General features: G+C 44.8%; 3 protein-coding genes and 1 non-coding gene across 4 annotated transcripts; 2 read left to right on the forward strand and 2 right to left on the reverse strand.

The window, feature by feature from the left end:
• The first annotated feature begins 9,567 nt into the window (after positions 1-9,567).
• On the forward strand, positions 9,568-12,997 carry LOC139555930 (transcription factor 21-like). The gene is made up of 2 exons (XM_071369325.1): positions 9,568-10,172; positions 12,445-12,997. Exons 1-2 carry the CDS (start codon positions 9,594-9,596, stop codon positions 12,532-12,534), a joined length of 669 nt encoding a protein of 222 aa, XP_071225426.1. The 5' UTR covers positions 9,568-9,593; the 3' UTR covers positions 12,535-12,997.
• A 6,450-nt stretch (positions 12,998-19,447) lies between these two features.
• LOC139555956 (small ribosomal subunit protein eS12) lies at positions 19,448-28,659 on the reverse strand. Its single transcript, XM_071369376.1, has 6 exons — positions 28,346-28,659; positions 28,174-28,220; positions 27,551-27,667; positions 25,150-25,252; positions 20,471-20,572; positions 19,448-19,541 (listed from the first exon to the last, which is right to left on the reverse strand). Exons 2-6 carry the CDS (start codon positions 28,185-28,187, stop codon positions 19,479-19,481), a joined length of 399 nt encoding a protein of 132 aa, XP_071225477.1. The 5' UTR covers positions 28,188-28,220; positions 28,346-28,659; the 3' UTR covers positions 19,448-19,478.
• Positions 27,792-27,869, reverse strand: LOC139556748 (small nucleolar RNA SNORD101). The gene has a single exon (XR_011671225.1). It is a non-coding gene; the product is annotated as a small nucleolar RNA SNORD101 (small nucleolar RNA).
• Positions 28,660-51,914: 23,255 nt separating the features above from the next.
• LOC139555957 (SH3 domain-binding glutamic acid-rich-like protein 3) lies at positions 51,915-59,074 on the forward strand. Its single transcript, XM_071369377.1, has 3 exons — positions 51,915-52,101; positions 54,561-54,728; positions 57,021-59,074. Exons 1-3 carry the CDS (start codon positions 52,057-52,059, stop codon positions 57,081-57,083), a joined length of 276 nt encoding a protein of 91 aa, XP_071225478.1. The 5' UTR covers positions 51,915-52,056; the 3' UTR covers positions 57,084-59,074.
• Positions 59,075-60,948: the final 1,874 nt, after the last annotated feature.

Raw genomic sequence — 60,948 nt, forward strand, 5'->3', positions numbered from 1 at the left:
GTCTGACTGCAATGGGATCAAGGACCTCAGTCTGTCTGTCTGGTTCTATGTGCGTGCAATGATATTGTTCTTTGTTGTTGTAGTCTCGCAAACAGACGTGGCTGTTACACCATTAAGGACTACAGCTTTAACCTTTTTTGAGCCCCTCTCTCCACACACACAGGGACAGACATAAATGGGGTGGTTATGGACCCTGGTCCATATGTCTGTTGTTCCCCCACTTAACCCTCCCCATAATGTGTGTTATTCCCCCACTCAACCCTCCCCATAATGTGTGTTGTTCCCCCACTCAACCCTCCCCATAATGTCTGTTGTTTTGTTTCGGCCGGAGGAGGATTTGGGGGGAATCGGTAGAGGATTTGGGGGGAATCGGTAGAGGATTTGGGGGGAATCGGTAGAGGATTTGGGGGGAATCGGTAGAGGAATTGGGGGGAATCGGTAGAGGATTTGGGGGGAATCGGTAGAGGAATTGGGGGGAATCGGTGGAGGATTTGGGGGGAATCGGTAGAGGATTGATCTCTGAGGCCAAACAGTGGCTCCTGGGTTTCCGGGGATTGCCGGTATCCATTACATCGGAGGGACCGAAGGCGCCAGTGCTCTATCTGAGACACCCCCATCCCCCCAAGACACCTCCCTGTTCTCACGCTCCCATTAATTAAGGGGCAACGGTGCTGACAGTCGCCAGGTTCTCCCTTGGCTACAACATTAGTTGTACAACTGAAATGTGTCTTCCGCATTTAACCCAACCCCTCTGAATCAGAGAGGTGCAGGGGGTGGGGGGGCTGCCTTAATCGACATCCACGTCTTCGGCGCCCGAGAAACAGTGGGTTAACTGCCTTGTTCAGGGGCAGAACGACAGATTGTTTACCTTGTCAGCTCAGGGATTCGATCCAGCAACCTTTCGGTTACTGGCCCAACGCTCTAACCACTAGTCTACCCTGCAGTCCCACATCAGCACCATCTGTTGTGATTTATCTACTTCTGTTTGTCATTGCGCACGGTAAAGCAACGCACGAGCATGCGACACACTGCACACGCCGCAATCTAGTCCCGGCAGAGTCGCAGCGGTGCGGATTTCCTCACAATGAAATGAATGGACTTGAGTATTAGGTTGGTGGATGATAGGTCACATCCCAAACAGAACCCTAGGCTACTCCCTATATAGTGCCATACTTTTTGAACAAGGCATGCTACTTTTCACCAGGGCTTATATAGTGCACTATTCTGCTGTTCGTGTGGAAAGGAATGTAAAAAGTAGCTATAGCTGGGCAACAACACCTGCAGTAGACAACACAGCGTGTAGTTATAGCTGGGCAACAACACCTGCAGTAGACAACACAGCGTGTAGTGATAGCTGGACAACAACACCTGCAGTAGACAACACAGCATGTAGTTATAGCTGGGCAACAACACCTGCAGTAGACAATACAACGTGTAGTGATAGCTGGACAACAACACCTGCAGTAGACAACACAGCATGTAGTTATAGCTGGACAACAACACCTGCAGTAGACAACACAGCATGTAGTTATAGCTGGACAACAACACCTGCAGTAGACAACACAGCGTGTAGTTATAGCTGGGCAACAACACCTGCAGTAGACTACACAGCGTGTAGTTATAGCTGGGCAACAACACCTGCAGTAGACAACACAGCATGTAGTTATAGCTGGGCAACAACACCTGCAGTAGACAACACAGCATGTAGTTATAGCTGGGCAACAACACCTGCAGTAGACAACACAGCATGTAGTTATAGCTGGACAACAACACCTGCAGTAGACAACACAGCATGTAGTTATAGCTGGGCAACAACACCTGCAGTAGACTACACAGCATGTAGTTATAGCTGGGCAACAACACCTGCAGTAGACAACACAGCATGTAGTTATAGCTGGGCAACAACACCTGCAGTAGACAACACAGCGTGTAGTTATAGCTGGACAACAACACCTGCAGTAGACAACACAGCGTGTAGTTATAGCTGGACAACAACACCTGCAGTAGACTACACAGCATGTAGTTATAGCTGGACAACAACACCTGCAGTAGACAACACAGCGTGTAGTTATAGCTGGACAACAACACCTGCAGTAGACAACACAGCATGTAGTTATAGCTGGACAACAACACCTGCAGTAGGCTACACAGCATGTAGTTATAGCTGGACAACAACACCTGCAGTAGGCTACACAGCGTGTAGTTATAGCTGGGCAACAACACCTGCAGTAGACAACACAGCATGTAGTTATAGCTGGGCAACAACACCTGCAGTAGACTACACAGCGTGTAGTTATAGCTGGGCAACAACACCTGCAGTAGACAACACAGCATGTAGTTATAGCTGGGCAACAACACCTGCAGTAGACAACACAGCATGTAGTTATAGCTGGACAACAACACCTGCAGTAGACAACACAGCGTGTAGTTATAGCTGGACAACAACACCTGCAGTAGACTACACAGCATGTAGTTATAGCTGGGCAACAACACCTGCAGTAGACTACACAGCATGTAGTTATAGCTGGACAACAACACCTGCAGTAGGCTACACAGCATGTAGTTATAGCTGGGCAACAACACCTGCAGTAGACAACACAGCATGTAGTTATAGCTGGACAACAACACCTGCAGTAGACAACACAGCATGTAGTTATAGCTGGACAACAACACCTGCAGTAGACAACACAGCGTGTAGTTATAGCTGGACAACAACACCTGCAGTAGACTACACAGCATGTAGTTATAGCTGGACAACAACACCTGCAGTAGACAACACAGCATGTAGTTATAGCTGGACAACAACACCTGCAGTAGACAACACAGCGTGTAGTTATAGCTGGACAACAACACCTGCAGTAGACTACACAGCATGTAGTTATAGCTGGACAACAACACCTGCAGTAGACAACACAGCATGTAGTTATAGCTGGGCAACAACACCTGCAGTAGGCTACACAGCATGTAGTTATAGCTGGACAACAACACCTGCAGTAGACAACACAGCATGTAGTTATAGCTGGGCAACAACACCTGCAGTAGGCTACACAGCATGTAGTTATAGCTGGACAACAACACCTGCAGTAGGATACACAGCATGTAGTTATAGCTGGACAACAACACCTGCAGTAGGATACACAGCATGTAGTTATAGCTGGACAACAACACCTGCAGTAGGCTACACAGCATGTAGTTATAGCTGGACAACAACACCTGCAGTAGACAACACAGCATGTAGTTATAGCTGGACAACAACACCTGCAGTAGGCTACACAGCATGTAGTTATAGCTGGACAACAACACCTGCAGTAGGCTACACAGCATGTAGTTATAGCTGGACAACAACACCTGCAGTAGGCTACACAGCGTGTAGTTATAGCTGGGCAACAACACCTGCAGTAGACAACACAGCATGTAGTTATAGCTGGACAACAACACCTGCAGTAGGCTACACAGCATGTAGTTATAGCTGGGCAACAACACCTGCAGTAGGCTACACAGCATGTAGTTATAGCTGGACAACAACACCTGCAGTAGACAACACAGCATGTCGTTATAGCTGGACAACAACACCTGCAGTAGGCTACACAGCATGTAGTTATAGCTGGACAACAACACCTGCAGTAGGCTACACAGCATGTAGTTATAGCTGGACAACAACACCTGCAGTAGGCTACACAGTATGTAGTTATAGCTGGACAACACCTGCAGTAGGCTACACAGCATGTAGTTATAGCTGGACAACAACACCTGCAGTAGGCTACACAGCGTGTAGTTATAGCTGGACAACAACACCTGCAGTAGGCTACACAGTATGTAGTTATAGCTGGACAACAACACCTGCAGTAGACTACACAGCATGTAGTTATAGCTGGACAACAACACCTGCAGTAGACTACACAGCATGTAGTTAGAGCTGGACAACAACACCTGCAGTAGACAACACAGCATGTAGTTATAGCTGGACAACAACACCTGCAGTAGGCTACACAGCATGTAGTTATAGCTGGACAACAACACCTGCAGTAGGCTACACAGCGTGTAGTTATAGCTGGACAACAACACCTGCAGTAGACTACACAGCATGTAGTTATAGCTGGGCAACAACACCTGCAGTAGACAACACAGCGTGTAGTTATAGCTGGACAACAACACCTGCAGTAGACTACACAGCATGTAGTTATAGCTGGGCAACAACACCTGCAGTAGACAACACAGCATGTAGTTATAGCTGGACAACAACACCTGCAGTAGACAACACAGCATGTAGTTATAGCTGGGCAACAACACCTGCAGTAGGCTACACAGCATGTAGTTATAGCTGGACAACAACACCTGCAGTAGGATACACAGCATGTAGTTATAGCTGGACAACAACACCTGCAGTAGGATACACAGCATGTAGTTATAGCTGGACAACAACACCTGCAGTAGGCTACACAGCATGTAGTTATAGCTGGACAACAACACCTGCAGTAGACAACACAGCATGTAGTTATAGCTGGACAACAACACCTGCAGTAGGCTACACAGCATGTAGTTATAGCTGGACAACAACACCTGCAGTAGGCTACACAGCATGTAGTTATAGCTGGACAACAACACCTGCAGTAGGCTACACAGCGTGTAGTTATAGCTGGGCAACAACACCTGCAGTAGACAACACAGCATGTAGTTATAGCTGGACAACAACACCTGCAGTAGGCTACACAGCATGTAGTTATAGCTGGGCAACAACACCTGCAGTAGGCTACACAGCATGTAGTTATAGCTGGACAACAACACCTGCAGTAGACAACACAGCATGTCGTTATAGCTGGACAACAACACCTGCAGTAGGCTACACAGCATGTAGTTATAGCTGGACAACAACACCTGCAGTAGGCTACACAGCATGTAGTTATAGCTGGACAACAACACCTGCAGTAGGCTACACAGTATGTAGTTATAGCTGGACAACACCTGCAGTAGGCTACACAGCATGTAGTTATAGCTGGACAACAACACCTGCAGTAGGCTACACAGCGTGTAGTTATAGCTGGACAACAACACCTGCAGTAGGCTACACAGTATGTAGTTATAGCTGGACAACAACACCTGCAGTAGACTACACAGCATGTAGTTATAGCTGGACAACAACACCTGCAGTAGACTACACAGCATGTAGTTATAGCTGGACAACAACACCTGCAGTAGACAACACAGCATGTAGTTATAGCTGGACAACAACACCTGCAGTAGGCTACACAGCATGTAGTTATAGCTGGACAACAACACCTGCAGTAGGCTACACAGCGTGTAGTTATAGCTGGACAACAACACCTGCAGTAGACTACACAGCATGTAGTTATAGCTGGGCAACAACACCTGCAGTAGACAACACAGCGTGTAGTTATAGCTGGACAACAACACCTGCAGTAGACTACACAGCATGTAGTTATAGCTGGGCAACAACACCTGCAGTAGACAACACAGTATGTAGTTATAGCTGGGCAACAACACCTGCAGTAGACTACACAGCATGTAGTTATAGCTGGACAACAACACCTGCAGTAGACTACACAGCATGTAGTTAGAGCTGGACAACAACACCTGCAGTAGACAACACAGCATGTAGTTATAGCTGGACAACAACACCTGCAGTAGGCTACACAGCATGTAGTTATAGCTGGACAACAACACCTGCAGTAGGCTACACAGCGTGTAGTTATAGCTGGACAACAACACCTGCAGTAGACTACACAGCATGTAGTTATAGCTGGGCAACAACACCTGCAGTAGACAACACAGCGTGTAGTTATAGCTGGACAACAACACCTGCAGTAGACTACACAGCATGTAGTTATAGCTGGGCAACAACACCTGCAGTAGACAACACAGTATGTAGTTATAGCTGGGCAACAACACCTGCAGTAGACTACACAGCATGTAGTTATAGCTGGACAACAACACCTGCAGTAGACACAGCATGTAGTTATAGCTGGGCAACAACACCTGCAGTAGGCTACACAGCATGTAGTTATAGCTGGGCAACAACACCTGCAGTAGACAACACAGCATGTAGTTATAGCTGGGCAACAACACCTGCAGTAGACAACACAGTATGTAGTTATAGCTGGGCAACAACACCTGCAGTAGACTACACAGCATGTAGTTATAGCTGGGCAACAACACCTGCAGTAGACAACACAGCGTGTAGTTATAGCTGGACAACAACACCTGCAGTAGACAACACAGTATGTAGTTATAGCTGGGCAACAACACCTGCAGTAGACTACACAGCATGTAGTTATAGCTGGACAACAACACCTGCAGTAGGCTACACAGCATGTAGTTATAGCTGGGCAACAACACCTGCAGTAGACAACACAGTATGTAGTTATAGCTGGGCAACAACACCTGCAGTAGACTACACAGCATGTAGTTATAGCTGGACAACAACACCTGCAGTAGGCTACACAGCATGTAGTTATAGCTGGGCAACAACACCTGCAGTAGACAACACAGCATGTAGTTATAGCTGGACAACAACACCTGCAGTAGACAACACAGCATGTAGTTATAGCTGGGCAACAACACCTGCAGTAGACAACACAACGTGTAGTTATAGCTGGGCAACAACACCTGCAGTAGACAACACAACGTGTAGTTATATCTGGACAACAACACCTGCAGTAGACAACACAGCATGTAGTTATAGCTGGGCAACAACACCTGCAGTAGACAACACAACGTGTAGTTATAGCTGGACAACAACACCTGCAGTAGACAACACAGCATGTAGTTATAGCTGGACAACAACACCTGCAGTAGGATACACAGCATGTAGTTATAGCTGGACAACAACACCTGCAGTAGACAACACAGCATGTAGTTATAGCTGGGCAACAACACCTGCAGTAGACAACACAACGTGTAGTTATAGCTGGACAACAACACCTGCAGTAGACAACACAGCATGTAGTTATAGCTGGGCAACAACACCTGCAGTAGACAACACAACGTGTAGTTATAGCTGGGCAACAACACCTGCAGTAGACAACACAGCATGTAGTTATAGCTGGACAACAACACCTGCAGTAGACTACACAGCATGTAGTTATAGCTGGGCAACAACACCTGCAGTAGACTACACAGCATGTAGTTATAGCTGGGCAACAACACCTGCAGTAGACAACACAGCATGTAGTTATAGCTGGGCAACAACACCTGCAGTAGACTACACAGCATGTAGTTATAGCTGGACAACAACACCTGCAGTAGGATACACAGCGTGTAGCTATAGCTGGACAACAACACCTGCAGTAGACAACACAGCATGTAGTTATAGCTGGGCAACAACACCTGCAGTAGACAACACAACGTGTAGTTATAGCTGGACAACAACACCTGCAGTAGACAACACAACGTGTAGTTATAGCTGGACAACAACACCTGCAGTAGACAACACAACGTGTAGTTATAGCTGGACAACAACACCTGCAGTAGACAACACAACGTGTAGTTATAGCTGGACAACAACACCTGCAGTAGACAACACAACGTGTAGTTATAGCTGGACAACAACACCTGCAGTAGACAACACAACGTGTAGTTATAGCTGGACAGCTGTAGTTATAGCTGGACAGCTGTAGTTATAGCTGGGCATGTGACTGACAGGGGCCCTAAAAAATGATTAGAACATTAGGTATAATTTTTCTCAATATTAAATTATTAACCTATCATCACAACCTAGCCTTACAGGAAGAGATGCAGGCTCTTAGAGATGGATGGGAATCTCTCCTGTCTGAGGCAACACTGATTGCTAAGCAAATGGATGTTGCACCTGAATTTATCAAGGAACACAGTCGCCAGAGGAAAAGGAAGAGATTCCACGATGAGACCTCTCAAGAGGAGACGGCTCAGGACAGTGCAGCAAAGGTGTTTCAGAACACAGTGTTTTTTTTACTGCTATGGACAACATCATCAGTGACTTGAACACTAGGTTTGACACCACTGCAAAAATTGTAGAATAATGTTCTGCTGTTCTGAAAGTTGGGCAGATTAGTGAGGATAAAGTCCCTTCTGTGTGCCAACCACTGATCATGAAGTATTCCAGAGATCTGACACCTGAGTTTCAACATGAAGTATTCCAGAGATCTGACACCTGAGTTTCAACATGAAGTATTCCAGAGATCTGACACCTGAGTTTCAACATGAAGTAAGACACCTGAACACAGTATGTGCTGCCACTTTCCCCCCTAACTTGTCCCCTCTTGGTCTCCTGAATGCAATTTGTAAGATGCAGCTGCAAAGCATTTTTGGAGAAGTGTGCATTGCTTTACGCATATTTTGCCTATGACTGTTGCTGGTGGCGAGAGAGCTTTCAGTAAGCTAAAACTAATAAACTATTTGAGGTCCACTATGTCCCAGGACAGGCTTTGCAGTCTTGCCATGCTGTCCCATTGAACGTCAGTTAGCTAGAAAGCTGGACTTCAAAGACTTGATCAGTGACTTTGTTAGCGAGACGGCACGGCGCTGGGCTCTTGGTAAGGCTGAGCAAGGGCCAGTGATAACTGTTAAATGGCTATGGATATTGGATCACTACACACATGATGCCCACAGACTGAGAACAAGATATATCTCAAAGTAATGGCTGGATTGACCATAAAACCTGTTGTTCACAATCAAGACCCCAAGTAGAAGAAACCTACTGATTTGGTGACCTCTTGACCTTTCCTCTAGCGCCACCATCAGGCCTTTTCATTTCCATGTTGTTTTCCATTTCCACTTTAACAGCTGCTTATTGTCTCGTTGGTATGTGTACTTAGTTCAAACATCTGCTGCAGATTTTATTATTTTGTTTGTTATATCATTCTATAGATGATAAAGTTAATTTATTTTAATTGAAGAGGTTATAATGTATATTTAAGTTATATTTATTTAAAGTTATTTATTAATGTTAAGATGATTTTCCATTGAAGAATTTGACCGTTAACATTACATGTAGACTGTAAAAGATGTCCTTTAGCACATTTCTTATAGAGCGGATCAGTCTCGCATCAAAGAGTGAATTCCACTGTATGCAGAATGTTGCGTGCATGTCTGCACAGTGTTATATTATCACAGCTCACTGTCAGTACGTATCGTACAGTAAATATTGGGACTACAAGAGAGATGCAAACCTGCAAAGGTAGAGTTATTTAAAGCTTTGAATGGGTCGATTGGGTCCTGGAGGTGTGTGGTTACAGCAATTGCGCGGGGTTGGTGTGGCCTGTGATGGTGGAGCTCAATGTGATATCTTTTCAAGGGGCCCAAAAATCCCTGTCGGCGCCCCTGGCTATACCCATGCAGATTTTCCTTTGTTTTTAAATGATCAAAAAGTGATGTTTTTCCTCTTTCTATCGGCTGTTTATGAATAACTGGCATAAAATAAATGTTTTTACAACAGACCCAGTTATTTCACTACAGCGTCCACAATGTTGGAGTTGGAGACGTGTCGAAATGTTCATCCCTCCCCGTGGCTCCCCTTCCCTCGCGGTCACGCCCCCGCCCACAGAGATAAATGGTAGGACAGCTTACCGTTTCCTCCACATCCTCCGCCGCTCCGGTTCATGAGCAGCCTGTTGGGTCTCGAGGAGGAGGAGGAGGACATACACCGGCGAGCTCGCTCACCCCAGTCTCTGGTAGTCTTAGTCCGTCCCGTGCCACACTCTGCTGAGGCCACGCGCCCCAACCGACAACCGACCATGTCCACCGGGTCGCTTAGCGACTTCGACGACGAGGTCCTGGACGGGATCCTGAAGTTCGGCTCTTCCGGTAAAGACTCCGGTACATCGAACGAGAGCACAGAGGAGAGCTCGAACTGCGAGGGCGGCTCGGCCAACGATAAAGCTGCAGCGGGAAAGAAACGGAAAACAGCGTACAGTAGGAAGAAGGCGCCGAACAGTGAGGCCCACGAGGGGTGCGGCAAACCTGTGCAGAGGAACGCAGCCAACGCACGAGAGCGAGCGAGGATGCGCGTGCTGTCAAAAGCGTTCTCCCGGTTGAAGATGACATTACCGTGGGTCCCACCGGACACCAAGCTCTCCAAACTGGACACGCTGCGCCTTGCCTCGAGCTACATCGCCCATCTACGGCAGATCCTTGCCAACGACAAATACGAGAACGGTTATAACCACCCCGTCAACCTGGTGAGAAACACACCTCAGCATTTCAAATACATTTTACAAAGAGGTTTTTTTTCTCAGCAGTTGTCACAAAGTGCTTTACTGACACCCGGCCTACAAGCAAAGCATGCGCAAATGTAGCACAGTGGCTAGGGGGGGGGAAACTGAGCCTTAGAATAGAAAACCCTTTACCTAGCTTGATAATCCTACAATTAAAAGTGATCTAAGTTCTCGTCGTGAATCAAACACGTGACATGAGTTGAAGTTTCCCAGGGAGCGTGTTTCTGACGGTCACTTTAAGGTTGATTGGAGAGGTTTGGATGGTTAATAGGTTTAGGCTTACTGATGGTTGAAAAGGCTACATAACATTTGATTGTTTACTCAATATTGTCTGGACAATATAATTCACACAATAATTGACAACAACACAAAACATTCAACAGTATCATTTCACAACAGGGCCTATCCAATCAGAAACAACTGGTATATTTTGGAGAGTTCCATGTTATTTAGCGCCTGGCCTATTCAGTTTAGCCTATTTAAATTTGGCCTATTTAATGTAGCTTATTCAGTTTAGCCTATTTAAATTTAGCCTATTTAATGTAGCTTATTCAGTTTAGCCTATTTAAATTTGGCCTATTCAGTTTAGCCTATTCAGTTTAGCCTATTTAAATTTGGCCTATTTAATGTAGCTTATTCAGTTTAGCCTATTTAAATTTTGCCTATTTAAATTTAGCCTATTCAGTTTAGCCTATTTAAATTTTGCCTATTTAATGTAGCTTATTCAGTTTAGCCTATTTAAATTTAGCCTATTCAGTTTAGCCTATTTAAATTTGGCCTATTCAGTTTAGCCTATTCAGTTTAGCCTATTTAATGTAGCTTATTCAGTTCAGCCTATTCAGTTTAGCCTATTTAATGTAGCTTATTCAGTTCAGCCTATTCAGTTTAGCCTATTTAATGTAGCTTATTCAGTTCAGCCTATTCAGTTTAGCCTATTTAATGTAGCTTATTGCTATTTCGCAGGACGTTCAGGCTATGTAAAGACGTCATGTAAAATAAGCAATCCATTTTATTTAGATATTCAAGTATGATTATGATGTTTAGGAACAGAATTCTGCCTGCCAGTTGTCTTTTAAAAAGTGGTCCAGTATTTAGCCTTTAAACACGTCAGATCAAAACTCCCCTCATTATCCATTGTATTTCTATTAAAGTTGTCTTTAAGATGGTCCTAATGTTAGTCATATTGTTGTTATACTATCAATGATTTCATCCTTAAGTTATCTTTATATATATATATATAAAGAGGAACAGGAAATCATTTTTATATATGTAATAATTTACATATATATTTTTTATTTATATATATGTGTATACATATATATAAATACACATATATACATACACATATATACACACACACATATATACACACATATACATACATACACATATATACACACATATATATATATTTAATATTTATATATTCACATATACACACACACATATATATATATATTTAATATTTATATATACACATATATACATACTGGACCTTCATATAATATTACTGTTGTTATAATAGTGTTTAGTGTTTTCATAGATATTCTTTGTTAACCTAATAGTGTTTTCATAGATATGATTTGTTAAGCTAATAGTGTTTAGTGTTTTCATAGATATGATTTGTTAACCTAATAGTGTTTAGTGTTTTCAAATATATGCTTTGTTAAGCTAATAGTTTTCATAGATATGATTTGTTAAGCTAATAGTGTTTTCATAGATATGATTTGTTAACCTAATAGTGTTTTCATAGATATTCTTTGTTAGCCTAATAGGGTTTTAGTGTTTTCATAGATATGATTTGTTAACCTAATAGTGTTTTCATAGATATGATTTGTTAACCTAATAGTGTTTTCATAGATATGATTTGTTAACCTAATAGTGTTTTCATAGATATGATTTGTTAACCTAATAGTGTTTTCATAGATATGATTTGTTAACCTAATAGTGTTTTCATAGATATGATTTGTTAACCTAATAGTGTTTTCATAGATATGATTTATTAACCTAATAGTGTTTTCATAGATATGATTTGTTAACCTAATAGTGTTTTCATAGATATGATTTGTTAACCTAATAGTGTTTTCATAGATATGATTTGTTAACCTAATAGTGTTTTCATAGATATGATTTGTTAACCTAATAGTGTTTTCATAGATATGATTTGTTAACCTAATAGTGCTGTTCTATTGCGTGGTGAGCTGATTATTTATTTCCTGTTCCTCTCTCTCTTCAGACATGGCCCTTCATGGTCGCCGGTAAACCGGAGAACGATTTGAAAGAGATGCTCAACACCACCCGGTTGTGTGGAACAACTGCCTCGTGATGGAACAGATGGACATGACAAGTCCATTAACGTTTTCGTTACCGGGAACGGACTTTTCCAGATGGACCAGACATGCATGTCATATCTCATAAACCAAATATTGAGTGTGAATAACCGGGAGAGTGCGCACTCTCTTGCGGGTTCACCCTACAGAGAAACGGATTTTATACGCCTATTTAAATTGTTCACATGTTGTCTTTGCTGGTTCGAGGACAGGTTGTGCTAAAGTTTTGTATTCGCTTTTATACTTTTAAAATGAATTGTTTAAAAAAAAATGTCGTACAAGTATATATATATATATATATATATATATATATATATATATATATATATATATATTTTATTTTTACAGGTGAAGTTGTCAGTCACCGCACATGAAAATGTGTCCGTTATTGTAATCGCCTGATTGTATTTAGGACTAAATAAAATGTATTCATTTTATCGTATAAATTCTCTCACTCAATGTGTGTTGGACTACTAAGAATACTAAATTATACAGGATACATTGTGTTTTTATTGTTGGCTATAGGGTTTTCTCCCTCTGATCAAACTAACCCGTAGTTATCTCGACCTTTCTCTCAAAATGAAGGAGCAAAACTGTAGGAGCAACAAAGAGCAGAGAGGGAACCTATTCCGGGTTTTTTATCTCCAAAAGTAAACAATTGATACTTTCTCGATATGCTTGACATTAGATCAACAAACTGCTATCAATTCGAATTAAATTATCATTGGTAACGAAATAAGGGATTTTTATTCAAATAAAATCTTCGTTTTGACGTTAATGAATGGCCTTAGCAGAGGTATGTCGGTTTGAAGTTCATTGTTTAACAGCCGTTTTGAAAGTGGTAAATGTGCGCACGGCGCTTAATCCCGCTCCAGACGCCTTGTTTAATTCACGCGGGTTATGACCGCACTGTTTACACACGGCAGACAGATATTTATGCAGCTGGCTTTGGCCCTTTGGAGGAAGGGAGAGAAGCAAGCTATACCCGGGCCGGGAAAGCCCAAGTCACTGTGAAACACACACACACACACACACACACACACACACACACACACACACACACACACACACACACACACACACACACACACACACAAACTGTCCTGAGCTGCAAACTCGTTGTCCATCAGAGAATTCCTGCCTGTGTTGTGGAGAGCACAGCAGAGGAGTGGAGAGCGGACCGTGGAGTAATAACAAGCGCCTCCATCCATTATAGCCGTGTTATTGTAACGATCCAGTGGCGGGATGACCCTCACACAGCCCCGCTGGGACTGACTGTAGACTAAGGAGAGGAGACGTAGGCTACATCAATTAATTGACTGTACTGATCACAGACACGGGGAGTAAAGTAATCATTTAGCTTATCCGTTTTATAAATAGCCGTATGTTCTTGCATACTAGAATATAATAGAATAAGTGTTCGTTTGTGGTTTTATCCATTAAACATAATTAAGTAAAATCAGGAACACAAATGTAGCCTATATCATGCACACGTTATAGCCTGTACGGAAGACGCTACTAACACAGAATTGAAAAGTAAAATATTCATACTCCTATATGGCCCATAAAAATAGGTATTTTCGTAAATGTTTTCATTTATTTGTTTTAATTTAGTTAGGCCATGTATCATATTATTTAAAAGAGTATAAGTGTTTTTGGATACATTTCAAAGTGGGTATTTTCTCACCGTTCTGAAAGTAGATTAGTAAACATAAGCTATCTGTTTACTAAATCATCTGTAATCTAACTACAGTATCAAAACAAATCCTGTGTAATGACACACAGTACAATACCATAAAGAAAATACTGTATTATACTTAAAAAAGTAAACGTTACTGTAATCAGAATTAAAGAATGGATGACTGAATGAATGAACTAAATTCTTTGAGAGGAGAGGTTTGTATTTCACAGTATTTTACTGTAATTTACAAGACATTGGTGAAAGCAGGTTACTGCTAGGTGTTTACACATTACAGCATATTAATGAATAGATGTTGTTTTATATCACGTCCACATCTAGAGGACTTAACAAAGGCTTCCAAACTGCCAGTGACTACAGGGCAAAACAGACCCAAAAAAACATGGCTGCCACTCCAATCTGTCCCCTATACATTTTACATTAATGGGGCACTATAATCACATAGGAGTTCAATTGGTACAGCATTCTCACTCACATGTGCAACAAATATAGCCTTTTACAAGGCATGCCTCAACATATGATAATGAGCCAGAAACAATAATACCATGCACCCACTAGTGGTCAAAAGGTTTTTGGCGCTCCAAAGATATGGTACGGTACTGTATTCTGTGGGGTTAAATTACAGTAGCATCCGTAAATATACCAATTACTCCCCCTCTCGCATTTTTTTTTTTTTTTACCTTTATTTAACTAGGCAAGTCAGTTAAGAACAAATTCTTATTTACAATGACAGACTACCGGGGAACAGTGGGTTAACTGCCTTGTTCAGGGGCAGAACGACAGATTTGTACCTTGTCAGCTCGGGGATTCGATCTAGCAAACTTTCATTAGGGTGCCATTTGGGACCGAGCCCCATGAAAGCATCCTTCCGACCCAATACATCAGCGGCGCTGTGGCAAACCCTCTCACCCCTCTCTCCCCTGCCCACCCCTCTCCCCCCCTCTCCCCTCCCCCCTGCCCTCCCCTGCCCCCCCTTAAGAGACCAGACCACCGGGAAGAAAATAAAATGGTAGGCCTGAGAGAGAGATGGAGGGAGTGGGGTATAGGGAGGAGAGGGGGGTGAGGGAGAGAGGAGGTGGGTAGGTAATTAGTGAGATAACGGGGGCAAAGGGTTGGGGATTCCCATGCGCTGAGCAGGCTGCGCTGGCTAATAGCTGTTGGAGCGCTGCCCAATCGGGATGGGGGAAAAAGAGAAAAAAAAATCTAATTTAATTAGAGATGTTAGGCGCGTGTATGGTCGGTAGCTCGTAGGCCTACCCTCGTTCCTCATCCTCCCCTCCTCCTCTCTCTCTGTTTCTCGCTCTCTTTTGTGAGAATATTTGGGAGAGACACAAAGAATCATCCCATATTTGATCTATTCTGTAGTGGCCTACTTCAGTAGAAATTCAGCATTTCAATTAGCGAACATCACCTTTTTATCAAATCTAAACAGCGGCGGGATGGGTCTGGAAAAATGTGACAAGGGCTGACCATCCATGAAATCGAAATGATACTTTTAACCATGTTCTGAAGGTATACCGTGTTTGTTTATAATTACATTGTTTGTAAACACCGGAGTAAAACAGGCTTATATTTTGGGTTCTGAGGGGATACGACAGTTGAATTGAGCTCATGAGGCATTTATAAACTATATTCAAGAATCATTCATTTAAAAGTCCAAAAGTGGATATACCAATAGCAGATGTCCCCTTTTTAGACTACATTTCTTTCTGATTCAGATCAATCCTCTCAGATGTGGACAAGTGTGTGGGCCATGGGGAAAGGCTTGCTTCTGGATGGGGCCATCGCTATGAAGCAGTTGCTCTGCCTAAGAGCGCCCCCTGCTGGTAGACAGAAGGGTGAATATGAACGTGATCACACCTGTAATTCATTATTCAACCAAAAGAGAGCGCTAGAGCATCACCTCCTATCAGACGTTCTACTGTAGTCAGCATTCACTTCACACAGAGAGAGAGAGAGAGCGAGCGAGAGTGGGGTGGGTGGGGGTGAATTAGAGACATGTGCTTGGAATGATTAACCTGATTGTAATCTCTGGCAACAATGCCACCTACCAATCTCGCCAAGTTTAGAACCTGCTCTCCGGGTAGGTTGCCTATGGAGACAGGCGGTAGGTTGCCTATGGAGACAGGCGGGTGCCATGAGCCTCTCCTGTGTGTACAATTTCTCTGTTCTTCACATCGGAGTTCTTGACCAATCAGATTCACGGAAGTCGCATGTCGCTGGGCACAACCACAGAAATAGAGGACTCATCTTTATATCGGTGCCATTACAGTCTATGACAGCATGGGCAACAACATTGAGGCTACAACCCATAGCAATCCCCACCCAGTTGACTACTTTAAAATGGCGGAAGCATGGTGGATGTCAATGTCCATGCTAAAACGGGTTATATCCGTGATGAGTCCTCTATCGGCACAATGAACAAAACTCAAGACACGCTCTCCACTTTCCTCCGGTATATTATTTAGAAAGCGAGGTAACACATCACTCCCGACCGACACAAGCAAAAACCCCAAAATGTTGTAGCATCCTAGACACTACTGATCTGACGTGCTGGGTCGCATGCAAACTAGACTATTCTCCGGTCTTATCAGCTGTAGGCTACTAACAGCAGCTAGCCCACGATGCCCCCGTCCCTCTGGCCAGGGTAAACAAAGCGGTAATTACAGCCTATTTTTTTTAGCTCTGTATCACACAATCTCCCTCAGTCAGAGGAAGGACGGCGCTCAGTCCAGTTACATTATCTCAATCACGCCGCAGAAACACAAGTCATCACCGTGTCATGACTGGCGCGCCGGGGTGTAAAATATCAGAGTAAAGGATTACAGCCGCTCACTGTGACAGCATCACTGTACTCTCCTGAACCAGTACACGGTATCGACCGATTCGCTCAATGGAGGTTGTGGTCCACGTGGATCCTGTCACTGATCTCCAGTAAGACACACCGGCTGCGTTTACACAGGTAGCCCAATTCTGATCTGTTTTTCACTAATTGGCCTTTTGACCAATCTTATCAGATCTTTTCACACCCAAACGTTTCTGATTGGTCCTGAGATCAATTAGTGGAAAAAATATCAGAATTGGGCTGCATGTAGAGGTAGAACCCCCCCCCTCCGTGATTCAGACCAACAGCGCTGAGAGGAGGAGCCTCCTGTCTTGTAGCTGGAGAGAAGTCCTTGTCCCTACACGAGGGTAACTAATCTAGCATGGGTAGGATGGTCATCTGAATCAGGGTTAGTTTGGCAGCTGGGGTGAAAGAGCGATTACGATAGAGGAAACCAAGTCTAGATTTAACTTTAGCCTGCAGCTTTGATATGTGCTGAGAGAAGGACAGTGTACCGTCTAGCCATACTCCCAAGTACTTGTATGAGGTGACTACCTCAAGCTCTAAACCCTCAGAGGTAGTAATCACACCTGTGGGGAGAGGGGCATTCTTCTAACCAAACCACATGACCTTTGTTTTGGAGGTGTTCAGAACAAGGTTAAGGGTAGAGAACTTGGACACTAAGAAAGCTTTGTTAAAGAGGGTTTTAACACAAAATCCAGGGAGGAGCCAGCTGAGTATAACATTATCATCTGCATATAAATGGATGAGAGATTCCTACTGCCTGAGTTGGATGCAAATTGAGAAGAGCGTGGGGCCTAGGATTGAGCCTTGGGGTATTTCCTTGGTGACAGACAGTAAACTGAGACATTGTTCTGACTTTATAAACTCGTTTACTCTTTGAAAGAGGTAGTTAGCAAACCAGGCCAAAACCCCCTCAAACACCAAACCTCCTTAGCCAGCCCACAAGAATGGTATGGTCTACCGATCAAAATCTTTGGCCACAAGTTACTTACCCGAGAAGACAGTGAAGGCTCCAGAGTGGCAGTTAGTTTTTACTTGAAAATATATGGCAAGACCTGAAAATGTTTGCCAAGCAATCATCAACCAATTTAACCTGACTTGAAGAATTTCTGAAACAAATCAGGGAAATCCAGGTGTGGAAAGCTCTTAGATATTTACCCAGAAAGCCTTGTAATCGCTGCCAAAGGTGATTCTACAAAGTATTGATTCAAGGGTGTGAATACTTACGTAAATTAGATATTTCTGCATTTCATTTAAAAAAAAAAATACTGCTTTCACTTTGTCATTATGGGGTGTTAGGTCAGAGAACATCTACACACATCTATTTAATCCATGGTGAATTGAGGCTGTAACAGAAATGTGGAATAAATCAAGGGGGTATGAATACTTTGAAGGCATTGCACATGAATTACAAACAAGTGTTGGATTTTCCCCCTTTTCTTCACAGACATTATACCAGAGATCAGTGGTGGTTAAGATGAGGACGATCCCATTTTTTCACCCCATGAGCAAAGCCTTATTACTATAACAGCAGTATGAGGTTGCTAAAAACCCAGCCTATGAAAGTTTCCAACGTAGGTACACACAGGTAGAGAAATTTGAGACGACGGTGACACATGGGTAGAAAGTGACATTCATTACCACCTTGCTGATATATAGGGCGCAATCATCAATTCAACAGTTGCAAAACAAGTTCATGAACAAATTCAGGTGTGTTTATTCCCGTTGTGTTCCGTGTAAGAAACATTTAACAGAATCGGTGGAATGAATACACCCCTGATCACATGTAAACACAGTTCACTTTCATAGCAGCCACGTTTTTTTATTCCTTCTCGCGTCTCTCCTTCTTCCCGTCGTCTTGTGGACGTCAACACCCAACACATCAGCTGTATGTAATCAGGCAAGGAATCCTTTCCAAGCCATAACTGCTACACACAGCCTACATCGTTGTCACTATATTAGCTAAAGTAACATCATAGACAACAGAGCTAATAGAACTAAATGAGTTAAACCTGCTACAACCGTGCAGTAACGTTAGTGTAATCCATTGCCGTTGTAATCTATTAGGACGACAAAATGTTCCAAAACTAGAGATTAACGGATCCTCCGATTCTGATTTATCGAACCCCACCATTCGTACAGAACTCGTTCCCGCCTGTACCTCACAAAAGGACAGTTTGAAATGTGCCAATTAAGATTATAATCTTGATAATGTGTGCGTGGGCTCTAGTTGTCTTTAACAGAAGAGTCTGAAAGGTTTTCAGTCACTCGAGAGCGGTTGTCGTAGTCTCAGACTGTACCTTTAAATACAGCTCCACATCTCTCCCAGACCGTACTTAATAATTAACTCTCCAGACAGAAACTTAATGTCAGCTTTTATTGAAAATGACACCTCATTTCTTGGCCTTGAAGTATTCCTCAATCACGTCCTTAGCTTGAGACTCCTTGCCATAGTCCTGTAGAGGGGGAGGGGGGGACAGTGTTAGACAGCATGGGGGGGGGGGAGTTACACAGGATGCTAGCTACAGGACAGCTCATTGTTTAGAACAAACTGACAAGTGTCCCAAATTACACTTTATATAGTGAACTTAATACTATAAAGTAGTGCACTATACAGGGAATAGGGTCAGTAGGTTACAGGTTGACTCAGTCTAATAAAGACACATGTAGCCGTTAGTTGGGACCCCAGGCACCACAGTGAGGCGTCGGAGCTCGTACTCTGGCAGACACTCTGGCCAGCTGTGTAGGACAAACAGCTGCATGACACTGACAGCACAGCAGCTGCACTTGACTGGCCCACTACTGATGCTCGGGTTGACTCATAACCCGCAGTCTAGACGGGTTCAATATTGTGTGATATTGCGGGTTGAATATAGAGAAACAATACCATTAAATGTATAAATGTATAATTCTTGTGCAATTTATATCTATAGGCTACATTGAGGTCTTTCCTTTCATTATTTGAGGCCATCTGGTTTAAGTGCATAAGCCTAAACGTTAGGGTTTAACTGTCAGGCAGTTGCAGGGTAATTAGCAATTCCAGGTGAAAAAGAAAAACAGCTGACCACTATGGCAGAACCACCACAGCGCTCAGATCACTGTGGACATTTAACCCTCCACGTGGCACCACAAAGGGCCCTTTCATAAACTGTCAAGACATCAGAGGATTCTAACACACGCCATCCTATCTATGACATCACAAGGAGTATTCCAACACCTCACTAGCCTGTTTATGACATCACAAGGAGCATTCCAGCACCTTACTACCCTGTTTATGACATCACAAGGAGCAGTCCGAGCCCTCCCATTATGCCCTCCATGACTTCACACCATTCCTGCAGCTTTCCCTCGGAGGCGTTTCCAGAACAGAGCAGTGGGTTTATACCTTGATCACGACACAGCTGCAGCCCACCACCTTGCGGGGTTTTCCCTCCCGGTCGATCTTGCACAGACCAACCCACTCGCCCAGCTTCTTGTTGTCATCAACCTGGTGGTCAGAGATGGGGAGAAGAGAGTTTCAATACATAAGCTGTGCTACCACCTAGTATCTCCATAGGGCAGTAATAACATGACTGCAGTCCCCACTGTTTACAGAGTCACCTAAAATGGCTCCCTATTCCCTACATAGCGCACGAATTTTAACCAGGGCTCGGTTTCCCAAAATAATTTAAATGCTCATTTAAAATGGTTAGAATCTTTGTAGGAGCATTGTTAAAGTTCAGAGCCGTTACCTAAAACCCTCACTATTAACATTGTGCTTGTAATTTAACACCAGCTCCAGAATAAAAGTTGCCAATGTCTTTGTAATTGATACAAACAAGCCAACATAATAAAGACGATTCAAATGAAAACCGAGATGACTGCATTAAAATATAAACAGTAGGCTATAGGCCTATCACAAATCATATTGATATACATTATGTAAAATCAATGAGTTCTATTTTGCTACCGTCTAATTGGTCACATGATGTGTAGCCTGAAGTGAGTAATGACGTGTCAAATCTGTGATTTACTGCATAATTGGGTAAGCATCAGAAACCAGCCATCTCAATATTTGCAACCGGAGGAACTATTTTAAAAATGGAACGTTGATCCGAGAGCAGCTCAGATCCCGGCAGTACCGACCCAGGCTCCAATGACCGGTCTCACCGCGTGGCATTTTGGTTAATACGTAGTACATCGTTGGCCATTGCATCATTAAAAACACTAGTAAACCTAGTGGTTTTTAATGTGTCCCCGTGCATTGACTCTGTACCGTAATACCCTGTATATTGCCCCCACGCATCAACTCTGTACCGTAATACCCTGTATATAGCCCCCACGCATCAACTCTGTACCGTAATACCCTGTATATAGCCCCCACGCATCAACTCTGTACCGTAATACCCTGTATATAGCCCCTGCGCATTGACTGTACCGTAATACCCTGTATATAGCCCCCACGCATTGACTCTGTACCGTAATACCCTGTATATAGCCCCAGCGCATTGACTGTACCGTAATACCCTGTATATAGCCCCCGCGCATTGACTGTACCGTAATACCCTGTATATAGCCCCAGCGCATCAACTCTGTACAGGTTACCTCCCCTGTATATAGTCCCACTATTGTTATTTTACTGCTGCTCTTTAACTAATTGTTACTTTTATTTCTTATTCTCAGTCATACTTTTAATCTGCATTGTTGGTTAAGGGCTCGTAAGGAAGCATTTCACTGTAAGGTCTACACCCGTTGTATTCAGCGCATGTGACTAGTAACATTTGATTTGAGTTCCATCACTAAGGCCTCTTCCCCTCCAAGAGGCTGAAAATATTTGTCATGACCCTCAAATCCTCAACAAGTTCTACATCTGCATCACCACACCAGGTTTGACTCATCACATCAGCTGCTGTTACTGTTTATTATCTATCCCGTTGCCTAGTCACTTTATCCCTACCAACATGTACATATCTACCTCATACCCCTGCTCATTGACTCAGTACGGGTTCCCTGTGTATATAACCTAGTTATCATTACTCAGTACTGGTACCCTGTGTATATAACCTAGTTATCAGTACTCAGTACTGGTACCCTGTGTATATAACCTAGTTATCATTACTCAGTACTGGTACCCTGTGTATATAACCTAGTTATCATTACTCAGTACTGGTACCCTGTGTATATAACCTAGTTATCATTACTCAGTACTGGTATCCTGTGTATATAACCTAGTTATCATTACTCAGTACTGGTACCCTGTATATATAACCTAGTTATCAGTACTCAGTACTGGTACCCTGTGTATATAACCTAGTTATCATTACTCAGTACTGGTACCCTGTATATATAACCTAGTTATCAGTACTCAGTACTGGTACCCTGTGTATATAACCTAGTTATCATTACTCAGTACTGGTATCCTGTGTATATAACCTAGTTATCATTACTCAGTACTGGTACCCTGTGTATATAACCTAGTTATCATTACTCAGTACTGGTACCCTGTGTATATAACCTAGTTATCATTACTCAGTACTGGTACCCTGTGTATATAACCTAGTTATCATTACTCAGTACTGGTACCCTGTGTATATAACCTAGTTATCATTACTCAGTACTGGTACCCTGTGTATATAACCCAGTTATCATTACTCAGTACTGGTACTCTGTGTATATAACCTAGTTATCATTACTCAGTACTGGTACCCTGTATATATAACCTAGTTATCAGTACTCAGTACTGGTACCCTGTGTATATAACCTAGTTATCATTACTCAGTACTGGTACCCTGTGTATATAACCTAGTTATCATTACTCAGTACTGGTACCCTGTGTATATAACCTAGTTATCATTACTCAGTACTGGTATCCAGTGTATATAACCTAGTTATCATTGACTCAGTACTGGTACCCTGTGTATATAACCTAGTTATCATTACTCAGTACTGGTATCCTGTGTATATAACCTAGTTATCATTACTCAGTACTGGTACTCTGTGTATATAACCTAGTTATCAGTACTCAGTACAGGTACCCTGTGTATATAACCTAGTTATCATTACTCAGTACTGGTACCCTGTATATATAACCTAGTTATCAGTACTCAGTACTGGTACCCTGTGTATATAACCTAGTTAGCATTACTCAGTACTGGTACCCTGTGTATATAACCTAGTTATCATTACTCAGTACTGGTACCCTGTGTATATAACCTAGTTATCATTCATTACTCAGTACCCTGTGTATATAACCTAGTTATCATTACTCAGTACTGGTACCCTGTGTATATAACCTAGTTATATATAACCTAGTTAAATCATTACTCATTGTGGATTTAATCCTCCTGTTAATATTTCTACTGCTCTCTGCACTGTTAATCTACACCTGTTGTTGGGAAGCTTTTCACTGTTAGTCTACACCGGTTTACCAATAACGTAACGAATACAATCAGATTGATCAGGCTCAGGATGCTCTGGTGCAGTTGTAACATATAGGGAATAGGGTAGCGATATATACGCAGGGCAGGTGGGGTTAAGGCCATGACATATTGTGTGGATGAAGGACGGGTCAGTAACAGGCAGCTTGATATCTATCTATATGCTACATTGATAAAACATTGGGTTTCTGTCCACAGGCCTCAGTAGGGGAAGCCACATTATCATGCGACACAGAAACACCTAAGACTCAGTTAAAATAACTACTACTACGTTTACTAAACACCACTCTCCTTGTTTAGTCATGTCTCCCCCTCAACACCCTCTCCCATGTCTCCCCACTCATCACCCTCTCCCATGTCTCCCCACTCAACACCCTCTCCCATGTCTCCCCCTCAACGCCCTCTCCCATGTCTCCCCCTCAACGCCCTCTCCCATGTCTCCCCCTCAACGCCCTCTCCCATGTCTCCCCCTCAACGCCCTCTCCCATGTCTCCCCCTCAACACCCTCTCCCATGTCTCCCCCTCAGCACCCTCTCCCATGTCCCCCCCTCCGCACCCTCTCCAATGTCCCCACTCAACACCCTCTCCCATGTCTCCCCCTCCGCGCCCTCTCCCATGTCTCCCCCTCAACGCCCTCTCCCATGTCTCCCCCTCCGCACCCTCTCCCATGTCTCCCCCTCAACACCCTCTCCCATGTCTCCCCCTCTCCCATGTCTCCCCCTCAACACCCTCTCCCATGTCTCCCCCTCAACACCCTCTCCCATGTCTCCCCCTCCGCACCCTCTCCCATGTCCCCACTCAACACCCTCTCCCATGTCTCCCCCTCAACACCCTCTCCCATGTCTCCCCCTCAACACCCTCTCCCATGTCTCCCCCTCCGCACCCTCTCCCATGTCTCCCCCTCTCCCATGTCTCCCCCTCAACACCCTCTCCCATGTCTCCCCCTCAACACCCTCTCCCATGTCTCCCCCTCCGCACCCTCTCCCATGTCTCCCCCTCAACACCCTCTCCCATGTCTCCCCCTCAACACCCTCTCCCATGTCTCCCCCTCCGCACCCTCTCCCATGTCTCCCCCTCCGCACCCTCTCCCATGTCTCCCCCTCAACGCCCTCTCCCATGTCTCCCCCTCAACGCCCTCTCCCATGTCTCCCCCTCAACGCCCTCTCCCATGTCTCCCCCTCAGCACCCTCTCCCATGTCTACCCCTCCGGACCCTCTCCCATGTCTCCCCCTCAACGCCCTCTCCCATGTCTCCCCCTCCGCACCCTCTCCCATGTCTCCCCCTCCGCACCCTCTCCCATGTCTCCCCCTCCGCACCCTCTCCCATGTCTCCCCCTCAACACCCTCTCCCATGTCTCCCCCTCAACGCCCTCTCCCATGTCTCCCCCTCCGCACCCTCTCCCATGTCTCTCCCTCAACACCCTCTCCCATGTCTCCCCCTCAACACCCTCTCCCATGTCTCCCCCTCAACACCCTCTCCCATGTCTCCCCCTCAACGCCCTCTCCCATGTCTCCCCCTCCGATGTCTCCCCCTCAACACCCTCTCCCATGTCTCCCCCTCAACACCCTCTCCCCCTCCGCACCCTCTCCCATGTCTCCCCCTCAACACCCTCTCCCATGTCCCCACTCTACCCCCCCCCGCTCCATACCTTGATGAGGTTAATCTGATGCTCGGCGCAGAGGGCCTCCACCAGCTTGACGTACATGGGCTCGTCACAGTTGGCCGCAAGAACGCAGAGGTGGGCCTGGCGCCTGGAGAGGGGGGGGGGGGGGGGGAACAGCAATTAACAATCAGTAGTAATTTACCATCACATCAGAAATATAACTAACCCGGTTATCTAGTAAGCCTTGGTGAATGCAGCCTAACTGTCATTCCAGTTCCTATATGGTGCCACGCCCATCTCTGGTGGTCACAAGAAGTGCACTACGTAGGGAATAGGGTGCCATCTGGGAGGCAGAAGTATCTCCGATGTTTGGGTAACGATGACAGGTTCTCACAGGATTCAGTAGAAGAAACCAAAACCGTCAGCCGTACTTCACCAAACCAAGATGTACTCTTAATAAGGAGTCTAATAAAGACACATGTAGCCGTTAGTTGGGACCCCAGGCACCACAGTGAGGCGTCGGAGCTCGTACTCTGGCAGACACTCTGGCCAGCTGTGTAGGACAAACAGCTGCATGACACTGACAGCACAGCAGCTGCACTTGACTGGCCCACTACTGATGCTCGGGTTGACTCATAACCCGCAGTCTAGACGGGTTCAATATTGTGTGACATTGCGGGTTGAATATAGAGAAACAATACCATTAAATGTATAAATGTATAATTCTTGTGCAATTTATATCTATAGGCTACATTGAGGTCTTTCCTTCATTATTTGAGGCCATCTGGTTTAAGTGCATAAGCCTAAACGTTAGGGTTTAACTGTCAGGCAGTTGCAGGGTAATTAGCAATTCCAGGTGAAAAAGAAAAACAGCTGACCACTATGGCAGAACCACCACAGCGCTCAGATCACAGTGGACATTTAACCCTCCACGTGGCACCACAAAGGGCCCTTTCATAAACTGTCAAGACATCAGAGGATTCTAACACACGCTATCCTATCTATGACATCACAAGGAGTATTCCAACACCTCACTACCCTGTTTATGACATCACAAGGAGCATTCCAACACCTCACTACCCTGTTTATGACATGACAAGCATTCCAACACCTCACTACCCTGTTTATGACATGACAAGCATTCCAACACTTCACTACCCTGTTTATGACATGACAAGCATTCCAACACTTCACTACCCTGTTTATGACATGACAAGCATTCCAACACTTCACTACCCTGTTTATGACATGACAAGCATTCCAACACTTCACTACCCTGTTTATGACATGACAAGCATTCCAACACTTCACTACCCTGTTTATGACATGACAAGCATTCCAACACTTCACTACCCTGTTTATGACATGACAAGCATTCCAACACCTCACTACCCTGTTTATGACATGACAAGCATTCCAACACTTCACTACCCTGTTTATGACATGACAAGCATTCCAACACCTCACTACCCTGTTTATGACATCACAAGGAGCATGCCAACATCTCACTACCCTATCTATGACATCACAAGGAGCATTCCAACACCTCACTACCCTGTTTATGACATCAACATGGTGTGGTGGTCACAAGAAGTGCACTACGTAGGGAATAGTGTGCCATCTGGGAGGCAGAAGTATCTCCGATGTTTGGGTAACGATGGCAGGTTCTCACAGGATTCAGTAGAAGAAACCAAAACCGTCAGCCGTACTTCACCAAACCAAGATCTACTCTTAATAAGGAGCCTACTGTTAATTCCGTGAAGTCCAAGGACCTTGTGTTATCTTCAGGATGTAGACGGACTCTCGCAGACAAACTTGAAATCAAAACATCTAAACTTGAAATCGATTCTCAAATTGCGAAACACAAAGGCTTCTACTTTCATGTCCATCAAAGTAATGTAATGCAAAATGCACTTACTGTACATTGTTTTGAGCTCTTTTAACAGTTGAGCCGACAGTATTTTTCCAGTGACAACACATTTCTTACAGCCTTCTTCCGCTAGACACAAGTGTTCGGAGCATAATAGATAGATAATTAGCATAGGCGGTCCCTTCGTCTTCCGTAAACACACTATATATAAATATATATAATAAAATAAATATAACTTTTTAAATATAATTTTTTTTTTTTTTATATACATTATTTCTAGCTGATATGATAAGTCTCTATGCTTCCAAAACAATACCATAAGCAATGAGTGTTTATGTTATAACATCTTAACAAAACTCCCTATGACAGAGTCCTTTATCCAAACACTTGTGTAATGTAATGGAACTGGCTGATAAAACAGAGAGGGGTGAAAAACAGACCAGAAATTCAGTCTACGTACCAAATTATACCCTATTGCCTACATAGTACACTTCTTTTGACCAGGTGCAGGGCCCTGAGGTGTGCACTAAATAGGGAACCATTTAGGACATAACAGGACCAGAAGTATTCACTCACTTGTCCAGCGCCTTGGCAGCCTCGCGGATACCACGAGCCAGGCCGTCATGGATGAGGGCGGTTTTGAGCACCTCGGGGAGAGCGGTGTTGACATCCATCACACCTCCAGCAGCGATGCTGGGGTGGGGGACAAGGAGACGAGATGGGAGAAGGGATAAGGAGAGATGGGAGAAGAGGAGACGAGTTACATTAGCTACAACTAGCCCGTTAAGATAAGTGAGCTGGGTTGAATGTTTTCCCGGCGTGTCAGACAGGGGATCTCACTCATAATTTAGAGTGAAGGGGTATCCGACTAAAGAAAGTAAATCATCACACATGCGCCAGAAATTAACCATTACACTGTCAACTCACTATATTCACAGAAATCGCTCGATAGTTAACTTAGTTACAACCAACCAAAGGACTAAACACATGCTTAGCTGGCTAACGTTAACTTGGGGGGGTGTTATCTCTGGTAAGGCTATTCCATTTGACTGTCATCAATAGTTCTGGAAGTGCACGTAGAGGAATGGAAATATTTCACACATCCCCATTTTACAAACTATGTAACTTTGAAACGTGCAATTTAGCTAGTTAGTTAGCCCTGGTTCAGCGCAATGTGGGAGTAGAACAGACATGCTTACCCTTCCTCGGCCATTGTCAATTAGCGATGGATGGGGGACCTAAAATTCTGCAATATTGACCAAACATGATAGAAAAGTTATTATCCATGATGACAGGGTGACTGTGAGTAATTTTAAACAAAGGATGCTTGATCAATCCGACAGATATTTTTGGCGAGATGAAGAAACCCACCCTATCTCCTCTGTGACAGCGGGTAAAGAGAACGTCATTTAGTCAGCGACATTCGTTTAAGGGCAGAAGGACCCGAGAAGTAGGTGGCCATTATTCTGCCTGTCTAATAGGTACATTATACGGTGTAGCAGAGCGTTCGGAAAAGGAGATTCATTTGGGAAATATATTTGTAATATCGAGGACTATGAAGAACGCAGTGGGAAAGTTGGATTAAATCAAGGTGACTAGAAGCGGCTCTGTTTTAGTTAATTGTGTCTTCTTCAATGGAGGTTTATTGGCGGTTGGCATCCAATACATGTTGCATTACCGCCACCTACCAGACTGGACTACAACTCCCTTATACTTTGCTTGAAAAAATATATAAATAAATAAATACCCTACCATCTAACACTACACTCAAATGTTTATATTTTTTTCTAATAATAATAAACAATCTATTTAGTCCAGCCTCAGGCCAACAGCCTGAAAGAATGGGACACCACCACTTAACACACCCTGTAAACTCTTCTGAGTCTCACACAACCAAATACCTCTCTGCAGCTTTTTTATTTATTTATCCTTTAGCAGCTGCCACCACAACCTCAATTTTCTGCGACTTACGTTCCATCCCTGCAGTACAGTCGATAACCATTACTATTAAAATGTAAAAATTCAATCTTACTGAAACATTTATCACTTGTTGGCTCCTCCCTCTGTATTAGTACAGATCTACTAGTCACACCAGTCCTCTCAGGATCCCTCCCCCTTGACCCATCTTCCTCTACTTTCTTCACTGCGTCAGCATATGACAACTTCTGCACTACTTTAACCCTGGAAAGCTCAACCTGCCTCTCTCACACTGGACATTTCTGATCCCCAGGCCCCATGGGCACCCGTACAATAAACACATATGCTACACATTCCTTTGTCTCATGCCCTTCTGCACACTTCTCACACCTAGGAACCTCCCTCCTACACAATGGCTGCCACATGCCCATGAGCTTGACACCTGTAACAACGTAATGTATTTGGCACAAAAGCTCGTACAGGATAACTTATATATCACTTTGTTGGGCAAAGAATAAACATCAAAACTCAAAAGAACAGATTCTTGAGAGCAGTGGCGACCCGTCATTCAGGGCAGGTGGAGCAGAAACCCACCTGTTTTGAGCCCCACATTTTTAGCAAAAAAATAAATAAATACATTTGAGCTTGCCTGTTTTGTATGTTATTTTGGCATTAATACATGTCACATATCAGTTTGCAAACAATTAAAAAAAGGAATATGTATCACTGAGTTAATAAAGCCGCATACAAACATGGTCTCTCAGTAAGGCAGCTCCAAAATGCAGGTGTTTCAGCTTAGCTCAGTGCTTTCTGGAGCATTGCGCAGTGATTGGCTCAGTGAAGTTCCCATCCAAGAAGGCTCAAGGTCATTCATTGGCCGCAGATACAATTACGTCAAATCACATGATATGTACAGTAGCTTTGATTGTACTGATCATGTCAACATCCTACTTTCACAATTTTAGTTAGCAGGCATCATCATGAATCAAGTCGACAATCTACTTGCAAATCCTTTTTTATCCTTGTCATATGAAGAGAAACAATAGAGAGAAATTATGGATCAAACGTATCGGTGCTCATCGGCCATTGGACATAAACATTACACAACAAGTTGGAAATGGCAAATTCAACGAGTGGTTTGGAAGGAATCAGTGACAGTGGCTGTGTGGTCCAAAATCTGGGATTAAGGGTCTCTTTTCCAAGTTTAAAATGATAAAAATTCAAAATTGGCCATGCCGTCAATGAAGCATGATTTGTGCCACGCTCAAAGAAAACTGTTAACCCAGAACTGAGAAAACATGACTTGACAACAGTGAGTTCAAGACAACTGGAAAGTCCGGAATAAACGAGCTCCGACTGGGAAAATACGTTTTGAACGGTCATCCAACTCGGAATTGTAAATCCCGCCTCCAGTTGTTTTGAAAGCACCATAAATCCAGAGAATGCCAGACTTTGATGACTAAATTTGTGCACGAAGGACCGCCACGCCACCTTCCTGTTCAAGTGAGCATAGCACAGGTGAGTCCAAAAATTTCTTCTATGCTGCTGCATAAATGATGTAATATGCCAGGGAGATATGTATACTGTAGCCAAGAAAGTAATACTAAGTGTATGTTGTGTAGTAAGATGTTAGTAGCCCATGTGCCTCACCCTAATAATTTGGTCTATTTACCCCTCTTAATTTCGCCTACTGTTCTGACTGTTCTACTGTAGCCTAAAACCTGTTTTAGAGAAATGTAATCATCGTATATTGTAAGAGCTTTCATTGTCTGCTTATATGCCCCCTTTATTTATCCTACGGTTCTGACTTGGTGTACAGGGAGAATTCTGTAAGAATGGCCAATTTTCTGAATTTTGTCGCTGTACATTTCAAAATTGCTAAACAAATAGTTAAATTGACTAACGTTACGTCCGTCCTAGCTCGCTCTTTAATGCCTTAATCAAAATTACGGATTGCCTCTTCTCCGCTTGTCGTCCCCTTATGCCATAGTTTGTACATCTCAATTGTCATTAGAAACCACATTTGTTTAAGCAAGTCAGCCATATCAGCTATCAAATCAAAATCAAATCAAATTTAATTATATAGCTCTTCTTACATCAGCTGATATCTCAAAGTGCTGTACAGGAACCCAGCCTAAAACCCCAAATAGCAAGCAATGCAGGTGTAGAAGCACGGTGGCTAGGAAAAACTCCCTAGAAAGGCCAAAACCTAGGAAGAAACCTAGAGAGGAACCAGGCTATGAGAGGTGGCCAGTCCTCTTCTGGCTGTGCCGGGTGGAGATTATAACAGAACATGGCCAAGATGTTCAAATGTTCATAAATGACCAGCATGGTCAAATAATAATAATCACAGTAGTTGTCCAGGGTGCAGCAAGTCAGCACCTCAGGAGTAAATGTCAGTTGGCTTTTCATAGCCGATCATTAAGAGTCATCCTGCTGTCTCTAGAGAGTTGAAAACAGCAGCTATGTTTTTTAAAGGCTGTAAATGAGGCTGAATGAACTGTTTCTCTGCCAGACAAGGCTCCGCTGATAGCCAGGTGTAGCAGTGGTAAGGTGTTGGGACTGCTGATGGGACTCTACTATTGGGACAACTTTACGTAGGCCCTAACAGTTTGTGGGCACCGTTTGTCACCGTTATAGTGCAATTAATGTATTGTTTAGTGTTGTGTTGTGGCTTTGCTGGCATGCATCCCACTTATTTTTTGTCCCACCAAGATTTACATGATAAAATAGCCACTGCTTAAAAGAAAAACAATTCACATCTCTTGCCCCCATTCATTTAACATGGAGCGCCTGCTCCCTCTGACCAGCAAAAACACAAACAATTATCAAATCAAACTGTATTAGTCACATGCGCCGAATGCAACAAGTGTAGACCTTACAGTGAAATGTTAACTTACAAGCCCTTAATAACCAACAGTGCAGTTCAAGAAGAGTTAAATAAATGAAAGTAAAAAATTATAAAAAGTAACACAATAATATAACAATAACGAGGTTATATACAGGGGGCACCGGTACCGAGTCAGTGTGCGGGGGTATAGGTTAGTTGAGGTACATGTAGGTAGGGGTGAAGTGACTATGCATAGATAATAAATAGCAAGTAGCAGCAGTGTACAAAACAAATGGAGGTGGGGGGGGGTCAATATAATAGTCCATTTGATTAATTGTTCGGCAGTCTTATGGCTTGGGGGTGGAAGCTGTTAAGGAGCCTTTTGGTTCTAGGCATTTAAACATTGATCTAACCCTCTATGTGTAAACCTTAATGTTAAAATAAATTACCACAAGGTGGCGCTGCGTCACCGTAACATCGTGCAGGGAGAAGCCTGTGTTTCTGTGATTTACAATATATCAATACACCTAGTTTACAAAACTGCCCTTTCCATGACATATACTGTGAATCCAGGTGAAAGCTATGATCCCTTATTGATGTCACTTGTTAAACACTTCAATCAGCCTTGAGATATTTGAGACATGGATTGTGTGTGTGTGCCATTCAGAGGGTGAATGGGCAAGACAAAATATTTAAGTGCTTTTGAACAGGGTATGGTAGTAGAATGGTTGTGTCAAGAACTGCAAAGCTGCTGGGTTTTTCACGCTCAACAGTTTCCTGTCTGTATCAAGAATGATCCACCACCCAACGGACATCCAGCCAACTTGACACAACTGTGGGAAGCATTTGGAGTCAACATGGGCCAGCATCCCTGTGGAATGCTTTCAACACCTTGTAGAGTCCGTGACCCGATGAATTGAGGCTGTTCTGAGGGCAAAAAGGGGGTGCAACACAATATTAGGAAGGTGTTCTTAATGTTTTGTACACTCAGTGTTTATTTGAATAGCAGGACACTGTAAAGTTCATTATCCCTCTGAAGTGTCTGAATTAGGGTGTTTGAGAAGGTTTGAATCCTAAGCAACCTGCCTACATTGTTTGAAGTACAAGAGGACACCGTAGTAGTCGGTCAAATCTGTGTCGTAGTAAGACGGGTCACACTCTCTGTCCCTCTTGCTACACTCAACGGTGTGTCGAGAAAGGGAGGGGTGTCAGAAAACTATACAGGAAAGAGAATGGCCAAAATATCCCTTCCGTCAGGCAATCCCAGGGCCGTTAAATCCCAGGGCCGTTAAATCCCAGGACCGTTAAATCCCAGGACCGTTAAATCCCAGGACCGTTAAATCCCAGGACCCTTAAATCCCAGGACCGTTAAATCTCAGGGCGGGTGACGACACTCACGATTAAGCTACGGACCCTGCTATAGAAGCGTTAACTTGACACTATATTTAAATGGACAGTGGTGATGACAGCAAGCTTTCAGTCCAAACATATTTTTTGGGGGGTTCATTTAACTCAGTACTGATTGAAAGTCTATTTCTCGAGCTTGGTAAAATATATTTTGGGGGAGGGGGGGATCTGTTGATTTGTTGAAAAGTTTTCATTTTATCCCATAACTAACCAAGTTGGCAAGCATACCATTTTCTTTTGATTGCACACAGGTCAAATAATCATTATGTTATTATTGTTGTTTTACCTGAAGGCTTCATGTGGATGGTGACTTTTCAGGAACACATTTAACAGTGACACTGTGTTGATAAGGGAACACATTTAACAGTGACACTGTGTTGATCAGGGAACACATTAACAGTGACACTGTGTTGATCAGGGAACACATTAACAGTGACACTGTGTTGATAAGGGAACACATTTAACAGTGACACTGTGTTGATCAGGGAACACATTTAACAGTGACACTGTGTTGATCAGGGAACACATTTAACAGGGACACTGTGTTGATCAGGGAACACATTTAACAGTGACACTGTGTTGATCAGGGAACACATTTAACAGGGACACTGTGTTGATCAGGGAACACATTTAACAGGGACACTGTGTTGATCAGGGAACACATTTAACAGTGACACTGTGTTGATCAGGGAACACATTTAACAGTGACACTGTGTTGATCAGGGAACATATTTAACAGGGACACTGTGTTGATCAGGGAACACATTTAACAGTGACACTGTGTTGATCAGGGAACACATTTAACAGTGACACTGTGTTGATCAGGGAACACATTTAACAGTGACACTGTGTTGATCAGGGAACACATTTAACAGTGACACTGTGTTGATCAGGGAACACATTTAACAGTGACACTGTGTTGATCAGGGAACACATTTAACAGTGACACTGTGTTGATCAGGGAACACATTTAACAGTGACACTGTGTTGATAAGGGAACACATTTAACAGTGACACTGTGTTGATCAGGGAACACATTTAACAGTGACACTGTGTTGATCAGGGAACACATTTAACAGGGACACTGTGTTGATCAGGGAACACATTTAACAGTGACACTGTGTTGATCAGGGAACACATTTAACAGGGACACTGTGTTGATCAGGGAACACATTTAACAGGGACACTGTGTTGATCAGGGAACACATTTAACAGTGACACTGTGTTGATCAGGGAACACATTTAACAGTGACACTGTGTTGATCAGGGAACATATTTAACAGGGACACTGTGTTGATCAGGGAACACATTTAACAGTGACACTGTGTTGATCAGGGAACACATTTAACAGTGACACTGTGTTGATCAGGGAACACATTTAACAGTGACACTGTGTTGATCAGGGAACACATTTAACAGTGACACTGTGTTGATCAGGGAACACATTTAACAGTGACACTGTGTTGATCAGGGAACACATTTAACAGTGACACTGTGTTGATCAGGGAACACATTTAACAGTGACACTGTGTTGATCAGGGAACACATTTAACAGTGACACTGTGTTGATCAGGGAACACATTTAACAGTGACACTGTGTTGATCAGGGAACACATTTAACAGTGACACTGTGTTGATCAGGGAACACATTTAACAGTGACACTGTGTTGATCAGGGAACACATTTAACAGGGACACTGTGTTGATCAGGGAACACATTTAACAGGGACACTGTGTTGATCAGGGAACACATTTAACAGTGACACTGTGTTGATCAGGGAACACATTTAACAGTGACACTGTGTTGATCAGGGAACACATTTAACAGTGACACTGTGTTGATCAGGGAACACATTTAACAGTGACACTGTGTTGATCAGGGAACACATTTAACAGTGACACTGTGTTGATCAGGGAACACATTTAACAGTGACACTGTGTTGATCAGGGAACACAGTAACTCATCTGTCTAATCCTGCATGTTGGTTGTAGCACGTCACTCAGCAGGTCTCGTCTGCTATGTGATATAAAGGACTGGAGACTCATCAACACTGCACATGAATCAGAGCAAATAACTACTTTGTCGGGCTTGACTTCCTCCACCCAGTGCAAGGCCAACAGTATGGTGTCCCTCGGCCATCAATCAGGCACACCAGATCTTTCATTTCTATCAGATTTTCCATCACACCCTCCGGAGTGTGTTGTAGGCATTAAAATCCCCACACCACATTACCTTACTACTATCCTGGCCCTCCACCCAGAGTGTGTAGGCATTAAAATCCCTACACCACATTACCTTACTTCTATCCTGGCCCTCCTTCCAGAGTGTGTTGTAGGTATTAAAATCCCCACACCACATTACCTTACTACTATCCTGGCCCTCCACCCAGAGTGTGTTGTAGGCATTAAAATCCCTACACCACATTACCTTACTACTATCCTGGCCCTCCACCCAGAGTGTGTTGTAGGCATTAAAATCCCTACACCACATTACCTTACTACTATCCTGGCCCTCCACCCAGAGTGTGTTGTAGGCATTAAAATCCCTACACCACATTACCTTACTACTATCCTGGCCCTCCACCCAGAGTGTGTTGTAGGTATTAAAATCCCCACACCACATTACCTTACTACTATCCTGGCCCTCCACCCAGAGTGTGTTGTAGGTATTAAAATCCCCACACCACATTACCTTACTTCTATCCTGGCCCTCCACCCTCTCCAGCACTTCCAGGTCCAATATCTGACAGTGATTATAGTAGTTCACTACCACCCCTCCTCTCAACCACACCTCCACCACCACATATTCCTGTTCAATACCTCTGCATCCTGTAAGGAAGTCCTTGCTTTATGAAGGTGGAACATCCCATCCCCTCCCCCCCTACATCTCTGTCCCTACAAACCACTACATATCGCCCCCCCCCCCCCCTACATCTCTGTCCCTACAAACCACTACATATTGCCCCCCCCCCCTACATCTCTGTCCCTACAAACCACTACATATCGCCCCCCCCCCCCTACATCTCTGTCCCTACAAACCACTACATATCGCCCCCCCCCCCTACATCTCTGTCCCTACAAACTACTACATATCGCCCCCCCCCCTACATCTCTGTCCCTACAAACCACTACATATCGCCCCCCCCCCCTACATCTCTGTCCCTACAAACCACTACATATCGCCCCTCCCCCCTACATCTCTGTCCCTACAAACTACTACATATCGCCCCCCCCCCCCCTACATCTCTGTCCCTACAAACCACTACATATCGCCTCCCCCCCCCCCTACATCTCTGTCCCTACAAACCACTACATATCGCCTCCTCCCCCCCTACATCTCTGTCCCTACAAACCACTACATATCGCCTCCCCCCCCCTACATCTCTGTCCCTACAAACCACTACATATCGCCTCCCACCCCCCCCCTACATCTATGTCCCTACAAACTACTACATATCGCCTCCCACCCCCCCCTACATCTCTGTCCCTACAAACCACTACACACCCCCCCCCCCCTACATCTCTGTCCCTACAAACCCCTACATATCCCCTGTATGATAAACTCCACAGTCGGTTTGAGCCACGTTTCCTGCCTCGGTTGATTGAGGTCACCTCCCACCTCTTGCCATGGCAACCCTGTCATACTCAGATGTGTCCCAGCTGCTTTCACTAGAAGCTGAATCCTCTCTGTTTTAGACTCTACTTTAGGGGTGCTATTGACAGCTCCTTCTATGAACGTCACCATCTTTCTCTAGTCTACGGTGTGTACAGGGCTTTCAGGAAAGTATTCAGAGCCCTTGACTTTTTCCCCACATTTTTTGTTAAATTACAGCCTTATTCTAAAACAGATAAAAAAATATAAAAAATATCCCTCATTAATCTACACACAATACCCCAATAATGACAAAGAGAAAACAGGTTTTTAGAAATGTTTGCAAATGTATAAAATAAAATAAACTGAAATAACTTATTTATATAAGTAAATATAAGTTAAATAATATAAGTTAAATAAAGGTTAAATAAAAATAAATATATTCAGACCCTTTGCTATGAGACTCGAAATTGAGTTCAGGTGCATCCTGTTTCCATTGATCATCCTTGAGATGTTTCTTCAACTTGATTGGAGTCTACCTGTGGTAAATTCAATTGATTGGACATGATTTGGAAAGGCGCACACCTGTCTATATAAGTGGCTTCGGGACAAGACTCTGAATGTCCTTCAGTGGACCAGCCAGAGCCCGGACTTAAACCCGATCAAACATCTCTGGAGAGACCTGAAAATAGTTGTACAGCGATGCTCCCCATCCAACCTGACAGAGCTTGAGAGGATCTGCAGAGAAGAATGGGAGAAACTCTCCAAATACAGGCGTGCCAAGCTTGTAGCGTCAAACCCAAGAAGACTCGAAGCTGTAATCACTGCCAAAGGTGCTTCAACAAAGTACTCAGTAAAGGGTCTGAATACTTAAGTAAATGTGATATTTTGATCTTACTTTTTTTTATAAATGAGTAAAAATGCCTAAAAACCTGTTTTTGCTTTGTCATTATGGGGTGTTATGGTCATTATGTTGCAGGGGCGGCAGGTAGCCTAGTGGTTAGAGCATTGGGCCAGTAAGCGAAAGGTTGCTAGATCCAATCCTCCGAGCTGACAAGGTAAAAATCTGTTGTTCTGTCCCAGAACAAGGCAGTTAACCCACTGTTCCCCGGTAGGCCGTCAGTGTAAATAAAAATGTGTTCTTAACAGACTTGCCTAGTTAAATAAAGGTTAAATAAAATAAAAAAATAAAATTTGTGTGTAGATTGATGAGGGGGAAAAAACAATTTAATACATTTTAGAAAAAGGCTGTAACGAAACAAAATGTGAAAAAATTCAAGGGGTCTGAATACTTTCCGAAGGCACTGTATCTATACCATATCGCTGCCCAACTGCCCTGTAATCCCCAGTCTAGAAGCTCTTACTCATCTCTCCTTGGAACCTGTATCTCCCTGGACCTGGGTCACCCTCACTGGGCCACCCTCACTGGGCCACCCTCACTGGGCCACCCTCACTGGGCCACCCTCACTGCCTCAGCATGAGACACCCTTCTCTCCTGGTCCACCCTCACTGGTCCACCCTCACTGGGCCACCCTCACTGGGCCACCCTCACTGGGCCACCCTCACTGGGCCACCCTCACTGGGCCACCCTCACTGCCTCAGCATGAGACACCCTTCTCTCCACTCTCACTTGTTGCACCTCCACTGCCTACTTCATAGCCTCACACCCACTATATGCCCCACTATGAGCACCCCCCTTAGCTACAGCACTTTGGTTGTACACCATCCCCACACTTCTCATGCTCCCCTCCACACCTGTCACACCATCCCCACACTTCTCATGCTCCCCTCCACACCTGTCACACCATCCCCACACTTCTCATGCTCCCCTCCACACCTGTCACACCTGGCACACCTCTTTTTCTCTTTACATGCTGTTGCCACATGCCCAAACCTCTGGCAGTTATAACATCTTAAAAGCGTACATAAGCCCTCACATAATAACTCATATATCCTTTGGTTACTTTATTTGGCAGTACCCTGAACAAAACAAAGGAGATGACCGTGGACTTGAGGAAACAGCAGAGGGAGCAGCCCCCTATCCACAGCAACGGGACAGGAGTGGAGAAGGTGGAAAGTTTTAAGTTCCTCGGCGTACACATCACCGACAAACTGAATTGGTCCACCCACACAGACAGCGTTGTGAAGAAGGCGCAGCAGCGCCTCTTCACCCTCAGGAGGCTGAAGAAATTCGGCTTGTCACCAAAAAAACTCACAAACTTTTACAGATGCACAATCGAGAGCATTCTGTCGGGCTGTATCATCGCCTGGTACGGCAACTGCTCCGCCCATAACCGTAAGGCTCTCCAGAGGGTAGTGAGGTCTGCACAACGCATCACCGGGGGCAAACTACCTGCCCTCCAGGACACCTACACCACCCGATGTCACAGGAAGGCCATACAGATCATCAAGGACAACAACCACCCGAGCCACTGCCTGTTCACCCCGCTATCATCCAGAAGGTCAGGACAGGTGCAGGTACCGAGAGACTGAAAAACAGCTTCTATCTCAAGGCCATCAGACTGTTAAACAGCCATCACTATCATTGAGTGGCTGCTGCCAACATACTGACTCAAATCTCTAGCCACTTTAATAATGAAAAAATTGGTGTAATAAATGTATCACTAGTCACTTTAAACAATGCCACTTTATATAATGTTTACATACCCTACATTACTCATCTCATATGTATATACTGTACTCTACACCATCTACTGCATCTTGCCTATGCCGTTCGGCCATCACTCATACATATATTTTTATGTACATATTCTTATTCATTCCTTTTACACTTATGTGTTAGGTAGTTGTTGTGAAATTGTTAGGTTAGATTACTTGTTAGATATTACTGCATTGTCAGAACTAGAAGCACAAGCATTTCGCCACACTCGCATTAACATCTGCTAACCATGTGACCAATAACATCTGCTAACCATGTGACCAATAACATCTGCTAACCATGTGACCAATAACATCTGCTAACCATGTGACCAATAACATCTGCTAACCATGTGACCAATAACATCTGCTAACCATGTGACCAATAACATCTGCTAACCATGTGACCAATAACATCTGCTAACCATGTGACCAATAACATCTGCTAACCATGTGACCAATAACATCTGCTAACCATGTGACCATTAACATCTGCTAACCATGTGACCATTAACATCTGCTAACCATGTGACCAATAACATCTGCTAACCATGTGACCAATAACATCTGCTAACCATGTGACCAATAACATCTGCTAACCATGTGACCAATAACATCTGCTAACCATGTGACCAATAACATCTGCTAACCATGTGACCAATAACATTGTATTTGATTTGAACACAATAGACAGGCATTCTACCTGTAATCTTTGAACATTCACTAAAATGCCTCCTCTCAGGTTGTCTCTGACACTCACAGGCACTTCTGTTATCACCCCTTTAATCCACTGTTTCCCTGCTTGATCAGTCCAGCTGCTCCACACCGCTCCTGTTATCACCCCTTTAATCCACTGTTTCCCTGCTTCATCAGTCCAGCTATTGATATCTCAAAATGGCGCCGACCGAGATGGCCGCCTCGCTTCGCGTTCCTTGGAAAATATGCAGTATTTTGTTTTTTTATGTGCTATTTCTTACATCGGTACCCCAGGTAATCTTAGGTTTCATTACATACAGTCGGGAGGAACTACTGAATATACGATTAACGTCAACTCACCATCGTTCCTACCAGGAATATGACTTTCCCGAAACGGATCCAGTGTTTTGCCCTCCACCCAATACAATGGATCTGATCCCAGCCGGCGACCCTACGCGACGCCGTAAAAGGGGCAAACGTAGCGGTCTCCTGGTCAGGCTTCGGAGACGGGCACATCGCGCTCCACTCCCTAGCATACTACTCGCCAATGTCCAGTCTCTTGACAATAAGGTTGATGAAATCCGAGCACGGGTAACATTCCAGAGAGACATCAGGGATTGCAACGTGCTCTGCTTCACGGAAACATGGCTAACTCAAGAGACGCTAACGGAGTCGGTGCAGCCAGCTGGTTTCTTCACGCATCGCGCCGACAGAAACAAACATCTTTCTGGTAAGAAGAGGGGCGGGGGGGTATGCCTTATGATTAACGAGACGTGGTGTGATCATCATAACAACACACAGGAACTCAAGTCATTCTGTTCACCTGATCTAGAACTCCTCACAATCAAATGTCGACCGCATTATCTACCAAGGGAATTCTCGTCGATCATAATCACAGCCGTATATATTCCCCCCCAAGCAGACACATCGATGGCCCTGAACGAACTTTATCTGACTCTTTGTAAACTGGAAACCACACACCCTGAGGCTGCATTCATCGTAGCTGGGGATTTTAACAAGGCTAATCTAAAAACAAAACTCCCTAAATTCTATCAGCATATCGATTGTGCTACCAGGGCTGGTAAAACCCTGGATCATTGTTATACTAACTTCCGCGACGCATATAAGGCCCTCCCCCGCCCTCCTTTCGGAAAAGCTGACCACGACTCCATTTTGTTGATTCCAGCCTACAAACAGAAACTAAAACAACAAGCTCCCGCGCTCAGGTCTGTTCAACGCTGGTCCGACCAATCTGATTCCACGCTTCAAGACTGCTTCGATCACGCGGATTGGAATATGTTCCGCATTGCGTCCAACAACAACATTGAAGAATATGCTGATTCGGTGAGCGAGTTCATTAGGAAGTGCATTGACGATGTCGTACCCACAGCAACGATTAAAACATTCCCAAACCAGAAACCGTGGATTGACGGCAGCATTCGCGTGAAACTGAAAGCGCGAACCACTGCTTTTAACCAGGGCAAGGTGACCGGAAACATGACCGAATACAAACAGTGTAGCTATTCTCTCCGCAAGGCTATCAAACAGGCTAAGTCCCAGTACAGAGACAAAATAGTGTCGCAATTCAACAGCTCAGACACAAGAGGTATGTGGCAGGGTCTACAGTCTATCACGGATTACAAAAAGAAAACCAGCCCCGTCGCGGACCAGGATGTCTTGCTCCCAGACAGGCTAAATAACTTTTTTGCCCGCTTTGAGGACAATACAGTGCCACTGACACAGCCCGCTACCAAAACCTGCGGGCTCTCCTTCACTGCAGCCGAGGTGAGTAAAACATTTAAACGTGTTAACCCTCGCAAGGCTGCAGGCCCAGACGGCATTCCCAGCCGCGTCCTCAGAGCATGCGCAGACCAGCTGGCTGGTGTGTTTACGGACATATTCAATCAATCCTTATCCCAGTCTGCTGTTCCCACATGCTTCAAGAGGGCCACCATTGTTCCTGTTCCCAAGAAAGCTAAGGTAACTGAGCTAAACGACTACCACCCCGTAGCACTCACTTCCGTCATCATGAAGTGCTTTGAGAGACTAGTCAAGGACCATATCACCTCCACCTGTCGTGGAAAATCATTTCAAATACAACGCTTATCAGAACTTGTAAATTCAAACATGCTCTTTATTACAACTGTACAGCCAACTGGCATGTCCCCGCGGAACACACCCCGCGGAACACCCACACTCAGAAGTCCAGTCCTTTATATTTATACCCACATAGTATTGTCCGTCCCCTATGAAGTCATTCACCACCATCTGCCTTCAATCAGTTTATAATGGTGGCCGGACCCTCTATCCCAGTGTGTCAACAGACCCCATGCCCCTTCCCTTCACCACTAAATCAATGCACTCTTTGTTCTAGTCTCCCCTATCCTTAGTGTGTCCAATTGCCTTTAAGCGCCGCTCTGTCTGACATGTATGTTTGTAATAGAATGGTCAGACCATATGTCTAGTGTCCAATTGCCTTTAAGCGCCTCTCTGGTATGTGTGCCTCCAGTGGAATGTGCAGACCACAAGTCCAGTGTGTCCAACTGTTTCAAGTGCCCATGTGTCTGATCAGTCCGTCAGCACAATGGAGAAAACAAGAGGGCCAGAACGTCCCCTAGTATATCTCCATTACCACAGTCTCATGATCAACGTGAACATGTGGCTCGCTACTTTAATGTTCAGCTGTCTTATGTTACTACTACACACCCTACCGGACACCCTAGACCCACTCCAATTTGCTTACCGACCCAATAGGTCCACAGACGACGCAATCGCAACCACACTGCACACTGCCCTAACCCATCTGGACAAGAGGAATACCTATGTGAGAATGCTGTTCATCGACTACAGCTCAGCATTTAACACCATAGTACCCTCCAAACTCGTCATCAAGCTCGAGACCCTGGGTCTCGACCACGCCCTGTGCAACTGGGTCCTGGACTTCCTGACGGGCCGCCCCCAGGTGGTGAGGGTAGGTAACAACATCTCCACCCCGCTGATCCTCAACACTGGGGCCCCACAAGGGTGCGTTCTGAGCCCTCTCCTGTACTCCCTGTTCACCCACGACTGCGTGGCCATGCACGCCTCCAACTCAATCATCAAGTTTGCGGATGACACTACAGTGGTAGGCTTGATTACCAACAACGACGAGACGGCCTACAGGGAGGAGGTGAGGGCCCTCGGAGTGTGGTGTCAGGAAAATAACCTCACACTCAACGTCAACAAAACAAAGGAGATGATTGTGGACTTCAGGAAACAGCAGAGGGAGCACCCCCCTATCCACATCGACGGGTCAGTAGTGGAGAAGGTGGAAAGTTTTAAGTTCCTCGGTGTACACATCACGGACAAACTGAATTGGTCCACCCACACAGACAGCGTTGTGAAGAAGGCGCAGCAGCGCCTCTTCAACCTCAGGAGGCTGAAGAAATTCGGCTTGTCACCAAAAGCACTCACAAACTTCTACAGATGCACAATCGAGAGCATCCTGTCGGGCTGTATCACCGCCTGGTACGGCAACTGCTCCGCCCACAACCGTAAGGCTCTCCAGAGGGTAGTGAGGTCTGCAGAACGCATCACCGGGGGCAAACTACCTGCCCTCCAGGACACCTACACCACCCGATGTCACAGGAAGGCCATAAAGATCATCAAGGACAACAGCCACCCAAGCCACTGCCTGTTCACCCCGCTATCATCCAGAAGGCGAGGTCAGTACAGGTGTATCAAAGCAGGGACCGAGAGACTGAAAAACAGCTTCTATCTCAAGGCCATCAGACTGTTAAACAGCCACCACTAACATTTAGCGGCCGCTGCCAACATACTGACTCAACTCCAGCCACTTTAAAAATGGGAATTGATGGAAATTATGTAAAAATGTACCACTAGCCACTTTAAACAATGCCACTTAATATAATGTTTACATACCCTACATTACCCATCTCATATGTATATGTATATACTGTACTCTATATCATCTACTGCATCTTGCCATCTTTATATAATACATGTACCACTAGCCACTTTAAACTATGCCACTTTATGTTTACATACCCTACAGTACTCATCTCATATGTATATACCGTACTCTATACCATCTACTGCATCTTGCCTATGCCGTTCTGTACCATCACTCATTCATATATCTTTATGTACATATTCTTTATCCCTTTACACTTGCGTGTATAAGGTAGTAGTTGTGGAATTGTTAGGTTAGATTACTTGTTGTTATTACTGCATTGTCGGAACTAGAAGCACAAGCATTTCGCTACACTCGCATTAACATCTGCTAACCATGTGTATGTGACTAATAAAATTTGATTTGATTTGATTTAATCAACACCACCTTACACTTCCCTATTTGCTTCACTCTGAGAGCTTTTTCCCTCTGCACCATGTCCTTACAGAACACTAACAAGCTCCCATCTCTCTGCACCATGTCCTTACAGAACACCACCAAGCTCCCATCTCTCTGCTCCATGTCCTTACAGAACACTAACAAGCTCCCATCTCTCTGCACCATGTCCTTACAGAACACTAACAAGCTCCCATCTCTCTGCTCCATGTCCTTACAGAACACTAACAAGCTCCCATCTCTCTGCACCATGTCCTTACAGAACACCACCAAGCTCCCATCTCTCTGCACCATGTCCTTACAGAACACCACCAAGCTCCCATCTCTCTGCTCCATGTCCTTACAGAACACTAACAAGCTCCCATCTCTCTGCACCATGTCCTTACAGAACACTAACAAGCTCCCATCTCTCTGCACCATGTTCTTAAAGAACACCACCAAGCTCCCATCTCTCTGCTCCATGTCCTTACAGAACACCACCAAGCTCCCATCTCTCTGCTCCATGTCCTTACAGAACACCACCAAGCTCCCATCTCTCTGCACCATGTCCTTACAGAACACCACCAAGCTCCCATCTCTCTGCTCCATGTCCTTACAGAACACCACCAAGCTCCCATCTCTCTGCACCATGTCCTTACAGAACACCACCAAGCTCCCATCTCTCTGCACCATGTCCTTACAGAACACCACCAAGCTCCCATCTCTCTGCACCATGTCCAACACCACCAAGCTCCCATCTCTCTGCACCATGTCCTTACAGAACATCACCAAGCTCCCATCTCTCTGCACCATGTCCTTACAGAACACCACCAAGCTCCCATCTCTCTGCTCCATGTCCTTACAGAACACCACCAAGCTCCCATCTCTCTGCTCCATGTCCTTACAGAACACCACCAAGCTCCCATCTCTCTGCTCCATGTCCTTACAGAACACCACCAAGCTCCCATCTCTCTGCACCATGTCCTTACAGAACACCACCAAGCTCCCATCTCTCTGCTCCATGTCCTTACAGAACACCACCATGCTCCCATCTCTCTGCACCATGTCCTTACAGAACACCAACAAGCTCCCATCTCTCTGCTCCATGTCCTTACAGAACATCAACAAGCTCCCATCTCTCTGCTCCATGTCCTTACAGAACACCACCAAGCTCCCATCTCTGCTCCATGTCCTTACAGAACACCACCAAGCTCCCATCTCTCTGCACCATGTCCTTACAGAACACCACCAAGCTCCCATCTCTCTGCACCATGTCCTTACAGAACACCACCAAGCTCCCATCTCTCTTCTCCATGTCCTTACAGAACACCACCAAGCTCCCATCTCTCTGCTCCGTGTCCTTACAGAACACCACCAAGCTCCCATCTCTCTGCTCCATGTCCTTACAGAACACCACCAAGCTCCCATCTCTCTGCACCGTGTCCTTACAGAACACCACCAAGCTCCCATCTCTCTGCACCATGTCCTTATAGAACACCACCAAGCTCCCATCTCTCTGCACCATTTCCTTACAGAACACCACCAAGCTCCCATCTCTCTGCTCCATGTCCTTACAGAACACCACCATGCTCCCATCTCTCTGCACCATGTCCTTACAGAACACCAACAAGCTCCCATCTCTCTGCTCCATGTCCTTACAGAACATCAACAAGCTCCCATCTCTCTGCTCCATGTCCTTACAGAACACCACCAAGCTCCCATCTCTCTGCTCCATGTCCTTACAGAACACCACCAAGCTCCCATCTCTCTGCTCCATGTCCTTACAGAACACCACCAACCTCCCATCTCTCTGCTCCATGTCCTTACAGAACACCACCAAGCTCCCATCTCTCTGCTCCATGTCCTTACAGAACACCACCAAGCTCCCATCTCTCTGCTCCATGTCCTTACAGAACACTAACAAGCTCCCATCTCTCTGCACCATGTCCTTACAGAACACCACCAAGCTCCCATCTCTCTGCACCATGTCCTTACAGAACACCACCAAGCTCCCATCTCTCTGCTCCATGTCCTTACAGAACACTAACAAGCTCCCATCTCTCTGCACCATGTCCTTACAGAACACTAACAAGCTCCCATCTCTCTGCACCATGTTCTTAAAGAACACCACCAAGCTCCCATCTCTCTGCTCCATGTCCTTACAGAACACCACCAAGCTCCCATCTCTCTGCTCCATGTCCTTACAGAACACCACCAAGCTCCCATCTCTCTGCACCATGTCCTTACAGAACACCACCAAGCTCCCATCTCTCTGCTCCATGTCCTTACAGAACACCACCAAGCTCCCATCTCTCTGCACCATGTCCTTACAGAACACTAACAAGCTCCCATCTCTCTGCACCATGTTCTTAAAGAACACCACCAAGCTCCCATCTCTCTGCTCCATGTCCTTACAGAACACCACCAAGCTCCCATCTCTCTGCTCCATGTCCTTACAGAACACCACCAAGCTCCCATCTCTCTGCACCATGTCCTTACAGAACACCACCAAGCTCCCATCTCTCTGCTCCATGTCCTTACAGAACACCACCAAGCTCCCATCTCTCTGCACCATGTCCTTACAGAACACCACCAAGCTCCCATCTCTCTGCACCATGTCCTTACAGAACACCACCAAGCTCCCATCTCTCTGCACCATGTCCAACACCACCAAGCTCCCATCTCTCTGCACCATGTCCTTACAGAACATCACCAAGCTCCCATCTCTCTGCACCATGTCCTTACAGAACACCACCAAGCTCCCATCTCTCTGCTCCATGTCCTTACAGAACACCACCAAGCTCCCATCTCTCTGCTCCATGTCCTTACAGAACACCACCAAGCTCCCATCTCTCTGCTCCATGTCCTTACAGAACACCACCAAGCTCCCATCTCTCTGCACCATGTCCTTACAGAACACCACCAAGCTCCCATCTCTCTGCTCCATGTCCTTACAGAACACCACCATGCTCCCATCTCTCTGCACCATGTCCTTACAGAACACCAACAAGCTCCCATCTCTCTGCTCCATGTCCTTACAGAACATCAACAAGCTCCCATCTCTCTGCTCCATGTCCTTACAGAACACCACCAAGCTCCCATCTCTGCTCCATGTCCTTACAGAACACCACCAAGCTCCCATCTCTCTGCACCATGTCCTTACAGAACACCACCAAGCTCCCATCTCTCTGCACCATGTCCTTACAGAACACCACCAAGCTCCCATCTCTCTTCTCCATGTCCTTACAGAACACCACCAAGCTCCCATCTCTCTGCTCCGTGTCCTTACAGAACACCACCAAGCTCCCATCTCTCTGCTCCATGTCCTTACAGAACACCACCAAGCTCCCATCTCTCTGCACCGTGTCCTTACAGAACACCACCAAGCTCCCATCTCTCTGCACCATGTCCTTATAGAACACCACCAAGCTCCCATCTCTCTGCACCATTTCCTTACAGAACACCACCAAGCTCCCATCTCTCTGCTCCATGTCCTTACAGAACACCACCATGCTCCCATCTCTCTGCACCATGTCCTTACAGAACACCAACAAGCTCCCATCTCTCTGCTCCATGTCCTTACAGAACATCAACAAGCTCCCATCTCTCTGCTCCATGTCCTTACAGAACACCACCAAGCTCCCATCTCTCTGCTCCATGTCCTTACAGAACACCACCAAGCTCCCATCTCTCTGCTCCATGTCCTTACAGAACACCACCAACCTCCCATCTCTCTGCTCCATGTCCTTACAGAACACCACCAAGCTCCCATCTCTCTGCTCCATGTCCTTACAGAACACCACCAAGCTCCCATCTCTCTGCTCCATGTCCTTACAGAACACCACCAAGCTCCCATCTCTCTGCACCATGTCCTTACAGAACACCACCAAGCTCCCATCTCTCTGCTCCATGTCCTTACAGAACACCACCAAGCTCCCATCTCTCTGGACCATGTCCTTACAGAACACCACCAAGCTCCCATCTCTCTGCACCATGTCCTTACAGAACACCACCAAGCTCCCATCTCTCTGCACCATGTCCAACACCACCAAGCTCCCATCTCTCTGCACCATGTCCTTACAGAACACCACCAAGCTCCCATCTCTCTGCACCATGTCCTTACAGAACACCACCAAGCTCCCATCTCTCTGCTCCATGTCCTTACAGAACACCACCAAGCTCCCATCTCTCTGCTCCATGTCCTTACAGAACATCACCAAGCTCCCATCTCTCTGCACCATGTCCTTACAGAACACCACCAAGCTCCCATCTCTCTGCACCATGTCCTTACAGAACACCACCAAGCTCCCATCTCTCTGCTCCATGTCCTTACAGAACACCACCAAGCTCCCATCTCTCTGCACCATGTCCTTACAGAACACCACCAAGCTCCCATCTCTCTGCTCCATGTCCTTACAGAACACCACCAAGCTCCCATCTCTCTGCACCATGTCCTTACAGAACACCATCAAGCTCCTATCTCTCTGCACCATGTCCAACACCACCAAGCTCCTATCTCTCTGCACCATATCCTTACAGAACACCAACAAGCTCCTATCTCTCTGCACCATATCCTTACAGAACACCAACAAGCTCCCATCTCTCTGCACCATGTCCTTACAGAACACCACCAAGCTCCCATCTCTCTGCTCCATGTCCTTACAGAACACCACCAAGCTCCCATCTCTCTGCACCATGTCCTTACAGAACACCACCAAGCTCCCATCTCTCTGCTCCATGTCCTTACAGAACACCACCAAGCTCCCATCTCTCTGCACCATGTCCTTACAGAACACCATCAAGCTCCTATCTCTCTGCACCATGTCCAACACCACCAAGCTCCTATCTCTCTGCACCATATCCTTACAGAACACCAACAAGCTCCTATCTCTCTGCACCATATCCTTACAGAACACCAACAAGCTCCTATCTCTCTGCACCATATCCTTACAGAACACCAACAAGCTCCCATCTCTTAACACTTTAGCATTGACAACGTCCCCAATCAACTATTTTATCACGGCCGTCAACCTTATCGGACTCATCACCCCCAACTCCCTCTTCCTCCCTAAACTTCAGAATCACTTGTTACTCCTCCTCACCTCCCTGCTCCCCTCGCGACTTATCTTGCCCTTCCTCGTTATTCTCTACCTCCGAACAGCTGTTAACGTTGGGAACCATGTTACTCTCCTCATACTTTTCTGCCTCCTCTCGCTCCCCTTCAAACCCCCGCTCCCTTTCTTTTTCTCTTTCTTACCCCCCCCTTTTTATTTGTACCACTATGCTCCATGCTCGTTTCACTTTCTTCTCTATCACTATCTCCTACTGTACCATCTCTGACCCAATCTCAGCACAGCCGTGCCGAACCGCCGCCACACCGAGTAAAGTTTGATTGGTTGTTAATCAACTAGCGGCTAGCCGCAGCTTTCAGCCTCTCCCTCACTTCGGCCCGTCCCGTCAAAACTAGCTAGCTAGCAACAAAAAAAATGTAGGACCTCTTGAATGTGTCGTGCATGTGCCAGTTGTCGGATCAACCGAACTGCGTTTCGCTTAGCCTAATGACTTAAACAAAAAGCAGCTGTTCTGGAACAAATAAATCCCGGAACAATAAATCCCGGGCTCCCTTATCTGGTTAAGAGAAGCTGGATACTGTACCCTATGTTCAGGGAATCCTAAATTTGAACTATCTTTCTGAAATCTCCCGTTGTTTGAATACGTATTTATTTGGCGTAGGCTACGGAGTTCTGGTTCATAAACCGTTACATTTGAGACCTCGATCCCATGTTGTGGACATTCTCTTACTTACGATCTATCGAGGTCATTACAATATAATTAATTGAACATATTTGAAAGTACACAGTTTAAAAAACTTTTTTTCCCCTCCATTATTTAAAATGTGTCAACCAATGTTTTGTATTTAATTTAATCTACTGCCGCCAGGCATCGCCAATGCTAAGATTCATTACAATGTTTTTATTGCATAAAGTCTATGATTGTAACACGCATATTTTTGGGATGCATATTGTCATGTTTCTTCAGAATGCTGAACTTTGAGTGGAAATATGTACAGTGCCTTCAGAGAGTATTCATACCCTGTGACTTATTCCACATTTTGTAGTGCTACAGCCTGAATTCAAAAATGTATTAAATTGTTTGTTTTTTCTCAAACATCTAGACACAATACCCAAGAGATCTGTCACGGCCGTCAAAGGAACAGGACCAAAGTGGTGAGCGTACATATTCCTTTTTATTAGGATGACACCGACAAAAACAATAAACAATACAAAAACGACCGTGAGGCTTAAGGCTATATGTGCCACAAACAAAGTTAACTTCCCACACTGAAAGGAGGGAAAAAGGCTACCTAAGTATGGTTCCCAATCAGAGACAACGATAGACAGCTGTCCCTGACTGAGAACCATACCCGGCCAAAACATAGAAATACAAAATCATAGAAAAACAAAACATAGAATGCCCACCCCAAATCACACCCTGACCAAACCAAATAGAGACATAAAAAGGCTCTCTAAGGTCAGGGAGGGACAAGATCAGGTAGTCATTACAAAAATCATGTTAATCACTGTTATTGCATACAGAGTGAGTCCATGCAACTTATTATGTGACTTGTTAAGCACATGTTTACTCCTGAACATATTTAGGCTTGTCATAACAAAGGGGTTGAATAGTTATTGACTCAAGACATTTCAGCTTTTCATTTGAAATTAATTTGTACAAATTTGTAAAAACATAGTGCCACTTTGACATCATGGGGTATTGTGGGTAGTGGGGTGTTGTGGGTAGTGGGGTGTTGTGGGTAGTGGGGTGTTGTGGGTAGTGGGGTATTGTGGGTAGTGACAAAACATCTCAATGTAATTCAGGCTGTAACAACAAAATGTGGAAAAAGTCAAGGGGTTTTTCTGAAGGCTGTATTACTATTGTTCTATATATGTACTGTATATACCTTCTGCATCTCTTCAGACCTAAGACATTCTCTGAGGTGCTCAGTGGCATTCCACTCTCTCTGTCTGTCTGTCTGTCTGTCTGTCTGTCTGTCTGTCTGTCTGTCTGTCTGTCTGTCTGTCTGTCTGTCTGTCTGTCTGTCTGTCTGTCTGTCTGTCTGTCTGTCTGTCTGTCTGTCTGTCTGTCTGTCTGTCTGTCTGTCTGTCTGCCTGCCTGCCTGCCTGCCTGCCTGCCTGCCTGCCTGCCTGCCTGCCTGCCTGCCTGCCTGCCTGCCTGCCTGCCTGCCTGCCTGCCTGCCTGCCTGCCTGCCTGCCTGTCTGTCTGTCTGTCTGTCTGTCTGTCTGTCTGTCTGTCTGTCTGTCTGTCTGTCTGTCTGTCTGTCTGTCTGTCTGTCTGTCTGTCTGTCTGTCTGTCTGTCTGTCTGTCTGTCTGTCTGTCTGTCTGTCTGTCTGTCTGTCTGTCTGTCTGTGTGTGTGTGTGTGTGTGTGACAATAGCAAGAAATAGACATAACAGGAGTGGTCGGCATCCAGGGGGTGTGGCCAACAGGTAAACCATGTTTAAACCTGTTCACCTTGTCTGCTGCAACACCTTGAAGCAGTCTACACTCCACTCTCCACACACACACAGAGAGAACACAAACTTTAACTGGATCATATTATATTGATATTTTGTAGCAGTATATATCATCAGGTATCATGTCTATCGTCGTGTATTTCAGCAGCGTGAGCGGATCCAGAGAGGTATGTGTTCTCACCTGTCTCATTTACCTGGCTGCATCCACCTCACCACTCTGCCTCTTCACCTGATATGAGGAAGAAGAAGTCAAACTGAACATCATTGTACCTGTCTTGGACTAACACTTGCACTTCTCTTACTCTGACTTACTAACTCTGACTTACTAACTCTGACTTACTAACTCTGACTTACTAACTCTGACTTACTAGCTCTGACTTACTAGCTCTGGCTTACTAACTCTGACTTACTAGCTCTGGCTTACTAGCTCGGTTTACTAGCTCTGGTTTACTAGCTCTGGCTTACTAGCTCTGGCTTACTAGCTCTGACTTACTAGCTCTGACTTACTAGCTCTGGCTTACTAGCTCTGGCTTACTAACTCTGACTTACTAGCTCTGGCTTACTAGCTCGGCTTACTAGCTCTGGTTTACTAGCTCTGGCTTACTAGCTCTGACTTACTAACTCTGACTTACTAGCTCTGGCTTACTAGCTCTGGCTTACTAGCTCTGGCTTACTAGCTCTGACTTACTAGCTCTGACTTACTAGCTCTGGCTTACTAGCTCTGACTTACTAGCTCTGACTTACTAGCTCTGACTTACTAGCTCTGGCTTACTAACTCTGACTAACTAGCTCTGGCTTACTAGCTCTGGTTTACTAGCTCTGACTTACTAGCTCTGACTTACTAGCTCTGGCTTACTAACTCTGACTTACTAGCTCTGGCTTACTAGCTCTGGTTTACTAGCTCTGGTTTACTAGCTCTGGTTTACTAGCTCTGACTTACTAGCTCTGACTTACTATCTCTGGCTTACTAACTCTGGTTTACTAACTCTAGCTTACTAGCTCTGGTTTACTAGCTCTGGCTTACTAGCTCTGGTTTACTAGCTCTGACTTACTAGCTCTGGCTTACTAGCTCTGGTTTACTAGCTCTGGTTTACTAACTCTGACTTACTAACTCTGACTTACTAGCTCTGGCTTACTAGCTCTGACTTACTAGCTCTGGCTTACTAGCTCTGACTTACGAACTCTGACTTACTAACTCTGACTTACTAACTCTGACTTACTAACTCTGACTTACTAGCTCTGGCTTACTAGCTCTGGCTTACTAGCTCTGGCTTACTAGCTCTGGCTTACTAGCTCTGACTTACTAGCTCTGGCTTACTAACTCTGACTTACTAGCTCTGGCTTACTAGCTCTGGTTTACTATCTCTGGCTTACTAGCTCTGGCTTACTAACTCTGACTTACTAACTCTGACTTACTAGCGCTGACTTACTAGCGCTGACTTACTAGCTCTGACTTACTAGCTCTGGCTTACCAACTCTGACTAACTAACTCTGGCTTACTAGCTCTGGTTTACTAGCTCTGACTTACTAGCTCTGACTTACTAGCTCTGGCTTACTAACTCTGGCTTTGCTGATAGCTCCTTCATTGAGGAGAGTTGTGTACTGACTATGAGTTGTGGTTGTCTTACCTAGCTACGCTAAGATGAATAACAGGAAGTCACTCTGGGCAAGAGCATCTGATAAATAACTAAAATGTAAACGTTTACCTGGCTGCACCTACCACACCACCTACCACGCCACTCCCGACTCGGCCTGCCTCTGTCAGGCTAACAGATTTCTGTGGACCACGGAACCAACCGTACACGCAGGCTATCAAGCGTCTCAGAGTAAAAGTGATGATTTAGGATCAGTTGTGCTTTTTACAACACAATGAATTAGATTACATGGACAGATCCTAGATCAGAACTCGTGATCTGAGATACCGTCACACCGTCCCTGAGCTCTACTATGAATGTGGTGGAGCTCTTACTATCTCATATAGTAAACTACGACCTCTGTAATCATTATAATATTAAGTTATATAGTAAACTACTACAGTATAGATCGTTACAATTTTTACAAAATCCTTCTATAGGCGATTCTGATTCACCCCTATGGGCCCTGGTCAACAGTAGTGCACTATATAGGGAATAGGGAGCTCTATGGACCCTGGTCAACAGTAGTGCTCTATATAGGGAATAGGGAGCTCTATGGACCCTGGTCAACAGTAGTGCACTATATAGGGAATAGGGAGCTCTATGGACCCTGGTCAACAGTAGTGCTCTATATAGGGAATAGGGAGCTCTATGGACCCTGGTCAACAGTAGTGCTCTATATAGGGAATAGGGAGCTCTATGGACCCTAGTCAACAGTAGTGTACTATAAATAGGGAATAGGGAGCTCTATGGGCCCTGGTCAACAGTAGTGCACTATATAGGGAATAGGGAGCTCTATGGACCCTGGTCAACAGTAGTGCCCTATATAGGGAATAGGGAGCTCTATGGGCCCTGGTCAACAGTAGTGCACTATATAGGGAATAGGGAGCCATTTGGGAAGCAGACAATGTTATAAATAAATGATTAATATGACAAAATATTCTAAGTATTACTATTGATCTATATTATTGATACTGTTCCCCTCCCGTCAGCTAAAGCAGCAGCAGAGCCAGATCTTCTCTTTCCTGGACTCTAAGAAGATCAAGTACCAGGCGGTGGACATCACCCAGGGGTCAGAGGTCAAAGAGGAGATGAGGAAGAAGACAGGAAACCCCACCTCTCTGCCTCCACAGGTCTTCAACAAGGACGTCTACTGCGGGGTGAGTCTAGAAGCAGCTAGGCACAAGGACCAGGGCTGCATTCTGAATGGTCCTGTGTCCTATATAGTCCACTACTTTTGACCAGGGGCCTATTGTGTATGTGATGGCCCCGTGTCCTATATAGTCTACTACTTTTGACCAGGGGCCTATTGTGTATGTGATGGCCCCGTGTCCTATATAGTCTACTACTTTTGACCAGGGGCCTATTGTGTATGTGATGGCCCCGTGTCCTATATAGTCTACTACTTTTGACCAGGGGCCTATTGTGTATGTGATGGCCCTGTGTCCTATATAGTCTACTACTTTTGACCAGGGGCCTATTGTGTATGTGATGGCCCTGTGTCCTATATAGTCCACTACTTTTGACCAGGGGCCTATTGTGTATGTGATGGCCCTGTGTCCTATATAGTCCACTACTTTTGACCAGGGGCCTATTGTGTATGAGTTGGCCCCGTGTCCTATATAGTCCACTACTTTTGACCAGGGGCCTATTGTGTATGTGATGGCCCTGTGTCCTATATAGTCCACTACTTTTGACCAGGGGCCTATTTGTGTATGTGTTGGCCCTGGTCAATAGCACCAAATAAGGAGTAGGGTCACATTTTGGACTCAGTTCTAGCTTCTCTGGTTCTGTAGAGAAACTGGTTCTGTAGAGCTACTGGTTCTGTAGAGATACTGGTCCTGTAGAGATACTGGTTCTGGAGAGATACTGGTTCTGGAGAGATACTGGTCCTGGAGAGATATTGATTCTGTAGAGCTACTGGTTCTGTAGAGATACTGGTTCTGTAGAGATACTGGTTGTGCAAGCTTTTGTTCCACCCGAACACGGAAACACCCTTTTCAAAGTAATTAACTCGTCAGGATCTTCAGTGTGGACCTTGAACCATTTCAATCAGGTGAATAAGTGTCAGACTGGAACAAAAGCCTACACCTGCCGTGTGACATCCTGGTTCTCCTGGCTGACTGGTTTCACCTATTCCCTATATAGTGCACTACTTTTGACTAGAGCTACTGACTAGACTACTCTGGCTATAAGGAGCCATTTGGAACGCAGCCTGGGTGTGGACCAAAATCGAATCATTACTTAGGCTGCACAACGCCCATAGCTTAAAGTCAATACACACACACGCGCGCGCACACACACACGCACGCACGCACGCACGCACACGCACACACACTAGTAATTCTCGTTCAGGCGGCACTGGAATTTCACCACAGCAGGGCGAGGCACGGCCGCTTGCAAACCTTCATGTGAACACGGTACGGCAAACATCCTTCCTGTTGGGGTGGACTGTATGGTCACTGGCGTACCTCACACCCGCAGCCCCCGCATGGCAGGGGGGGAGGGGGCCGGGCTCTGGGGGTCCCCCCTGCCCAGATAGCATATGAACACGTCCTAAGCCATGGCAAGCACGTTTAGAATGACAGAAAATTAGCTGTAAAACTGCACAATTCTTTCTCAGCCTCATGGCGTAATGTGTAGAATAGTAGGAAATTAGCTTTAAAAATGTAAAATTCTCTCAGCCCCATGGCAAAATGTGTAGAATTGTAGGAAGTGGGGGGGGGGGGGGGGGGGGTTGCTCAGACCTGGCGGTACGTCACTGTGTCTGGCCCTGCCGTTTAACTGAATGAAGAAGAAATTAACCTCTGATTGTAGACAAATACTGTTCCATGTTGTTGTTGGGTGTTTATCGTTGCTGGTCCTGTTTGTCTGTGATGCAGTTATTGTGTTTAAAGCGTTGTGTTTGTTCATCTGTCCAAATCCCATTTCCATCTATTTGCATCAGTATTAGTCAGAATCAGTGAAACACACTGCATCCACAAACACAGCCCTCACGCTCTCCCTCCCTATCCAATTGATGTTTTTCTCCTCTCCCTCCTCTCTCTCCCCGATGTCTCATCACTCTCTCTCCCCGATGCCTCATCACTCTCTCTCCCTCATCTCTCATCGCTCTCTCTGCTCTCTCTCTCATCGCTCTCTCTGCCCTCTCTCTCCCCCATCTCATCACTCTCTCTCCTCGATGTCTCATCACTCTCTCTCCTCTCTCTCCCCCGTCTCTCATCGCTCTCTCCCTCATCTCTCATCGCTCTCTCTGCCCTCTCTCTCCCCCATCTCTCATCTCTACTCTCTCTCTCCCATCTCTCATCACTCTCTCCGCCCAATCTCTCATCTCTCGCTCTACTCTCTCTCCCCCATCTCTCATCGCTCTCTCTCCCCTCTCTCCCCATCTCTCATCGCTCTCTCTGCCCCTCTCTCGTCGCTCTCTCTCCCTCATCTCTCTCGCTCTGCAGGACTTCTCTGTGTTTTATGAGGCAGTGGAGGCTGGAAAAGCAGAGGCCTTCTTTAAGCTGTAACAGAGGAAGATCACCTGCCAGAAGACTCTCTCCTCCACTTCAGAAAGTATTCACACCCCTTGACTTATTCCCCATTGTGTTGTGCTACAGCCTGAATTCAAAATGGATTGAAAATGTTTGCAAATTTATTTCAAATTAAATACAGATATATCTAATTTACATAAGTATTCACACCCCTGAGTCAATACATGTTAGAATCACCTTAGGCAGCTATTACAGCTCTGTGTCTTCCTGGATGTCTCTAAGAGCTTTGAGTCTTCCTGGATGTCTCTAAGAGCTTTGAGTCTTCCTGGATGTCTCTAAGAGCTTTGAGTCTTCCTGGATGTCTCTAAGAGCTTTGAGTCTTCCTGGATGTCTCTAAGAGCTTTGAGTCGTCCTGGATGTCTCTAAGAGCCCTGTGTCTTCCTGGATGTCTCTAAGAGCCCTGAGTCTTCCTGGATGTCTCTAAGAGCCCTGAGTCTTCCTGGATGTCTCTAAGAGCTTTGAGTCTTCCTGGATGTCTCTAAGAGCTTTGAGTCTTCCTGGATGTCTCTAAGAGCCCTGTGTCTTCCTGGATGTCTCTAAGAGCTTTGAGTCTTCCTGGATGTCTCTAAGAACTTTGAGTCTTCCTGGATGTCTCTAAGAGCCCTGAGTCTTCCTGGATGTCTCTAAGAGCCCTGAGTCTTCCTGGATGTCTCTAAGAGCTTTGAGTCTTCCTGGATGTCTCTAAGAGCTTTGAGTCTTCCTGGATGTCTCTAAGAGCTTTGAGTCTTCCTGGATGTCTCTAAGAGCTTTGAGTCTTCCTGGATGTCTCTAAGAGCTTTGAGTCTTCCTGGATGTCTCTAAGAGCTTTGGGTCTTCCTGGATGTCTCTAAGAGCTTTGGGTCTTCCTGGATGTCTCTTAAGAGCTTTGAGTCTTCCTGGATTGTACAACATCTGCACATTATTCTGTTTTAAATTCGTCACGCTAGTAGAGTTTGCTAGACAGCCATTTCCAAGTCTTGCCACTCAGGAATATTCACTGTAGTCTTGGTAAGCAACTTCAGTGTAGATTTGGCCTTGTGTTGTAGGTTATTGTCCTGCTGAAAAGGTGAATTCATCTCCCAGTGTCGGTTGGAAAGCAGACTGAACCAGGTTTTCCTCTAGGATTTTGCGTGTGCTCAGCTCTATTCTGTTTCTTTAATCCTAAAAATCTTCCTAGTCCTTGCCAATGACAATCATACCCATAATGTGATGCAGCCACCATCATGCTTTAAAATATGAAGAGTGGTACTCAGTTACATGTTGTGTTGAATTTGCCCCAAACATAACACTTTGTAATCAGGACATAAAGTTCATGTCTTTGTCAAATGTTTTGCAGTTTTACTTAAGGGCCTTGTTGCAAATAGGATGCATGTTTGGGAATATTTGTATTCTATACACTCTTCCTTCTTTTCACTCTGTCATTTAGGTTAGTATTGTGGAGTAACTACATTGTTGTTGATCCATCCTCAGTTTTCTCCTATCACATCCATTAAACTATGTAACTCTTTTAAATTCACCGTTGGCCTCATGGTGAAATCCCTGAGTGGTTTCCTTCCTCTCTGGCAACTGAGTTAGGAAGGACGCCTGTATGTTTGTAGTGACTGAGTGTATTGATACACCATCCAAAGTATAATTAATAACTTCACCATGCTCAAGGGAATATTCAATGTCTGCATTTTTAAACAGTATCATTGCACACAGAGTGAGTCCATGCAACTTATGAGACTTGTTAAGCAAATATTTACTCCTGAACTTATTTAGGGTCGCCATAACAACGGGGTTGAATACTTATTGACTCAAGACATTTCAGCTTTTCATTCATATTGATTTGTAAACATGTAAAAAAAATAAAGAATTTAATTCTACTTTAAAAATGGGGCATTGTGTGTAAGCCAAGGACACAACATGTCACAGGTCAAGGGGGTGTGAATACTTTCTGATTATATTACCATTGTCTTTTTAAGCAAAATAAAGGTATTCTTCTTTTTCTTCTTTTTGTGTTAATTTATTTATGATTGTTACAATGTTATTATAATGTTATTTGTAGTAGTCCTCTCATGTAAGTCAAATCTCTTAACATAATAAACAATACATATCAGCAGGAATCATAATTAAACACACAACAACAAATTCTGAACCTACACGTCTATGCATAACTGACCAAATTATGAAATACAAGCAAAGTAATTTTGAATTCCGTAAAGTAAGTGTGGAAGAGGTAAAAAAAAAAGTATTGTCTATCAACAATGACAAGCCACCTGGGTCTGACAACTTGGATGGAAAATGACCGACAATGATAGCGGACGATATTGCCACTCCTATTTGCCATCTCTTCAATCTAAGCCTAAAGGAAAGTGTGTGCCCTCAAGCCTGGAGGGAAGCAAAAGACAGGGAAGCAAAAGACATTCCACTACCCAAGAATAGCAAAACACCCTTTACTTGCTCAAACAGCCGACTAATTAGTCTGTTACCAACCCAAATATATTTTTTTATTTTAACCTTTATTTTACTAGGCAAGTCAGTTAAGATCAAATTCGTATTTACAATGACGGCCTACCAAAAGGCAAAAGGCCTCCTGCGGGGACGGGGGCTGGGAATAAAAATAAAAGATGTTGGACAAAACACACATCACGACAAGAGAGACACAACACTATATTAAGAGACTTAAGACAACAACACAGCAAGGCAGCAACACATGACAACACAACATGGTAGCAACGTAAAGCCGGTGTGTCTATGTATGCTGATGACTCAACACTATACACGTCAGCTACTACAGCAAGTTAAATCACTAACACTCAAAGAGCTGCAGTCAGTTTCAGAGTGGATGACAAAAAAGTTTGTCCTAAATATTTCAACAACTAAAAGCATTGTATTTGGGACAAATCATTCACTAAACCCAAAACCTATTGTAATGTAATATTGTAATATTGTAATGAATAATATGGACCTTTAGCAAGTTGAGGAGATTAAACTGCTTGGAGTTACCCTGGAATGTAAACTGTCATGGTCAAAACATGTTGACACAACAGTAGCTAAGATGGAGAGAAGTCTGTCCATGATAAAGCCCTGCTCTGCCTTCTTAATAACACTATCAACAAGGCAGGTCCTACAGGCCCTAGTTTCTACCTTCTTAACAGCACTATCAACAAGGCAGGTCCTACAGGCCCTGGTTTCTACCTTCTTAACAACACTATCAACAAGACAGGTCCTACAGGCCCTGGTTTCTACCTTCTTAACAACACTATCAACAAGGCAGGTCATACAGGTCCTAGTTTCTACCTTCTTGACAACACTATCAACAAGGCAGGTCCTACAGGTCCTAGTTTCTACCTTCTTGACAACACTATCAACAAGGCAGGTCCTACAGGCCCTAGTTTCTACCTTCTTAACAACACTATCAACAAGGCAGGTCCTACAGACCCTAGTTTCTACCTTCTTAACAACACTATCAACAAGGCAGGTCCTACAGGCCCTAGTTTCTACCTTCTTAACAACACTATCAACAAGGCAGGTCCTACAGACCCTAGTTTCTACCTTCTTAACAACACTATCAACAAGGCAGGTCCTACAGGCCCTAGTTTCTACCTTCTTAACAACACTATCAACAAGGCAGGTCCTACAGACCCTAGTTTCTACCTTCTTAATAACACTATCAACAAGGCAGGTCCTACAGGCCCTAGTTTCTACCTTCTTAACAACACTATCAACAAGGCAGGTCCTACAGGCCCTAGTTTCTACCTTCTTAACAACACTATCAACAAGGCAGGTCCTACAGGCCCTAGTTTCTACCTTCTTAATAACACTATCAACAAGGCAGGTCCTACAGACCCTAGTTTCTACCTTCTTAACAACACTATCA

The sequence above is a fragment of the Salvelinus alpinus genome, chromosome 27 (genome assembly GCF_045679555.1).
Source record: "Salvelinus alpinus chromosome 27, SLU_Salpinus.1, whole genome shotgun sequence".
Taxonomy (NCBI): Eukaryota; Metazoa; Chordata; class Actinopteri; order Salmoniformes; family Salmonidae; genus Salvelinus; species Salvelinus alpinus.

Bases quoted from the DNA above. Each gene is read 5' to 3' on its own strand.
- LOC139555930 (XM_071369325.1), top strand. From the start codon at position 9,594: ATGAGCAGCCTGTTGGGTCTCGAGGAGGAGGAGGAGGACATACACCGG. The intron at 10,173-12,444 runs GTGAGAAACACA...CTCTCTCTTCAG, and splicing joins ATAACCACCCCGTCAACCTG to ACATGGCCCTTCATGGTCGC.
- LOC139555956 (XM_071369376.1), bottom strand. The intron at 20,573-25,149 runs GTATGGAGCGGG...TCTGACCACCAG, and splicing joins ATCAGATTAACCTCATCAAG to GTTGATGACAACAAGAAGCT. The intron at 19,542-20,470 runs GTATAAACCCAC...CCCCCTCTACAG, and splicing joins GCAGCTGTGTCGTGATCAAG to GACTATGGCAAGGAGTCTCA.
- LOC139555957 (XM_071369377.1), top strand. From the start codon at position 52,057: ATGTCTATCGTCGTGTATTTCAGCAGCGTGAGCGGATCCAGAGAG. The intron at 52,102-54,560 runs GTATGTGTTCTC...CCCTCCCGTCAG, and splicing joins GCGTGAGCGGATCCAGAGAG to CTAAAGCAGCAGCAGAGCCA. The intron at 54,729-57,020 runs GTGAGTCTAGAA...CTCGCTCTGCAG, and splicing joins ACAAGGACGTCTACTGCGGG to GACTTCTCTGTGTTTTATGA.